General features: G+C 42.4%; 1 long non-coding RNA gene across 1 annotated transcript; it reads right to left on the bottom strand.

Moving 5' to 3' along the window:
• Positions 1-11,534: 11,534 nt before the first annotated feature.
• LOC135229301 (uncharacterized) lies at positions 11,535-68,769 on the bottom strand. Its single transcript, XR_010320086.1, has 5 exons — positions 68,609-68,769; positions 25,106-25,253; positions 17,899-18,073; positions 13,722-13,839; positions 11,535-13,543 (listed from the first exon to the last, which is right to left on the bottom strand). It is a non-coding gene; the product is annotated as an uncharacterized LOC135229301 (long non-coding RNA).
• Positions 68,770-72,089: the final 3,320 nt, after the last annotated feature.

Below are 72,089 nucleotides of genomic sequence, written 5' to 3'. Positions count from 1 at the left end.
ACATGTGAAAATAGTAGCCCAACCACTCCTGACTGTCTACTATGTTAGTATCATAATCACTATTCAGAGACTGATGCTGAGTTTGTGCCATTGAGAATGGGTGAAAACAGGAGCACCAACTGGTCTCAAAGGCATTTAAACCCCTACTGAGAACTGGAGCTAATCACTTTATCTTACTTATTTGGAATTTATTATAATTTTTGATCAATTTACATTTAAAATTTTAAACATTACATAATTCTCTTTGACATATTTCATGCACTAAATACATAGCTGGAATATAAGCTTATCAATTTATCTGACTTATTACAAGAAAGGAATCCTGGTGATGTAGCGGATTCCAACCTGGCTGCTAACCAAAAGGCCGACAGCTCAAATCCACCAGCCACTCCTTGGAAGCCCTTATGGGGCAGCTCTCCTCTGTCCTACAGAGTCGGTATGAGTTGGAATCAACTTGATGACAACAGGTTTGGTTTAGTTTTTTTTAACACAAGAAAAATCTAAATGTTAACATCATTTTTGGTGAATTTATATTTTGAAATTAAAAAGAAATGTATATATCTAAAAAAAGCATAGATAGATTGTAACCTGTTTTACAAATGTTGAAATTAAGTTTTATAGTCAGTAAGTATTGCCGATATACAGCTAGTCAACGAAGGAAGTAAAACCCAGGTAATTAAAACTTGATTCTAAATCCCATTCTGTCTCCACAAAAATGTAATTACTTTTTAATCATGCCTGAACTCTGAGTGGACAAGAATATAATAAAAGAAAACAACAGCAAATAAAATGAAACACTCTTTTAACTGTTAAGGTAGAGAAATAAGAAAGACATTTAAAAGTAAATAACAAGGCTTCAACAACAGGTAAAGAGCGCAATAAGGCAGTAAACATGTTGAGTCGACAATAGTGACCATAGTGCTATAAAAAAAAAATATATATAGGATGTTAAAAAAAAAAAAAAGACTTCACAGGGACACACAGTGATCAGTATCACATAAAATGGTGGTGGGACTAGAACTTGGGTTTACAGCACTGTGAAGATTTTCAAAGCTATTTAGGAAGTGGTAAATGGAAAGTAATGCATTCAGAATGGGAAGAGTTGTGAGCAAAGCTATGTTTATGTAATGATTTAAGCATTTTTTCTACAGCATGGGACTTGTAAAATGATTTATTGCATTAAAATAATACTTGAATGACATGGACAGCTAGTTTAATTCCAATAAATCAGAAATTGCAACACCTGCTAAAGGGAAAAGCTGCTGGATGCACATTTTGAAGCATCTAGCTATTTTATTTCGGTGTCAAGATGCTCCTCTCTTTTACATAACGCTGGTAACCTCTGCTGCACTTATTTTTTATTCTTTGTTTTCTGTTTGTATCTGTCATGACAATAGATATCTATTGACTTATTCTGCTGTTTAATGTGTTTTTATTTGTTTTTGTCTTTTTTAACCGTCCGAATTATTACATTAAACATTTACCTACAAGTACACCTATAGTTATGGAACATATTTGTTGTTGAAACTTTCATGTCAAAATATTTTTTGATTCAGTATTCCCTAGCCACAATAGTCCCTCCAACTCTTTAAACCATTGGAACATCACTTTATAATTTGAAATGTAGTGTTATACACATTATTACACACCTGATTGTTGTCTTAAGCCACATAAAAAAAAAACATAGTGGTGAAAAATTTATATAGAGACGATGATTTGATGAAATAGTGGTTTGCCTAATAATAAAACTTAACATTTTTATAAGATTTTTCACTGTAATTTTCAAGGAGAGATTTGGAGCCAATTCTTGAACAATGCTCTTGGCAGGCTGAAGAGTTTTTACCTTAGTAGAAGGTGAAGAGCAGTGGCAAATATTGAGACAAAGCTGTCTTTCTTCCTGTGCTGAGATGAAGGTCCGTGTTGCTGTGTGGAACTGCATCAGGTAGAGAATTTCTAAAGGGAGCCAAGACCCACTATGCAATTTCTTCATCCTTAGAGTTAAATAACCGTAAGAATATTTCCTATACTTCAATTTATTCTTGAACATTGAGTGAATGGTCAAAAAAATGAATGATATTGGGTAATATTTGTGAGAAAACTACGTGTAGAATGTTCATTATATGTACACAGAACTCTGGGTATATGAAGCAAGAAAAATATCTACAAAAAATATGAATTAATCAAGAGAATTAGATTCTGGCAACCAGCACAGAACCAATATGCACTTATGTCTTTAGTGATGTTCAATAGCCAATGCCTTTATTTTCAATTGACTTGCTTACAGAGCTGTGTTTTGTTCTAGAGATCAGTGTTATGAAGGCAAGTGGGACTTGCTGAGGCACCGCAAATGCAGTCAGTGTGATTGTGTGTATCCAACTGGGGATCCGTCACCAACACTGTTGGGAAACTGCTGGTAAGTAAGCACTTTTATTCAACCTATTTCTGACTAAAAGGGCCAGTCCCCAAAATATACTAAAAGGTGCATGTCATGGATTGTATTATGTCCCCCCCAAAATGTGTGTATCAAGTTGGTTAGGCCATGATTCCCAGTGCTCTGTAGTTGTCCTCCATTTTGTGATTGTAATTTTATGTTAAAGAGGATTAGGGTGGGATTGTGACAAAAACATTACTAACAATGTACAAGTACCCAAAGAGAAATTGGATAACTCCTAAAAATCAAACACTTATGCTCATCCAAAGTCTTCACCAGAAGAGTAAACTGATTACCGACAGACTGGGAAACAGTTTTGAGCTATAACATTTCCGATCAGCATCTGATCTCTAAAATCTACATGATATTGCAAAAACTCAATAGCAAAAAGACAAATAATCCATTTTAAAAATGGGCAAAGGATAGGAACAGGTGCTTCAACGAAGAAGACATTCAGGCAGGTAACAGATACATGAGGAAATGCTCATAATCAGTAGCCGTTAGAGAAATGTAAATCAAAACTACAATGAGATACCATCTCACTCCAACAAGGCTGCCATTAATCCCAAATCACAAAATAATAAATGTTGGAGAGGTTGTAGAGAGACTGGAACACTTATTCACTGCTGGTGGGAATTTAAAATGGTGCAGCCACTTTGAAAATCAATCTGGCACTTCCTTAAAAAGCTAGCAATAGAACTACCATAGAATATGGCAATCCCACTCCTTGGAATATATCTTAGAGAAATAAGAGCCTTTATATGAACAGATATATGCACAACCATGTTCATTGCAGCACTGTTTACAATAGCAGAAAGATGGAAGTAACCAAGGTGCCCATCAACAGATGAATGGATAAATAAATTTTGGTACATTCACACGATGGAATACTTCACATAGATCAAGAACAATGATGAATCCGTGAAATATTTCATAGCTTGGAGGAATCTGGAGGGCATTATGCTGAGTGAAATTAGTCAGTTGCAAAAGGACGAATATTGTATGAGACCTCTATTATAAGAACTCAAGAAATAGTTTAAACAGAGAAGAAAATATTCTTTGATGGTTATGAGGGTGGGGAGAAAGGGAGGCAGAAGGATATTCGCAAATTAGATAGTAGACAAGAACTATTTTAGGTGAAGGGAAAGACAACATACAATAAAGGAGAGGTCAGCATAACTGGACTAAACCAAAAGCAGTTTCCTGAATAAACCAAAAGCTCCAAAGGCCAGAGTAGCAGGGGCAGCAGTTGGGGGACCATGTTTTCAGGAGACATCTAGGTCAATCGACATAATAAAATCTATTAAGAAAACATTCTGCATCCCACTTTGGTGAGTGGCATCTGCAGTCTTAAAAACACTATCAAGCGGCCATCTAAGATGCATCAATTGGTCTCAACCCACCTGGAGAAAAGGAGAATGAAGAACACCAAAGATACAAGGTAATTATGAGTCCAAAAGACAGAAATGGCCACGTAAATCCAAGACTACATCAGCCTGAGACCGGAAGAACTAGATGGTGTCTGTCTACAACTGAAGACTGCCCCGACAGGGAACGAAACAGAGCATCCCTGACGGAGCACGAGAGCAGTGAGATGCAGACCTCAAAGTCCCATAAAAAAATCAGACTTAATGATCTGACTGAGACTAGAGGAACCCTGGAGGTCACGGTCCCCAGACCTTCTGTTGGCCCAAGACTGGAACCATTCCCAAAGCCAACTCTTCAGACAGGGATTGGACTGGATTATACGATAGAAAATGGTAGCGGTGAGGAGTGACCTTCTGGTCTCAAGTGGACACATGAGACTATGTGGGCAGCTCCCGTTTGGAGGGGAGATGAGAAGGCAGAGTGGGACAGAAAGTGGCTGAATGGACACGGGGAATACAGGGTTGAGAGAAGGAGTGTGCTGTCTCATTGGTGGGAGAGGAACTAGGAGTACATAGCAAGCTGTATACAAATTTTTGTATGAGAGACTGACTTGATTTGTAAAGTTTCACTTAAAGCACACACACAAAAGATGGAAAGAATACACAGAGTCACAGTACCAAAAGAAATGGTTAACTTTCAGTCGTTTCATGAGGTGGCACATGATGAAGAACTGGTAGTAGTGAAGCAAGAAGTCCAAGCTACACTGAAGGCACTGGCGAAAAACAAGGCTCCAGGAGCTGAGAGAATACCCACTGAGTTGTTTCAACAAACAGATGCAGCACTGTTCATGCCCACTCCACCATGCAAAGAAATTTGGAAGCTAGCTACCTGGCCAACAGACTGCAAGAGATGCACGTTTGTATCCATTCCAAAGAAAAGCGATCCAACAGACTGTGGAAGTTAACAAATATAAGTGATAGTATTAGTAAATATGGTAAACAAACAAACAAAGAAACTCTATTTTTCTACAGTGAATATGACATTCTATCCCCAGGAGATCTAGTGAGTTTATGATGTTGTTGTTAGGTGCTGTTGGGTCAGTTCCAACTCATAGCGACCCTGTGTACAACAGAACGAAACAGTGCCCAGCCCTGGGCCTTTCTCATTGCAATGTTTGAGCCCACTGTTGCGGCCACCGTCTCAATCTGTCTCATTGAGGATCTTTGTCTTTTTCACTGACCCTCTACTTTACCAAGCATGATGTCTTTTTCCAGGGACTGATTCCTCCTGATAATATGTCCAGAGTACGTGAGACCAAGTCTTGCCACCCACCTTTCTAAGGAGCATTCTGGCTGTACTTCTTCCAAGACAGGTGTGTTCATTCTTCTGGCAGTCCATGGTATATTCATTATTCTTCACCAACAACATAATTCAAGTTTCAGTTCTTTTGCCTTCCTTATTCATTGCCCAGCTTTAGCTGCACATGAGGCGACTGAAAATATCATGGCTTGGTTCAGGCACACCTTAGTCCTCAAAGTGACATCTTCGATTTTTAACACTTTAAAGAGGTCTTTTGTAGCAGATTTGCCCAATAAAATATGTCGTTTGATTTCTTGACGGCTGCTTCCATGGGTGTTGATTGTGGATCCAAGTAAAATGAAATCCTTGATGACTTCAGTATTTTGTCTGTTTACTGTGATTTTTTTATTGTTCCAGTTGTGAGGATTTTTGTTTTCTTTATGTTGAAGTGTAATCCATACTGAAGGCTGAAGTCTTTGATCCTCATCAGTAAGTGCTTCAAGTCGTCTTCACTTTCAGTAAGCAAGGTTGTGTCATCTGCATGTCTAGGCTGTTAATGAGTCTTCGTCCTATCCTGATGCCCCTTCTTCTTCATATAATACAGCTTCTTGGACTGTTTGGATTATATGTTTTTTTAAAGACACTGAGTTTTTGGTAATTTACTATGGCAGCCCTAGAAAATGAATACAGAGCCCTTCACCAAGAACAAGTCAAGTTAGCACCAAAAATGCTCCTGTAAGGGTTGCCACGTAACATGAGACATGGCAGTTTTAAAAAGTATGAAGTAAAACTCTCAGCTTTGACAGACAAAGAGCTCCTCTAAGACTAAATTCATTGCTGTTGAGTCGATTCTATCTCATAGTGACCCTAAAGGACAGAGTAGAATTGACCCATAGGGTTTCCAAGGAGTGGCTGGTAGATTCGAACTGCTTGAATAAGTATTGTGAAAAAATACAACCCTGACACACAACTTTTCTGAGCTTAGTATTAAAACAAAACAAAACAAAGTCGCTATCAAGTGGATTCTGACTCATAGGGACCCTATAGGACAGAGTAGAGCTTCCCCACAGGGTTTCCAAGGAGCGACTGGTAGATTCAAACTGCAGACCTTTTGGTAGCACCCAAATGCATTATCATTGCACCACCAGTGGCTTTCAAATCAGCTATAGGCTGATCTCCAAATCCTTAGAACCCAGAAAAGTACTCTACCTCTGAGTGGTATCCACAGCTGGAAACTGTTCTCCACACTTGGATGACCTCAGACATGCAAATCTAACATGTCCAGAAAAAATCTTTTGGTCATTTTCTCAAGTTTGTTCCTCCATGATTTTCCACATGGTAGAGAATGGCTCTGGTGACCATGTGCTCATGGTAGCCTGAATTCTAGAAGTCACCTTTGATTCTCCGTTCCCCTCATCCCATACATCTGATCCACCAGCAATTCTTGGCAGCTCAAGCTCCAAAGTACACCTCAAGCCTGCCCACTGTTCCCACCTGCACTACCACCATCACTCCTCACCCTGACCACTGCAGAAGCATCCTGACCGGTCCTCTGTGTTTGCTGTCTTCAAGTTCTCCTGGGCTACAGTTAATTCCTGGGACACATTCTTTCTCAAGACCATTGAACAATAGAAGGAGAAGGGCATTTAGTTGTATGCTACCTCCTCCGCTTGAGCTGCATACCCCTCAGAAATCACTTTCCAGTGTGCAGTCTATAATGTCTCTATCCCAATTTCCTGTCTTTGGCCGCACTGCTTTGATAGCGTGCATGCATGCGTGCTTCAGGGGTCATGTAGACAGCTGCTTGGAGGAATTTTTCTTAGTACAATCATGGTTGTGTGCCATCAAGAGATTCTGACTCATATCAACCCTGTATGACAACTTAGAACTGCCTCACAAGGTTTCCTAGGTTGCAGTCTTTATGGCACAGCCCTGGTGGCCCCGTGGTTAAGAGCTTGGCCGCTAACCAAAGGGTGGACAGTTCGAATTTACCAGTTGGTTCTTTGCAGAAAGACATGGCAGTCTGCTTCTGTAAAGACTTATAGTCTTAGAAACCCTGTGGGGCAGTTCTGCTCTGCCCTATAGGGTCACTATGAGTCAGAATTGATTCAACAGCAACTGGTTTGGATTTTGTTTGGTTAGAATCTTTATGGGAGCCCATCTCCAGATCTTTTCAATCCCTGAGCTGGTGGGTTCCAACGGCCCACCTTTCAGTTAGCCAAGCACTTAACCGTTGCACCTCCAATACTTAACTCTGCACGCGAGAGGGCCCTCTCCTGACGTCTCCCGTCTCCTCACCCCGCACACTTTGGCGTTGTCCTTGCTTCTAGACCCCGCCCTCCCCTCTGGAGGCCCAACCCCCCCACGCCCGCCCCCCACCCGGGCCGCTGGGTGGGGCCGGCAGCCATGTTCCTCGCCGTCCAGCCAGTTACTCCCGGAAGCCCTGGGACGAGTGGTGAGGGGCCCGGGCCGGATGGCGCGCCTTAGAGAGGATGCTGTTCGTGCTGCTTTCCCTGCCGTGTTCTCTGAAAGGTATGAAACTCCGACACCTGGCTGGAGGGACCTGCTCCCAGACTGAACAAGCCTGGCCCCTCGAAGGTGTGGAGGGAAGGCGCCAGGAGTGCGGGTCCCAGTCCCAGCATCCCGTGGCCTCCAGAGGTTGGAGAGTCCGGACGTTGGGTTAGCAGCTTGCGTTGCCCCCTCCAGCGTACTCCGTCCCGAGTGATCCCCAGGGGCGGACGCTGCGCGGGGGCCGGGCAGATGCAGCCACTCTAGGGGCTGCGAGAGGGAGCCTCTGGCCCGGGAGACTCAGCTGGTCTGCGAATTTGCATCCCTGTGGATTTGCGGGGGGGGGGGTCCAGCCGCGGGATCCAGCTGCGGAGTGCCCTCGGGCCTGGGGGCTTGAAGGGCTTGGGGAGAAAGGCCGTGTCCAGGGCTGCACCCAGGTCCCTACTCTGCCCGGGGCGGGTTTGCGGGTCAAGCTGGAGGATGGGGGCCTGCCCACCCCGCCCCCCACCTGCTCCCTGTGCCAGGGGGGGAACCAAGGCCCAGAGTTCGCCCGGGCGGGTGAGATTCCAGACTGAGGGCGGGGCACTCGCCCCCATTCCTCCTCCCACCCCCACCAGACTCCGTAGGGTGCCACGGACAGGGGACAGAGGGATCCCCCGCCCAAGGCCCTGCTGCCCCTTACTGTCTTGGGCGCTGTGCCTGGGAGGCTGAGGCACCCCGCGCCCGCGCCCGGCCGGTCTACTCTCGGGGCTGGGGCGTCGGCGCGGCCCCACCGGGAAAGGAAGGGGTCCTGGGAATCTGTGGAGCAGCGCGGGGACCCTACTCCTTGTGGAAGCAGTGATTCAGTGTGTGTTAACAGTGTGGATGCCGGGTCCCGCTCCCCCTCTGGGTGGCGGGGGTGGGGGTAGCAGGAAGGGGTCCTGAGCAACCAGGTCATTTGTTAACTTAAACGTTTGTGCAGCGCTGTGTACCGGTCGCTGTGGACGCGGTCTCTGGTGCTGAGGGGATTTGAGGGTTCCTCACACTGGCGGGATTTGGAGCCTCTACCCTGGTGGCAGTAGGTTTAGTGGGTTACCCTGGTGGCATAGTGGTTACGTGCTAAGGCTGCTAGTCAAAAGGTTGGCAGTTTGAATCCACCAGGTGCTCCTTGGAAACTGTGGGGCAGTTCTACTCTGTCCTATAGGGTCACTATGAGTCAGAATTGACTGGATGGCAACGGGTGTGTTTTGTTTTTTTTTTTAGGTTGGAGATTAGGTGTCTCTCAGGCTGACATTTGAAGGTCTGGAGCTGACGGTTTATGAGGGTTTCTAAGGGTTTTAAGTGCTCCGGCCATGGGCACCAACCCGATCTTCCAGCACCTGCGGACGGACCGCCCCCCCCCCGGGGGATTGGCTGCTCTGGGACCCCAAGCCCAGAGGGCGGTGAGAAGCTGACAAACGTGAGTGATGTCCTGCAGGCTCCAGTTGGCGGGGCAGCCCTGCTCACATGGTCTCAATACCGGCAATCGGGCAATCGGCTTCGTGCCTGGGGGTGGTTTCCGAATGTTCCCTCGTGTCCCCCCACCCGTGCGGGGCGACAACTCTCCCCTGGGCGGGGACCTAGTAGAGGCCTGCAGGGCATCAGGGTATGGAGGGGCAGAGCTTGGGCGGGGAGGATGCAGCCCTGCAGGTTCCTCTACGTGACCACGGCGGGGGGGTGCGGGTCATGAAGGCTGGGCCTGGTAGAGGACCCACTAGGGCGCACAGAAGGAGTGGGTTAGGATAATCATAGCATTAATGGGAGTATTGAGAGAGCGCCCTGGGGCCTTGGGTCCCTCGGGAAGAAAAGCTTCTGCTATCGCCACTGGAGCAGTACCCAGGTCAGTCCCGGCTTAGGTCCAGGAGGTTCCCATGCTCAGAGGGTCTGGTGGGCAGAACAGAACCGGCGGTGCGCACGCCCTCTCGCGGCCTTGCACCGAATCGCTGAAGTTCAGTGTCAGGCGATTCTAAGCCATGGTTTTGGAACTGAATAGTGAAGCAGAGCAAATGATGCAGTGCCTTGATGGGACCGGTGGAGACAACAAGAAGCAAAGCACAGCTGAAACTTCAAAATTCCACTGAGTGTTAGTAGGATTTGGAGGAAGAAAATAGACGGAGAGTCGAGAGGCCCAGAGATGCAGAAGGGTTAGAGGATTAGGGTTAGGGGTTAGGGTTTGGTGTTAGGGGTTCAGGTTGGGGGGTTAGAGGTTTGGGAGTTAGGTTTAGGGGTATAGGTTTTAGGTGGTTGGGGGTTGGGGTTAGGGCTGGGGTTACTAGGCTCGGGCACAATTGGTTTAGGGTTAGGGTTAGAGTGAGGCTGAGGTTGATTCCCCAGTCTTGTGTACCGTCTTTCCTTTGCCAGAGTTACCACCGATCTGTTGTTTGGTTGGAAACCCTGATGGCGTAGTGGTTAAGAGCCACCGGTGCTAACCAAAGGTCTGCAGTTCGAATCCACCAGGCACTCCTTGGAAACTCTATGGGGCAGTTCTAATCTGTCCTGTAGGGTCACTATGAGCTGGAATTGACTCGACAGCAGTGGGTTTGGTTTTTTTGGTTATTGTTTAGTTGGCTTTTCTCTACCCGCTCTTCGTCTCCCTGGTGAACATCAAGGATTGTTTCTGTGCATAAATGTTTTCAGGAGTTTTTATGATAGTGGTCTCTTACTGTATATGTCGTTTTGTGATTGGCTTAGTGTGATGCGCCCCAGATTCATCCATGGTGTGAGATGTTTCGGAGATTCATCATTGGTCTTTATTGTCGTGTAGTGTTCCACTGTGTGTACGTACCGTAGTTTGTTTATCCATTCCTCTGTGGACGAGCACTTAGGTTGTTTCCATCTTTTTGCTACTGTGAATAATGTTGCAGTGAACACGGGTGTGCATATGTCTATTCCTGTGACTGCTCATGGAAACCCTGGTGGCTAGTGGTTAAGTGCTACAGCTGCTAACAAAAAGGGTTAGGGCTTGGGGTTAGGGATGTTAGGGTTAGGGTTGTTAGAGTTAGGGTCGTTAGGGTTTGGGGTTAGAGTTTAGGGTTAGGGTTTTTTGGTTGGGGTTAGGTGTTAGGGTTAGGTTTAGGGTTTGAGGTTAGAGTTTGGAGTTACAGGTTAGGTGTTAGGGGTTGCAGTTTGGGGTTTAGGGTTTTGGGGTTTAGTCGTTAGGGTTTGGGTTAGGTTTTAGGGGTTAGGGTTTAGGTTTAGGATTGGGGTTGGTGTTGGGTTTGTTTGGGATATGTGGTTTGGGGTTAGAGGGTCGGTGTTAGAGGGTTGGGGTCTAGAGGGTTGGGGGTTAGAGATTGAGGGAGTTAGAGGGTGAGGGGTTAGAAGGTGAGGGGGTTAGAAGTTGAGAAGATTATAGAGTGAGGGAGTGAGAAGGTGAGGGTGTGAGGGGGTGAAGGTTAGGGTTTAGGGTTAGAGGGTTTAGGCTTAGGGTTCAGAAGCTTGGGGTTAGGGGGTTAGGGTTTCAGGGTTCAGAGGTTGGGGTTGGTGTTGTGGTTAGGGTTAGAGAGTTAGGGTTAGAGGATTAGGGTTAGGGGTTAGGGCTAGGGCTTAGGGGTTCAGGTTTAGGGGTTTGGGATGGGTTTGGGGTAAGGTTTTAGGGTTTAGGATTAGAGGGTTAGGCTTAGGGCTTAGAGTTTAGGGTTTTAGGATTTAGAGTTTAGGGCTTAGGGCTTAGAGCCTAGGGTTTAGGGCTTAAGGTTTAAGGCTTAGAGTGAGCGTTAAGGCTGGGGGCTGGGGTTAGGGTTTAGGGTATTAGGGTTAGAGGGTTAGACGGTTTAGTGTTTAAGTTTAGGGTTTAGGGGTTAGGGGTTGGGGTTAAGGGTGTTAGTGTTTAGGGTTGTGGCGTTTAGGGTGTTAGGGTTAAATGTGTTAGGGCTAAGGGTGTTAGGGTTTTGCGTGTTAGGGTTTTAAGTGTTATGGTTTAGGGTTTAGAGTTAAGTGATAGGGTTAGGCTTAGGCTCATTCTTAGGTTTAGGGCTAGGGATTTGAGGTTTAGGGTTTGGGGTTAGGTTTGGAGGTTGGGGTTAGGATTAGGGCTAGGGTTAGAGGGTTAGAGGTTAGAGTTAGAGGGTTAGGGTTTCGGATTAGGGTTTCATGTTAGCGTTAGAGGGTTAGGGTTCGAGGGTTAGGGTTAGGGTCATTAGGGTTAGGGTGGTTAGGGGTTAGGGTTAGGTGTTAGGGTTTAGGGTTTACGGTTAGGTTTAGGGTTTGGAATTTGAGGTTTGGGTTTAGGGTTTGAGGCTTAGAGTATAGGGTTTAGTGTGTAGGGTTTTGATGTGTAGTGTTTTGGGGTGTAGGTGTTTAGGTTGTAGAGTTTAGGCTATAGGGGTTAGGGTTTGGGTTAGGGTTAGGGTTTAGGGCCTTGGGGGTTAGGACCTAAGGGCTTAGGGTCTTAGGGGCTTTGGGGCTCAGGGCTTAGGGGCTAGAGTTAGAGGGCTAAGGCCAGAGGGCCCGAAGGCCAGAGGGCCAGGGTTATGGTTTGATTCCTGGCTGGCAATTTTTTTCCTTCAATATTTTGTGTAAGTCATCCCTTTGCCTTCTTGCCTGCATGATTTCTGCTGAGTAGTCCAAGTTTTTTATTATTTACTCTCCTTTGTTGGTGACTTCCTTTATCCCTAGCCTCTCTTAAAATTCTCTTTATATTTGATTTTGGCAAGTTTGATTATTATGTGTCTCGGTCACTTTCTTTTGAGATCTACCTTATGTGGAATTCGATGAGCATCTTTCATGATATCATGGAAGTTTTCTGCCAACAAATCTTCAACAGTTCCCTTTGTATTTTCTGTTAGCCCTCCCTGTTCTGGTACTGAAATCACTCATAGTTATTTCTCTTGATAAAGTCCCATATGATTCTTTGGATTTCTTCATTTAAATTTCTTTTATCTGCTTTCTCTTCAAATATATTAGTCCCAAGAGTTTCACCTTCAATCTCAGTAATTCTGCCTTCCAATTCCTCAGTTGTGCTCTTCTTACTTTCTATTGAGTTTTCTAACTCTGTAATTTTATTGTTAATCTTCTGAATCTCTGATTGCAGTCTCTCTATGGTTTCTTGCAGCTTATTAAATTTTTAACTATGTTCTTGAGTAACCTTTTTAATTTCTTCAGCTGCTTTATCTTTATGTTCCTTGGCTTGATCTGCATTTTGCCTCATTGGAGAAATCCTTGGGCCCTTCACTGGCTCGCCATGCAGCTCCACAACGTCCACTCCTGGCCGTGGCATTTGGCCGGTGCCCGACTGAACGTGTGCTCCGGAACCATGTTTCTCCACCCATCACTATCATTCTGCCACCAGGGGATATGTGAGTATGGGAGTCACCATTTCTCACTGGCAGCAGCGTCACAAGTCACTAGACTTCCAGGTACCCGCAGACCTAGGCTGCCTTCTGCCTCAGGCAAGGTCCCGAATCCTTTATACCAGATGCTGACACCGGGCAACTGGTGAACATTCATTTTGATCGACACAGAGGTCTGAGTGAGGGTCAGCAGGCCAGGTAGGTGAAGTCAAGGCCAGGTGGGCGGGACTAAGGTTTCTTTGCCATCACCATGGAGAGAGTCTCCCCACCGGAAGAGTGGGCAGAGCTTATGATGGGCCTGGTGACAAGACTCAGCCAATGGCAGAGATCCAGTCCACCAGGCAGATGACACAGGGTCCTCCATTGTGACCTAGGACACCTAGTGGCCACAGGATTTGAGCACACCCTGGGAAAGGCTACGCAGGCACAAGGGAGCCCCTGGTGCGGACTGCTTCACGGCATTGGCAGAGCAGGCCAGGGTCCAATTTTCCCACTTTCCTCAGGATATCAGTACGCAAGACATCCTCACTCAGCATCTCTTGCCTCTCTCTCTGTATGTGTTCATTCTCTGAAATCTCTTCCTTCTCTCCCTGAGTCACTTCACAGCTTGGAGTGCCTGATAGAGTGCCTAGAGACGAAAGAGCAAAGGGGGAAGGTGACTGATTGGGGAGCTACATCACGGGTGTACTCTGGCCAGGTGAAGCTTGTTGACATGTGGCAGCCTCTCCGGAGACTACTAATTCCGCTGACGACATTCTATGCAAATACCAGGGTGAGTGCCATGGGCAGAAAACATTGACACATACCTGCCAGAGGCCTATCCTGGGTCTGAAGAGTCCACCCCGGTCTCCAGCGACTCATCATCTCAGCACACACTTTGCTGCACGCATGGAAATCGCCTCTCTCCACGAATGCCTTCACCTGCTAGGAAACACACGATGTCACTCAGCCAAAGGAGAGCACAGGCAAAGTCAACTGAAGCCCCCATTGTCAAGATTTTGCTTCTGCTGGGCCACAGCCCCCGGTGGCACACTGCATGCGCGTCACTTCTCCAAAGACAAGGCCGAATTCTGGACAACCAGGGCCCCAGCAGTCCAGAGTCTGCAGAAGGCGGCACATGGATCGCCTCTTTGCCACATACAGGAGGGAGGCCTGTGCCCTAGACTGGCTCCGCTAGAGCTCCACGACCTCAGCTATTTTCCCTGACCTTTGGCCCGTGCCCTCATGAGTGTTTTATCTCTAGTTACACTTCTCCTCCGACCACTCTGAATCCACCACCTGCGGATACCTGAGTATGGAAATTAACATCTATCACTCGCTGCAGTGTCACAGGTCGGTCACTAGGTGTCTAGGCTCAGACTGACCTTGGCTGTCTTCTGCCCAGGCAACTAGCCTAAGCCTTCAAAGGAAATGAGGACACGTGGTCACTGGCCGACATCCTTTAACCAACACTGAGTCCCTGGTCAGCATCCTGGAGTCCTGGCAAGAAGAGCCAGGCACCTCCAGGAGCATCTGGAGGAGGAGACAGGGGCTGAACAGGCTACCACACCTACTGGTGCTGCTACACATGTGGGAGACCTGGCTGCAGAGGGTGCAGGCATGGCCTCAGGGTCAAAGGAGAAAGCACCTGAAGACGTGCTAGGACCCTTAGACTGAGAGAAGCAGGATGTCTGGACTGCAAAATATGCACTCTTCAGGGAAGAAGTTCATTCAAGCTTCTTAAACCCACCTCACCTGGAAAATCCATCCTCTTTTAGCCTTGTGCCCCTTCCACACCCCTTCTAGTACAAAGAGAGATGCAGCCCTACGGCACCAGGGTGGAAGAAGCCCCAGGATAGCTGTCCGAAGACATGAGGTCCACTCAAAAGCTTCCCCCGCCAAGGAGAGAAGAGGACAAGACTCATCTGCAGATGAGGTCTCAGGGCCCTGAGAATGAGCATAATGTTTGTAAGGAAAGAGAAATAGGATTTCAGTGGGATATGGAAGTCTGACAAAGAGCCTCTGCAAAGATAGCTCTAAGGGAGGTGTGATTGTGAAGGTGGTCTGGTCACTGAGTTCTTTGTAGTACAAGGTACCAGACAGAAGCCAGACTCTGGGGGGAACCTGCCTGCCGGTGAGCAGTGGGCATAAAACCCTAAACCAATGAGAATCGAATCCCTTCTCAGCAGCTTCTGCACAGATCAGTGATGTTTGCTTGGTCTTTCTCTTTTCTGTGGTCTAACCTGATCTGTTCTGAGATCAGAGAGTTGGAATAGAAAAGCCTGACTGAGATGAAACGAGCAAAGAGAAGACAAGGCCTCCTAAATCTGGTGAAGACAGAACACAGATAACCAAAGGTGAGGATGGGAAGAAACAGATTGAGTTCCAAGTCCCATCCACAGTATCCCAGGGCCTGGGAATCCCTGGAAGTGCCAGAGGTGTGTACTCCCTGGGAGATGCGACCCCAAGTGTCAGAGGAAGCCCTGTGGAGCAAGGAAGGGAGGGCAGGGCCTCTAGGATGGGCACTTCCATACAGGCTGCCCATGTGAATTTCTCACAGTGACCGTGACAGATCCTGAGAGGGACAGTTTGAGGCAAAGGAAAGTAAGTTTTCTGAAGAGGGGTGAATTCCACAGTCGCCTGATAATGAAACAGAAATCCCGTCCTGCTCAGAGGTACTGAGTAGGAGGGATTGTGAATTCCCATCCTGCACAGAGGTTGGCTGGGAAGTTCGACTGTCTAAAGACAACGTGGCCAAAGTCTTCTTTATCTTTCAAAGATATATCTTTAACTTCCTGCAAATTGAATCCTGAAAAAAAGCCTAGAATATACAAGTGTGGGTTTTTCAGGAGAGCAACAAGGGGAGAAGGTGATAGTGGCATATCAGAGAAGGAGAACAATAGTCTAAGGGTCCCTGTGTTACTTAATGAATCACACACGGTGTCAAGCATTCTTCCTTACCTGTAGACATGCAAATTCAGTAGATGTTTTAGCAATAACTGAATTAATCCTCAGAATTCTTTTTGGCCATTTCGAGGCATAGAGACCAGAAGAAGTCATTAGTTACAAGAGCAAGCAATAATTCGCTGGTCTGAATTTTGTTCAATTTCTGTGTTTGCCCTTCATAGATGGATAAAAGTCTCTGAATCTGGCATTGAAGACAGTGTTTTCTCTATTGTTATGGATTGAATAGTGTCCCCCAAAATGTGTGTCAACCTGGCCAGGCCATGATTCCCAGTATTGTGTGGTTGTCCTGCATTTTGTGATCTGATGTGATTACTTATGTGTTGTAAATTCTAACCTCTGTGATGTTAATGAGGCAGGATTAGAGGCAGTTAGGTTAATGAGGGAGGACACAATCTGCAGGATTAGGGTGAGTCTTGAGTCAGTCTCTTTTGAGATACAAAGAGAAAAGTGAGCAGAAATGAGAGGGACCTCATACCACCAAGGAAGAAGTGCCTGGAGTGGAGCATGTCCTTTTGACCCAGCGTCCAGGCGCTGAGAATTTCCTAGGCCAGGGGAAGATGGATGACAAGGACTTTCCCCCAGAGCCACAAAGAGAGAAAGCTTTCTCTTAGAGCTGGCGCCCTGACTTCAAACTTCTTGCTTCTTAAACTGTGAGAGAATAAGTTTCTGTTTGTTAAAGCCGTCCACTTGTGCTATCTCTGCTATAGCCACACTAGATAACTAAAAAACACATATATAAAATAGTAAAAAAAAAATGTTTCAAATACACACACACACGTATGATGTTATTAAACTTTAAAAGGTTTTACATTCTTATAACACATTTAACAACAGAGATTTGTATACAGAAGTGATAATAAGAGCCATCCCCACATAAGTATATTGTACCTGCTCCCCCAAAGTGTCCAGTGTCCAAAGATACATATGTACCCTTTTACACACTTCTTTTTGCCGGGACACGTGTAAGTACATTCATTTGTTTGTTTTTATGGAAATTAGGTCACATTCTACCCATGTTTTTCTCTGAATCACTCTTCACTTGACAATTTTTCATGGATCCTCTAAATCAGCAGACATGGAAGAAGCACTCTTTTTGGTTCTTCTCATTTTTAACTCCCACCACTCTTCTGTCAGTTTGTTGTAGTGTGGTGGCTTGCATGTTGCTGTGATGTTAGAAGCTATGCCACCGGTATTTCAAATACCACCAGGTTCACTGATGGTAGACTGGTTTGAGTGGAGCTCTGGATTTAGACAGACTAGGAAAAAGGACCTAGTGACCTATTTCTAAAAACAACTGGCCAGTGAAATCTTACAAATAGTACTGGAACACTGTCTGATGGAATGACAGAGGATAACCCCTTAGGTTGGAAGGCACTCAAAATACAAGTGGGGAAGAGCTACCTCCTCAAAGTAGATCCCACTTTAATGACGTTTCCTGATGGGGCACAACTCATAATGAGAAGAAACTGATGCAAATATCCTTTAATAATCAGAACGTGGAATGAAGGAAGTATGAATCTAGGGAAATTGGAAGTCATCAAAAATGAAATGGAATGCATAAAGGTCAGTAATCCAAGGCATTAGTGAGCTGAAATAACTTGGTTTTGGACCTTTTAAACTAGACAATGATATGTTCTACTATGCCAGGATTGAGATACTGAAGAGAACGGCATCATATTCATCGATAAAAAGAACATTTCAAGATCTTTTCTGAAGTAGAACACTACGAACAATAGGATAATATTCACAGGCCTACCAGGAAGACCAGTTAATAAGACTATTATTCAAATTTACACACACATTATGAATGTGAAAGATGAAGAAGTTGAAGGTTTTTACCAAGTTCCGCAGTTTGAAACTGATCAAACGTGATGCATTCATCAATCAAGATGTACTGATAATTACGTAATTAGAATGCGAAGTTGAAAACAAAGCAGACAAATCAGCAGTTGGAAAATAAGGTATTGATGATAGAAATGACAATGAAGCTTACCTGATAGAATTTGGCAAGACCAATGACTTATTCATTGCACATACCTTTCGTCAGGAACATAAATGGTGACTATACTCGTGAACCATTCCAGGCAGAATAGATAGGAATCAAATTTGTGGAAGGTGATGATGGAGAAGGTCAATACCATGAGTCAGAATCAGGCCAGGGGCTGACTGCAGAACAGATGATCAGTTGCTCATATTCACGTTCAAGTAGAAGCTGAAGAAAATTAAAACAAGTCCATGAGTCAAAGTATGCCCTTGAGTATATCAAACCTGAATTTAGAGACCATCTCAAGAATAGATTTGATGCACTGCACACTAATGATCGAAGACCAGATTAGTTGTGGGATGATAACAAGGACATCATATATGAAAAAAACAAAAAGTCATTAGAAAGACAGGAAAGAAAGCAAAGACCAAAGAGGATGTCACAAGAGACTCTGAATCTTGCTCTTGAATGTACAGTACCTAAAGAGAATGGAAGGAAAAATAAAGTAAAAGAGCTCAACAGAATACCTGAAAGGGAAGCTGGAGAAGACAAAGTATGATAATAATAATGTGAACAGATCTGGAGTTAGAAAACCAAAAGGGAAGAAAACACCTGGCATTTCTCAAGCTGAAAGAACTGAAGGAAATATTCAAGCCTCTAGGTGCAATACTGAAGGAAGGATTCTATGGGCAAAATATCGAACAACACAGGAAACATCAAAAGAAGACGGAAGGAATACACAGACTCAATACACCAAAAAGAATTGGTCGACATTCAACCATTTCAGGAGGTAGCATTGGATCAAGAGCTGATGGTACTGAAGGAAGAACTCCAAGCTGCACTGAAGGCATTGGCAAAAAACACGGCTCCAGGAACTGATGGAGTACCAAATGAGATGTTTCAACACAGGGACGCAGTGCTGGAGGCACTCACTTGACTATTCCAATATATTTGGAAGACAGCTACCTGACCAAATGACTGAAAGAGATCTATATGTGTACCCATTTCAAAGAGAGGTGGTCCAACGCAATGTGGAAATTATCGAGCAATGTAATGTCATTAACATCCCACGCAAGAAAAATTTTGCTGAATATAATTTAAAAACAGTTGCAGCAGTACACAGACAGGCAACTACCAAAAATTCAAGCTGGATTCAGAGGAAGACATGGAATGTGGGATATCATTTCTGATGTCTGATGGATCTTGGCTGAAAGTAGAGTATATCAGTAAGATGTTTACCTGTTTTTGTTTCCTATACAAGGACACTCAACTGTGTGGCTCATGACAAATTATGGATAGCTTAGCAAAGAATGGGAATTCCAGAACACTTAACTGTATTCATGCGGAATATCTACGTAGACCAAGAGGCAGTCATTTGAGTAGGGCAAGGGGATACTGTGTGGTTTAAAATCAGAAAGTTATGTGTCATGGTGGTATCCTTTCACCATACTTACTCAATCTGTATGCTGAGCAAACATTCTGAGAAGCTGGTTTCGAAGAACAAGAACATGGCATCAGTTTTGGAGAAAGATTCACTAACAACCTATGATATGCAGCTGATACGACCTTGCTTGCTGAAAGTAAAGAGGACTTGAAGCAGTTACTGATGAAGAGCAACCACTACAGCCTTCAGTATGGATTACACCTCAACATAAAGAAAACAAAAATTCTCACAACTGGACCAGTAAGCAACACCATGATAAACAGAGAAAATACTGAAGTCATCAAGCATTTCATTTAACTTGAATCCATAATCAATGCCCACAGAAGCAGCAGTCAAGAATTCAAACAATGTATTGCATTGGGCAAATCTGTTGCAAAAGACCTCCTTAAAGTGTTGAGAAAGAAAGATGTCACTTTGAGGACTACGGTGTGCCTGAGCAAAGCCATGATATTTTCTATCACCTCACATGCTTGAGCAAGTTAGACAATGAATACGGAAAACCGAAGAACTGATTCATTTAAAATATGGTGTTGGCAAAGAATACTGAATGTACCATGGACTGCCAGAAGAATAAACAAAACCATCTTGGAAGAAGTACACCAAGAATGCACCTTAGAAGCAAGGATGGCGAGACTTCGTTTCACGTGCCTTGGACATATTTTCAGGAGGGACCTGTCCCAGGAGAGGCTCATCATGCTTGGAAAAGCTGAGGGTCAGAAAAAAAGAGGAAGGCGCTCAACAACATGAACTGACACACTGGCTGCAAGAATGGGCTCAAACATAGCAATGATTGTGAGGATGGTTCAGGATCAGGCGGTGTTTCATTCTGTTTTACACAGGATCGATGGCATCTAACATCCACAACTAACATATGTATGCATATATATATGTATGTGTGTATGTGTGTGTGTGTATATATATATACCCATTGCCATCGAGTCGTTTCCAACTCATAGTGACCCTACAGGACAAAGTAGAACTGCCCCACAGAGTTCCCAAGGAGCGCCTGGTGGATTCGAACTGCTAACCTTTTGGTTAGCAGCTATAGCTATTAACCATTATGCGACTAGGGTTTCCATATATATATATATATATTCTCTTCACTAGTTTTGCATCTCTAGAGATCCCAGGCTAAGACATTTGGTACCTACTGTGGTTCTAGAGGAACCAAATCTTAAGGATGAGTTTTCTGAATTGATTCTCAAGTCTGGCTAGTCTTAAAGGCACTGATGACTGTCTCCAGTAGTAAACAGGCTATTGCTAATCCATGGTGGGAGGTGACAATAGAAATACGCAAAATACTACTACCACTGGATCAAATATTTGTGAGAGACAAGGCTCTGCCTGATTACATATTTGATACTTTTCTATAATTTTGTCAGAATAAGAATAATAAGGAAGCTGCTTGGTTAGTCCTGCTTTTGCTAGTCACACTGGTGAATGAAAGAAATGGGCTCAAAGCTGAAGCACCACATACAAGATCTGAAAGCTGCCACTTGTGCCCAGAAAGAAAACCATATTTCTTATAGTAACAAGGCTAATGCTGCCAAAAATAAACTCAGATTCTTATCATAAGAGTGACTGAATTAAAGCGCCAATTGAATATCCAGCCTCAAATGGTGTCTGAAGTTAGAGTGAGGGTACTGATTGGGAAGAAATGGGATCCTGAAACTCGGGATGAGGACATATGGGCAGACAGTCAGGAAGTGGGGGACAATGAACCTCCAATTTCTGTTGAATCACTCTTCCTAACAGAACCAGACCTCTTACTCCCATCTGAAGAGATTCTCTAACTTTGCCTGCTAAGGCACCCTTCCCAGTAAAACAATTATCCCTTCCACCTCCATCTAATGAGATTACCCTCAGCTGTGCCTGAAGTGTCTTGTTTGAATTATCTCCTGGGGTGGTATCTGGGGCATTGCCTGGGGCATCACCTTAGGCAGATGTCTTATAAGACACGGCTGAACATCCCACTGCCACTGCCCATTTTTGCTTCTAGACCTATACCTAGACTTCAGTCCCAACAAGCCCCAAAAGGTCAACTATGAAGTGTGACCCAGGAGAAAGTATGCTAAACTCCAAAAGAACTGCTTGATTTTTCTAATACATACATACATACATACAGAAACCTGGTGAATATGTGTGGGAATGGCTATTATGGGTGTGGGATAATGGTGCAAGCGACATAAAGGTGGATTAGTCTGAGTTTATTGATATAGACCCAGGAAGCATAGATTCTTCATTCAGTGTTTCAGCTTCAGAGGTTAGAAAAGGATCTCATAGTTTATTTGGTTGGTTTACTGAAGCATGGATTAAGTGGTGGCCTACAATAAATCAAGTGGAAATGGCAGATCTGCCATTGTATACTGTAGGAGAAGGTAACCAAAGGCTGAGGGAAACTGGCAGGTTAGAATGGATTTATTAGGCTGGACCCACAGATCCACACACGGAGTGCCCAGAGGGCTCTCTTTGTACCATAGCGGTGAGGTACAAATTTGGGAAGCAAGCCCCAGCATTATTGAAGACTTCTGTGGTTGCTATTTTATGTAAGTAAGAGTCCACAGTGAGAACTGCCCTAACTGAATTAAGACACCTAACTACAATGCAGTTGACTGGACCCCGTGGTGGTAGCAGCCAAGTGGTGGCACTCAATCAACAAAGACAAGGTGTGTGTGGTTACCATAACAGACAGTAGAGTCAAAGCAGTAATCAGAATAGTCTGCTCACATGGATTTATGGCAATGGCTACTTAGTCATAGTGGCCCTGGGAGTGAAAGAGCTGGGAAATGGACATCTCCTGGTACCTAGTGTCTTAGATATCTAGTGCTCCTGTAACAGAAATACCACAAATGGATGACTTTAACAAAGAAAATTATTCCCTCACAGTCCAGGAGGCTCTATAAGTCCAAATTCAGGGTGCCAATTCCAGGGGAAGACTTTTTCTCTCTGTCACTCCTAGGGGAAGGTCGTTGTCACCAATCTTCCCCTGGACAAGAAGGTTCTCAGCACAGGGACCCTAGGTCCAAAGTATGCACTGCTCCTGACACTTCTTTCTTGGTGGTACTGAGGTCCCCCTGTCTCTCTGCTCTTTTCTCTTTTATATCTCAAAAGAGACTGACTTAAAACACAACTTAATCTTGTAGATTGAGCCCTGCCTCCTTAACATAACTGCTTCAAATCTTTGCTCATTAACATCATAGAGGTAGGATTTACAATACATTGGAAAATCACACCAGCTGACAAAATGGTGGATAATCGCACAATACTGGGAAGCATGGCCTATTCAAGCTGATATATACATTTTGGGAAGACAGAGTTTAATCCGTAACACCTAGTATGCAGCTATCGACCTGTTAATGCCTTTTTCTCCATACCTGTTTGGAAGTATCACCAGAAACAGTGTGCCTTCTCTCTGACCTAAGTATATAAGGACCAAATAATATAGAGGAATCTCTGTTACATTTTCTCCATCTTACCGTTATTTGGCCTCATAGGCAGACCCAGTCACTTAATTGCACGGCAGAATGAAGAGATTAAAGCCCCAACATTCTTGCCAGTGGACCAGGAAGGTAGCTGCTCAGACATCAGAGAGCCTCAGAGAGACAGAGACCAGGCGGCTCAAGAGAGGGATACCATAAAGTTGTTTTTCATACCCCCCTCCACTCCCATAGTTGCATATGCTTTGCTCTGACCCCAAGAAGTAGATCAATCCTTTGAGAACTGCATTATGGGTTAGAACACCAACAAGGTCCCAGACTGAGTGACACTCCCATAGATTACATCCAAATATCATTGCAAAGTCTTCAAAATCTGAACTGACATCTGAGCCACAGCATCCAGAAGTTGGGAAAGAACCTGCAGCCTGAACATAACTGGGTCAAGTGATTGCTAAAACAAACAACATCAACATTTTCTGTAAGATTGAAGTAAGACATAGTCTTGGAATCATAGACAAAAACTTTAAAAAGCTACTTTAACCACGCTCAAAGAAGTAACAGGCACACCTTAGAAAAATAGAAAAATACATAGAAACCATTCACAAATGAAAATTTTAGACAGGAAAAATAGAGATAAAAAATTCACTTGATCAGCAGAATGCTGTTGACAGACAAAAGGATCAATGAGATGAAAATAGTTCAGTTGAAAATATCCAATCTGAAAACAGAGGACAAATATTGAAAAGAAAATGAACAGAGCCTCAAAAAAATCCAAAAATATCTAACATTTATTTACTGGAATTCCATAAGGTGTAGAGAAAATATGTGGTGTAGAAAAAAGTATCTGAAGAAATACTGGCTGAACACTTTCCCAATTTGTTGAAAGACATAAACTTACAGATTCAAGAAGCTATGCAAACTCCAGCAAGTTAAACTCACATAATTTTACGCCCAAATGCCTCACTGTCAATTGTGGAATAACAAGGACCAAGAAAATATCTTCAAAGAAGCTAGAGAGAAAACAACTCATTTCACACAGGAGAAACAATTGGAATGACTCTGTATTCATCATCAGAAGCCATGGAGGCCAAAAGGCTGTGAAAACAACATTTTTTCAACACTGAAAGAAAAGAAACATTAACCCAGTGTTCTATAGGCTGTTACTTCTTTCATGAGTAAAGGAAAAATATTGACATTCTCAGGTGAAGGACGCTTAAGAGAATTCATCGCCACCAGACTTGCTCTAAATGAAACACTAAGGAAGTTCTTCAGGTGGTAGACTTGGAATTTCAGGAGTTATGGAAAGCAACAAAGTCGAAAGTACCTTCTGAAGTTTGCCGATCAGCCAAAGATTAGACAGGTCTATAAAACAAACAATAACACACGTGAAGAAAGTGTTTCTTAGTTCAATCGTGTGTATGAGACCAAAAGTACAAAACCTGCCCAAAAGCACAGAAAAGAGGGCAGGACGGAACAGGAATCATGGCGGATGGAAACGGGGAACCGGAGCATAGAAGAGAATATTGACACATCATGAATATTGCCACCAATGTCACAAAACAATTGTGTATAAATGGCTGAACAAGAAAGTAATTTGCTCTGTAAAGTTTCAAATAAAGCACAATAAAAAATTTTTAAAAAGTGGTAGGTATCTGGGTAAACATATTATGCCAACCCTGCTGTCACTGCACAACATGGTGCAGGACTCCCCTCTTTGGAAAGACTTGCTAGCCTATTGGAAACACTTTGGAATATACTCTTGGTGGCAAATTAGTATTAGAGAATGGGATTATTTTGAAAATATGAGATGTCTGTACTCATGTCTGGTGAATAAACTGGATAATAAAATTTTCAGAGCGAAATGAGATGTTCTAACAGAAAAATAGGCCTGAATTCCCACGTGGGCCATGAGCCTAATCTGAAGGCCTTTCCCAGAGAGGCATTTCAGGCACTTCTAGAGCAGCAGGAGCGCTGGGGAATGCAGGTGTCAACCTCCCCCAGGGCCTTCTCTGAGGAGTAAGTACCTGCTTTAGTACTAAGCTTAGGGGTTCATAAATAGTCATTCTGCATAAGGTCTTCAGGTTCAAGTCTGTAATCCAGCTGGGATTCTGTGTGTGCTGCATCTCTGCATCAAAAGAACATGCTTCTAGAAGCAGAATGCCAGGAGAGAGGCGGTTGGGCAGTTGGGGGTGGGGGGTGCTGCGCAGACAGGGGTGCCCAAGGGAGGCACAATATAGTCATTCTGCAGCAGGTCTAGTCATTCTGCATAAGAATTAGAATGCTTCTGTCAATGCATAATAGTTTACATGCAGGACATAAACAAAGTGACTGAAGGACAAAGTCGAATAGTAAACCAAGCCACTCCCTGTCAATCCTTACCTGAGAGGGTCTTCATGAAGACTTCCGGGGATGGAGAAGGACACAGTAAATGCTGATTTATTTTACCTCTTCCTTCCTCAAGAAACAGGAACTGGTGTTAAGATGTCAGGTGTCAAGCCCCAAACTCCTCTTCTGGTCTGTATTTAAGCTGTATAATAAAACTGGGATCAGGCAATCAGCCGTGAGCAGACAGACCCAGGAGTATTCCCAGTGCCCCACATCTTTGAGCTCCAGTGAGATCCTGTTCTTAGTCACTAGATTAGCAGAGGAGCTGAAAGACTGAAATTCCGTGTTTTAAGGCAACTTGGGCTTCAAACAGTCACTTATTGCTAAAGTCGTATTTCTCTGTGTTAATTTATGATCCTTAACTCAAATCCGGAGTTTGGAGCTCATTTTGATAACTCCTCATTAGTCTGCATAGACTAGAGTCTGCTCACAGTCAGTGATGACAATGGAGGAAACAAAGTCCCTAGCCCAGAGGAGGGACTGCTCCCCATATTTGGGGAAATGCCCCTGGGAAGCATCGGCGAGGTGCACTTTGGCCTCTGTGGCTTTGCCTTCTGCTCCTGGAATTGCACCCTGGGGGCCTCCATATGCAGACCCAGAGTCCGTGGGTGACCACAACTCCCCCCTTCTGGGTCATCGTCCGGACACACGTTGCGATATGCTTCCTGCCCTCCTTTCCAGCATAAGCGCTGCGATCACAAGTGGCAGAACCAGTTCTCAGGTCCAGACCCTAGACCTTGCCCTCCTTGGCCTTAGGCTTCCCCTAGTCCTGGTGGAACCTGCAAGCCTGGCGGATGCGAGGTTAGCACCCGGCTGGGTGGGCTTGGGCCTGTCTCAAACGGCTCATGGCGCACGCGGGTTCCGCCTCCTTGGAGCCTGCAGGCTTGCGGCCGGCAGCCCGGCATCTCCTGCCTCCCTCGGGCGCCCTCTCTGAGCAGCAGCTCCCCTCCCCCTCCCCCGCCAACCACCCAACAGTCGCACTGCCTGCTTTCTGCTTCTAGAAGCGTGTTCTTTTGATGCACACATGCAGCACACACAGAAGCTCAGTTGGATTACAGACTTGAACCTGAAACGCACAACTTTAAAACTACTAGACTGGCGGGGGGCAGGGGTATTGGCAGTGAAAAAAGGAAAAAAAAAATAAGAAAGAGAACAATTACAAAAAAAGTATTAGAAGACTATATCCTCACATTATGGACTCAAGAAGGTTGTGGATAAACAACTGCGCAGATAGCATACTGTTGTCTCTTTGCAAATAAGTCTTAAATGAGGGAATTTGGTACCGGGAAGAGTTGCAGAGCCTGACTTTGGGGAAATCTGGGATTGATGAATTGCCTTCCATGAGGCTACAAGCCCTGATAATCAATATTTGAAGATGAGATTCGAGCAACCTAGAACATGCATCAGAATTTTTTCTGAGTAAATTAGCACCAGAAGATGCCTTTAACCACTAAATAAAATGGGTCAGTAGTTCAAGATCTCCCTACAAAGAAAACGGCAGACCTAGATCGTTTCCAGTCAGGTTCCAGCAAACATGCAAGAAACAGTCATTTTAATCTTGTACATAGTCAACAGAGATTAGAAAACCATGAGATACTCCCCTAACTTGATCCTTAAGGCTAGTTTAAAAATGATAACAAATTAGAGAAGGATGGTAGAAGAAGAGTTAGAGGACAAGCACACTCAGTAACTGAGATGCAAAACCCTATGTAAGATGCCAGCAAAGGAAATCCAACAAAGGATAAACCACGTAACATGCCATGATCAAGGCGTTTTATTGTAGGCATACAAATTTGAGTGAACGTTAAAGATTTAGTAATTTCATTCACCACATGCATAGGTGAAAGAAGAGAAGACATATGCTCACCTCAAGAGATGGGGGCAAAGCAGGTTGATAAAATCCAATCACACGGAGAGATAAGGACTAGGAGCAAATATGGAACAGAAAAGGAGTTCCCGAACATGGAAAACTACAACTAGCATGATAGTTCATGGTGACGTGTGGGACATTCTCTTTAAAATTAATAAACAATAAAATAAGGGTGCTTCTATCATTACTTTTATTAAACATTGAACACTGGAAGTGTAAGCTAGTACAAAAAGAGAAAAAGTATAACTGCTATTCATAGATTATAGGACTGTCTCCATTGAAAACTGTAGAAAATACTGGAATTAATAGTAATCATAAATAAAAAATAAATTGAAATTTCAATGCATCACCATCGAGCTGACTCTGTCATAGCTCTTAGGTGAAAGCAAAGGACACTGATAGGGAAAGAGCAGGTTCGGGTGGTCTAGACCAAGGAGGGAAGAAAATTATTCTGCACTGGGCTGAACCTATAAGAACGGGTATGTGTGTTAGTTACCTAGTCCCTCCATAACAAAAAATAACACAACTGGATGGCTTTAAAGAACAGAAATTTATTTTCTCACAGTTTAGCAGGTAGTCGTTCGAATTCAGGGCATGGCTGTAGTGGGAGGTCCTTCCTTGTCTACCTCAGCTTCTAGTAGATGCCAGCAATCATTTGTGTTCCTGGCCTTCTAGAAGCATCTGTCTTCTTTGTCTGTCTTCCTTTTCACCTGTTTGTGTCTGTGTGTATTCTGCTCCTTTTATAACTAAGAAGAGTTAGGCTTAGGACCCACCCTACATTGGTATGACCTCATTCACATAATAAAAGCAGGCCCCCTCTTTCCTAACAAGGTCAGATTTACAGGTACAGGGGTTAGGATTTCCACATACATTTTGGAGGGACACAATTCAATCCCTAACAGTCGATTTACCAGATATTCTGGATTGAGAGTACTCGCATGAACAGCTCAGAGTGGTTCCAATTCTTTGCTACATTCGTTGGCTGAAACTTGTCTCAATGGTCACCCAAAGGAACGCTGGAGCAATTTATTGTGTAGGACCTGGCCAACCATTCCTAATCACATCCATTGTGTGGAAAAACACACAATCCCATCACCGAAGCCTTGAGAAATTCATGGATAAGAAAAGAATAGTGGCTGGAACAAAGAATTGTTTCATAGCCTAGATAACATGGTGTAGGTGTTAGATATTCACATGGAGATGTCAGGTAATAAAACTTCACCCCACACGGGGATGTCAAGGATAATACCAACAGCTAATGTTCATTGAGTACCTACACTGGTGCCAGGCACTCCTGTGCTTTTCCTTTCATGTTTGCTTTTCATGATGGCCATATGAGGAATGTATCATTATAATGCATAAAGAGGTCAATACAGAGAGTTAGGCTGACATTTCAATATATGAGTCTGGACCCAGGAGGAGTTTGAATGGATGGAGGTATAAACCTCAGGTCCTTAGCTACAAATAGACAGCAGTGAACTCACTGAGGCATCCTAGAGGGAGGGTGTCAATAGAGAGAGGAGCAGGCACCAAGCCCAAGGGTACTCGGGTATCTAGAAGCCTGCCAGGTGAACAGCAGCCAACAAGCCTCTCTGAAGTCCAGTGTGGTTCCTGGAGGGTTGTCTGTCCTTGCTCTCAGCTGCATTTCCCCAGTGCTCCTCCCACCTGCACTGGGTTGTCCCCTTCATGAGGACAGGGACAGTGTGTACCTTTCACCACTGTATCTGCATAACATAGACTATTTCTGGCCCATGGAATATACTGACTGAAAGAAAAATAAACAAACGATAAGTACGTAAAATCCTTCGTAGTTGATACCTTGGGATACATTAAGGGGCTTCATGAGTAAGAGGGAGAAAAACTGATCAGGGCTGCTTCTGAGACCATCTCTTAGGCGTAAAGAGTGTTAAACAATAATTAAACAAAGAGATTTAATGGCAGAGATGTATGTTAAAAAGATGTAAGTATAGGTTGAAGATTACTAGAAACATGCACATTTATTATTGCAACTATAGTCAAATCGTTAAAAAACATATACTACATGCACACAGAATATTATAAAGTAATTTAATGCCCTCATTAAAAAAAAACAAAAAAAATTTATCATGAGAAAAGACTAATGATGAACGAAAATATCAGGATATAATATCTGTGTTAATATACATAAATGTGTGTGCTAATACACACATAAAACCAGTTGCCACTGAGTCAGTTCTGATTCATGATGACACCAGTGTGCCAGAGTAGAACTGTACTCCATAGGGGTTTCAGTGTTTGGGTTTTCGGAAGTAGGCTGCCAGACCTCTCTTTCACAGCAATTCTGGGTGGACCTGAACTCCAACTTTCTGTCAGCAGCTCAAGATATTAACCATTTGCATCAACCAGAGACTCTAATACACATACATGCCAATGTAAGTAAGATAACAGACATATCGGAACGTTAATAATTTATTCTATGCATTACGTATGTTTTCTTGTTATTTATTGCATACTTTCCCATTGCTTCCAAGTTTTTGAGGAATAGAATGTACTTCTGGAAAAATTCATGAGAGATTTTTAAGTAATGAAATAATTAACAGAAACAGAATGAGTAAATCTGTGGCAAGGCAGCCCATGAACCCAAGATTACAGTAACACTGGTATGAAAAGGAGAATTGTGGAGTCCTGAAGCTCAGTGGTCCCATGCATGCATCAGGAAAGAGGGAAGAGCAAATAAACAAGGAGAAAATACAGTGAGCCAGAGGAGTGGGAGCCCTCTGTTGTGGGCACAGTTTTCTCATGAAACTTTAGATGGACACAATGGGTGGGATTATCCACTTCCATCACACAAACATTTTTATTACCCTTGATTTTAACGGAACTATGTTATAAAAACAAATGATAAAATAAAGTATAATAAAAGAATAAATCTCATAGTGGACTACTATCATTTTCCCCGGCCACTGAGGAGGGCAGGAGACACACACGGGAAAGAAGATGGAGCAGTGTGAAGAATCATGCTTAGTGAGGAGGGGAGTGTTTCTGAGACAGGCCTTACCTGCTACCACCTAGGGAAGTAGGCAGCCGTGCACAACCAACTGGAAGAAATGGCACATTATTTCTGAGACCTACTCCAGCTCATAACAAATTATGGATAACATGGGAAAGAATGAGATTTCCAGGACACTTAATTGTTCTCATGAGAAACCTGTACATAGAAAAAGAGGCAGTCATCTAAATAGAACAAGGAATACTGCATGGTTTAAAGTCAAGAAAGGTATGCGTCTCCATTGTATCCTTTCACCATACCTATTCGACCTGTATGCTGAGCAAATAATCCGAGAAGCTGGACTGTCTGAAGAAGAATAAGGCGTCAGGATTGGAGGAAGACTCATTAATAACCTGAGATATGCAGATGATACAATCTCGCTTGTTGAAAGTGAAGAGGCCTTAAAGCATTTACTGAAGAAAATCAAAGACTACAGACCAACAGCCTAACAACAGGACCAATAAGCAACATCATGACAATGGAGAAAATGTTGACATCACTAAGGGCTTCATTTTACTTGGATCCACAATAAACACCCATGGAAGCAGCAGTCAAGAAATCAAACGACACATTGCATTGGGCAAATCTGCTGCCAGAGGCCTCTTAAAGTGTTCAAACGCACAGATGTCACCTTGAAAACTAATGTGCACCTGACTCAAGCCATGGTGCTTTCAGTCGCCTCATACGCACATGAAAGGTGGGCAATGAATAAGGAAGACTAAAGAAAAATTGAAGGCACTGAATTACGGTATTTGCAAAGAATATTGAATATACCACGGACCGCCAAAAGAATGAACAAATCTGTCTTGAAAGAAGTACAGCCAGAATATTCCTTAGAAGCAAGAATGACGAGGCTTCATCTCACATATTTTGGACACGTTGTCAGGAAAGATCGGTCCCTGGAGAAGAAAGTCATACTTGGTAACAAGTGGCCACAACAATCGGCTCAAACATAACAACGACTGTGACGGCGACGATAGGTAGTTTAACATACATTTAGACCCATACGAATTAAAATTTAAACAATTATTTCATGCCTTTTTGTAGCGGTCAGAATATACAATTAAAATAAATGTAAACAATTAATAGAAAAAATCTCTGAAAATAAAATTTAATTTTTTTAAGTCACTGCTCCATAGCCCAAATCTAAATGGCTTGATATAAAGCACTGGTTTTTGTGATTCACAAAAAGCAGGTGCCAATTCCTGAACAAGAACTGAAGTGACAGGAGAAACTCCCCATGCTGTTAGAGCCCTGAGTATGGGCCCTAATCCAATAATCTGTCCTCATTAATTCCTTTTCATTTCATCTCTGTGAAAGAGGGGAGGGAGAAGGTGAGAGAGGGTTACATGTGCCTATTCTGTTCTTTAGCATGTAGTTAACTGCCAGGAACATGTATTCATAACAGTCTAAAAAACGTTAAAGTACAAATAAGGAGGAAAACCTCCTAGTATATATATGTATGAGGTAGCACAAAGAGTTAAGTGCTCAGCTACTAACTGAAAGGTTGGCAGTTTAAATCCACTCAGAGTTGCCTTGGAAGAAAGGCCTGGCAATCTACCTCCAAATGGTCACAGCTGTTGAAAACCGTATGGAGGGCAGTCCTACTCTGAAAACTCACGGGGTCCTCAGGAGTGAAAATCTCCTCAACGGCAACTGGATTGGTAATCTATATATGGCATAAATGTTCGGAAAATTAGTTTCTGAACATATACACGGCATACAGAATACACTGCACATTAGTATTATGTGCCAAAACCCACTGTCATCAAGTCGATTCTAACTCATAGTGACCCCAAAGGACAGAGTAAAACTGCCACATAGGGTTTCCAAGGCTGTAAGTCTTCACTGAAGCAGACTGCCACATCTGACTCCTGCAGAGAGGCGGTTGGGTTTGAACCACTGACCTTTCAGTTAGCAGCCAAGTTCTTTAGCCACACAGCCACTAGGGCTCACTGCTGTCATGTACAGTGATTACATAAGCAAATTCTGAAACAAACTGCCTGGGTTTAAATCCTAACTCAATCTATCAGCTGGTTGATCTGGGCACGTTACTTTACCTCTCACTGCCTCAGTTTCCCATTTCTAAAATGGGTCTTATTCAAAAGGTTGTTACGCAGGTTAAATAAAACACACAAGGCACTTAGAAAAAGGCCTTACACACAGAATGAACACAATAAATGTTAGCTTTCACAATTATTAAGGGAATACAAACAGCTTAGTTGAAGAAACTTCCATTGAGAAATAGTTGCGTTCCAAAATTCATGTGTAAAGTCATTTATATCAACTGTTAAAGTTGTATGTTTAGATTCAAGTGATTACTGAGGTGTGTTATGATCTTGAACAGAGTTCAGGGGACTATACAGGCTGACTCTGCATGCCCTTCTCCTGCACATCCATTCCATCTCCCTTGGAGCCCAGACATCATGTTATCAATTAAACCCCTCCCACACTGGTGGTGTACTGTTTAAGAGCTATGGCTGCTAACCAAAAGGTCATCAGTTCAAATCCACCAGGCACTCCTTGGAAAGTCTATGGCACAGTTCTGCTCTGCCCTATTGGGCCGCTATGAGTTGGAATAGACTCAGTGGCAATGGGTTTTTAATGGGTATGAGGTAACTGTTCAGTGCTTAAAGACATACCAAAAGCAACCACGAACACAAAAGTATAGTAAAAAGTTCTTATTTCAGAATAGCAAAACCTTTTTCTAACACAGTGGTGAATTAGGGTGGACTGTGGATCAAGAGGAGGCCTGGTGGCATAGTGGTTAAGAGCTCAGCTGCTAACCAAAAGGTCAGCAGTTCGAATCCACCAACTAGACCTTGGAAACTCTATGAGGTAGTTCTACTCTATGCTATAGGGTCTCTATGAGTTAATATCAACTAGGGTCTCTATGGGTTGGAATCAACTTGATGGTGACAAGTTTGATTTGGTTTGGATTAAATTATGACCCTAAAAAACGTGTGTTTCAACTTGGTTAGGCCATGATTCCCACTATTGCCTAGTTGTCCTTCATTTTGTGATTGTAATTTTACTGTAAGAGGATTAGGGTGGGATTGTAACACCACCCTCACTCAGGTCACCTTTCCCTGTGGTGTGACCTGCACCACCTTTTATCTCGCAAGAGGTAAAAGGAAAGGGAAGCAAGCGGAGAGTTGGGGGCCTCAGACTATCAAGAAAGCAGCACCAGGAGCAGAGCATGTCCTCTGGACCCAGGGTCCCTGCACCTGAGAAGCTCCTTGACCATGGGAAGGCTAAGGACAAGGACCTTCTTCCAGAGCCGAAAGAGAGAGAAAGCTTTCCCCTAGAGCTGATGCCTTGAATTTGGACTATTAGCCTACTTTAATGTGAGGTATTACATTTCTCTTGGTTAAAGCCATCCACTCATGGTATTTCTGTTACGGCAGCACTAGATGATGAAGACAGTGGGTCAAGGTGGAAGGGGTGGATGAAGGACAAAAAAAGAAAAATGGACAACAAGAGAAATATAAGAATTCAGAGAACTGTGAAAATTTAATTCCTGAATATACTTTCTTTCTCCTCCCTATAACTGGAAGGACTTTTCTCATATACAGCATATATAAGTAAATCCTTGCAATATTTAAAACACTTAGATTTTTGTAAAACTCATTCTCTGAAAACTCATGGTGGCCCCATTAATTTGTGGCTTAAAAACAACTCAGAACTAAAAAGAAGCATAAATAAATAAATGAAGGCACTGCTGTCATTTGCGGGTGATGTTCTTTTCCTGTTATCCACAACCCACACACTCGGGAGTTAATTTTCCAGGGTCAGTGTTCATAGACCATCCTCTTTCTCGCACCACCACCCCACCACCCTTAATTATTTAGAAAACGCAGTGCCAGTCAGTGCTCCAAATATCAAGTTTTCTCTCCAAAATGCCAACTCGCACTTGGGGAGCAGGCTACATTCTCAGCTATCAGCAATTCCACTAGCCCCTGCAGATAAGGAACATGTCTCCACTGAACTGTTCGTTGTAATTAAAAAAAAAAAAAAAGTAAAAAACTGTTTCTTAAAACCAGAAAAAAAAAAAAAACAGGCATTTCCCTATTACCCACCCACCCCACTCTCCCACACCGAGTGCTCCCCTCACCACACACACACTCAAATATTTCCTACCAAGGGTGTGTCCCAAGCGCGGGGTCTGGCTCCACTCTTCTTTTACACCCCTTGGAGGCCTCTGGAGAAACCATACCTTTGGTTGGCAATTCCCTGAACCCTGCCTATTCAAGCTGGCACTTATTCAAAAAGGCAGGTGAGTCTTCAAGTCAGGTTTTTAAAAGGAGTTTAAGAGGAGCCAGGTGATATGCCTACTCACCCTCAAGTTTCTCAAAGGTAATAATTTCTTGAGATGTTTACAATGTCTCAACTATGGGTTAATTAAATCCCTTAGGATGGTGGTCATAGGAAAATCCTCCATCTCAATGCCCCCCACTTTGAAAAAAAAGAGGGGGAATCTCCAAAATCACAAATTTGAATATCTACATACTTGATTGAACTAAGGAGTAAGTTCCTCATCTGTGTTATTCTTGGTTTGAGCCTGGTGGTGCAGTGGTTAAGAGCTCAGCTGCTAACCAAAAGGTCTGCTGTTTGAATCCAACAGCTGCTCCTTAGAAACCGTATGGGGTAGTTCTACTCCGTCCTAGAGGGTTGCTAAGAGTCAGAATTCACTGGATGGCAATTGGTTTGTTTGTTTTTCAATCTTTGGCTGAAAGGTGGACTTTGTTATCAATTTATTAAATCAACTGGTAATTTGCTGGATATTTCTCATACACGAACTTATGATGTCTTCAAATCCAGCCAATCAGGTTTAGGAAGAGAGAAACTTCTCTACCTTAGCCTCCCTGCCACTCCCAAACCTTTTTCATTGATTTCCATGCCCTGTTTAAGTAACATCATTCATTACTTCTAACTATCTAGGTTATCTGAGCCAATTCATGGCAGTCAATTCCACCTGAGCCCTAGGATACCCTCATTTACATACTCTGCCCTGTTGTTCCTTCACCAATGGCTGACCTCACATCTTCCCTTGAATGTCTACTAGGCATCTCAAACTTTATGTGGTTCAAATAAAATTCTTCGTCCAAGTGTCTTATCTACCTCCCAGTCTTCCTTATCTCAGCAAATGTTCTCACTATCCTCTGGGTTGTTCAGGACAAAAACCTAGAAATCATCCTTGATTTCTCTCCTTTATTCAAATCTTGCATCCAATCCATTGACACATATTCTGGACTCTTGGCACTACCTTAACATAAATCCTGACTCTATCCACTTCTCACTACCTCCACCTTACAGCCACCATCATCTCTTGGTTAAAACTGGACTCCGTGCCACCGATCTTCCCTCTTACAGTCTACATAACAGCATCACCTCAGTGGCTTCTCATGGCAATTAGGAAAAATTCCCAAATCCTTCCCATGGTCTTTCATGATGCGGGGCTTGCCCACCATACTAACCTCATTTCCTAACAGTCTTCCCTCGGTTCACTCCACACTAGCCATGACTTATTTCCTGAGCTTCCTCAAAACATGCCAGAACACTTGGTTATTTAAGGGCCTCAGAAACAACTCTTTCCTTTATTGGCAATATCCTCCCTCCAGAACTTCATACAGCTATTCTCTCCTTTGATATAGGTCAGTTATCTCCTCAAATATCCTGATCCCATAAGCCTTTACTAACTATTAATCTAAAACAGCTCACCCCACTCATTCCCTCACATGCAACTCTGTCTTATTTTCAAAATATTTAGCTGTCCTTGACATTTTTTGTTAATTATTACCTGTAAATGTGTTTTTTGTGGTTGAGAATATATGCAGCAAAACATACACCAACTTAACAGTTTCTACCTGTACAATTTAATGACATCGGTTACATTCAAGTTGTGCAACCATTCTCACCCTCCTTTTCTGAGTAGTTCCTCTGTCATTAGCATAAACCCACTGCTCCTTAAGGTTCCTATCTAATCTTTTCAGTAGCTGTTGTCAATCTGATGCCATATAGACAGTTCTTAAAAGAGCATATGCTCAAGGTAGACCATTTTTATTAGTTAAGTAGCTAATGTTCTGGAGCCCTCGTGGCACAGTGGTTAAGTGATACGGTAGCCAGGCAAAAGAAGAGCAGTTTGAATCCACCACCTGCACCTTGGAAACTCTATGGGGCAGTGCTATTCTGTCCTATAGGGTCTCTGAGTCAGAATCAACTCAACAGCAACAGTATGGTGTTTTCTTTTTTATACTTCAGTTTTAAGATGATTCAAGGGAATGCTTTTGGTGTAATGTTTAAAGATTATCTCACGGCAATAGTTTCAGGAGTTCATTCACCCTCAATGGCTCCAAAAAGTCTAGGGTTCATGAGAATTTGAAATTCTGTTCTGCATTTTCCCCCTTTTGATCAGGGCTTTGCTGTGGACTCTTTGATCAAAATGTTCAGTGACAGTAGCCGGGAACCTTCTGGTTCTTCTGGTCTCATGGCATGCTAGATGTTCTTTTAAAAAACATGAGTGGATGCTGGAGGTTATCAAATACTTATTTTATTACACCTATTAATATAACCACATTTATTTTTCCTGTACATATGGCAAATTATACTGATTCATTTTTGAATGTTAAACTAACCTTGAATTCTTGGGATAGACCCAACTTGGTCATACTATATTCTTCTTTAGAGTATTGCTGGATTTGTTTTGCCTATTTCTTTTTATATTTTGCATCTATGTTCATCAGTGACATTGGCCTGTAATTTTCCCATCTTGTGCTGCTCTTGTCAGGTTTTGGTATCAATATTCATTCTACAAGCTTTATAAAATGAGTTTGGGCATATATTTCATTTCATATTGAAGAATTTGTGAAGTATTTCTTGAATATTTGGCAGAATTTGCAGGAAAAGCCATCTGACATGAAGTTTTCTTTTTGAGAATAGTTTGAGCTCTAATTCAATTCTATTAACAATTGTGGAATTACTTTTGCTTCCTGTTTCTTCTTGAATCGTTGTTATTAACTTACATGGTATGATACGTTTGCCTACTTTACCTAAATTTGCAAATTTATTAGCTAATATGGTTCATAACATTCTCACATTATCTTTAAGTTCTGCAAGATCTGTAGTCATTTTCTTTCTAATTCCTGATATTCGTTATTTATACCTTCATTCTTTTTCACTTGATCAATCTTGCCTAAAGTTTGTCAATTTTACCAGCATTTTCTAAGAATCAACTTTAGTCTTTGTTGATCGTCTGTTGCATGTATCCAATCATTAATAGAAACAAAAATTCCTATGAATGTTTGTTTCTGTTTTTTTCCCAACATTTTGAATGGATGTTTAACTCACTTATTTTTCAAAATTTGTTCTTTCCAATTATATTTTTAAGGCTATAAGTTTCCTATATTATATTGTCTGTACTGCACCAATTTTTATACGCACTATGTTCATAATTGTTCACTTCAAAATATATTCTAATTTTCATTATGATGTCTTTTTTAATGCCTAGTATTTTAAAATATCCAAGCACATGGAGATTTTGTATTTTCTTTTTCTAATATGTTTTTTTTTAATTATGCTGTACTTACACAGTATCCTCTATATTATTGCAGACTCTTGAAATTTGCTGAGACTTGCTTTATAACACAGTATACAGTCAATTTTTATAAACACTATGTATGTGCATGAGATGAATGTATATTCTTTAGTGGTTAGATAATACACACACATACACATATATCAATTTGGTATTTTTATACATGTTAAATCTTCTGTACCCTTGACAATTTATGGACTTCTATGTTTCTGAGGGGTGTGTTAAAAATCTATTATGATGCATGATGTCAAAAGGAGCCCCAGTAGTGCAGTGGTTAAGCACTCAGCTGTTAAACCTTTTGATTTGATCCACCAACTACTCCACAGGAGAAAGATATGACAATTTCCTTCCATAAAGATTACAGCCTTAGAAACCCTTTGGAGAAGTTCTATTCCATCCTATAGTCACTATGAGTCAGAATTGACTCATCAGCACATAAGAAAAAATGTATGATGTAATGGAAACTGAGCAGTACGAAGGTATAAGAATTGGTCCTACCTCCAGGGTCAAAGGATGAAGGACAGAGAAAACAGCAGAGACATCCAAAAGCTTGGAAAAAAGGGGGCTGAGAGGACAATGGTTGGTGGTTTAAGGGCTTTGAAGGGCTACCACATATACTGAGGAATCTGGAGTGCAATATTCTTGCCTAAGGATGAAGACATGCTCATAAAGATCCTGACAAAGCTTTAGGCTTGCACCTCTGGCTGATCTTTGGGCTCCACGGGGGCAGGAAGTGAAGGCTAAGGCAGAGTTTTAGGCGCTTTTGCTTAGCACTGAAAGAACACCCCAGTTCAGAGCCAATCTGCAAAGACTGGGATAATGTTCCTTTTTCTTTTTGGCTACAAGCATTTAAAGAAATCACTGTCAGGTCATGAACTGACTGCTGTCATAACAGAACAGAACTTCAGTGTCCACACATGAGAAGACATACAATCTTTGCAGAAATAGTTTGGAAACATCACTAAGCAAATGGATGACTGGTCCTCAACAATTAAAAAAAAAAAAAAGCAAACCCTAATGACTGGAGGGACTCTGATTTCCAGAGTTACATTATAATATTTAAGATATCCAGTTTTCAACACACTATTTTAAGTCATAAAAGGAAAAAGAAAAGGATGGTTCATTTGTTAAGAAGAAAGAAAGAAGAGAATGAACACAAAGCATCCCTAAGGAAACACAGATATTGGGATTACTAGACAAAGATTTTAAACCAATTGTCTTAAATTTCCTCAAAGAGCTAAAGAAACCATAGACAAAAAAAAAAGGAAACCAAAAGAATGCATGAACAAGTAGAAAATATTAATAAAGAAATATTATACAAAAGAACCAAATAGAAATTATAGAGCTGAAAAGTAGAATAGCTGAAATAAAATTTTCATTAGAGGAGCTCAACAGCAGATTTGAGCAAGAAAGCAGGAAAATGTAAACTTGAAAAAGCACAACTGAAATTGTTCTAACTGAGGAGCATAAAGGAAAAAGAATGAAGAAAATGAACAGAGCCTAAGGGACCTGCGGGACAACATCAAGCATACCAATATACTCATTAAGGAGTCCCAGAAAGGAAAGAAAGATGAAAGGACAGAAAGAATATTTGAAAACGTAATGACTGGAAGGTTCCCAAATGTCATCTAGATATCCAAGAAGCTCAGTAAACTCAAAGGACAATAAATACATAGATATCCACAGAGAGACATAATCAAAATGTCAAGAGACGAAGACAGAAACTTGAAAATAGCAAGAGATAAGTGACCCTAATGTACAAGAAGAGAGTCTCAACAAGTTTAACTGTTGATTTTTCATCAGACACCATTGAGATGAGAAAATAGTGGGATGATGTATTTAAGATACTGGAAAAAAAATACAGAAACAAAACTATGAACCAAGATGTCAATATCTAGCAAAACTATCTTTCAAAAATGAAGGGGAAATTAAGACATGCCCAGATACACAAAACCTGAGGGAGTGTGTTAGCAGCAGAACTGCCTTATGAGAAACGCTACAGGGAATCATTCTGGCTGGCATGGAAGGACACTAGACAGTAACTGGAAGCCATAAAAAGAAACAAAGACTCCGTAAAGGTAACTACTTAGATAAAACAAAGTCAGTAATATTTTTATATCACGCCTCTCTTTTTTTCATATATGATTTAAAGCACGAATGCATAAAAATACTTACACATCTCTCTTAATGGACACACAATGTATAAAGATGCAATTTTTGTACCAGCAACGTAAGTAGGGGAGGTAACTGAGCTGAATACAAGCAGAATTTTCTATACTGTTGAAGCTAAATTTGTATTAATTAAAAGAAGATTGTTATAAATATAAGATATTAATTGTAATCCTCATGCTCACCACTAAGAAGTTAAAAAATATAAGGAAAGGAAACAAGGAGAGGATCAAAATTGTACACTTGAAAAAAAAATCAGTCAAACACAAAAGTGGACAGTAGTGAAGAAAATGAGAAACAAAGTACGTATATGACCTACTATTACAAAGTAGAAGATATAAGTCCTTCCTTATCATTAATCGCTTTAAATATAAATAGATTAAATTCACAATTGGGATCATTAAAGTTGTGTGTCAACTTTGTCGGACCATGATTCTCAGTGCTTTGGCAGTTATGATGTAGTTTAGCAGTCGTAAAACGATGCAATCACTTCCATGATGAGATGTGATATAATGTGATTACCTCCATGATGGGATCTGCTGTGAGTAGCCAATCAGATGTAAAGGAGTTTCCTCAGGGGTGTGGACTGCATCCAATATAGGTGGACTTTCTGGCAAGGCTCTTGAGCTTTTGCTCACTCTGAATCCTGCAGCTGGCTCCTCGTCATCTGATCTCAAATTTTTGGGACTCGAACTCTCAGCTTACCTTCCAATTTTGGGATTCATCAGCCTCCGCAGTCTGTGAGGCACGGCCTGCCAGCTTACCTGCCGATCTTGAGATTTGTCAGCCTTTGCAGCCTGTGAGCCACAGACCTGTTGTATGACCTGCAGATCTTGAGTTCTGCAGTCCCTGCATCTATGTGAGTCAGGAGAAGCCACCAGCCTGACCCATGGACTTGAGACTTACCAGCCTCTATAGCCTTGGGAGCCATTTCCTTGATATAAATCTATTTATATATAAATACATACATATATATATCTCACTGGTTTTGCTTCTCTAGAGAACCCAGCCTAAGATACCAATTAAAAGACAAACACTGGCAGAATGAATAAAAAAATCATTCAATTGCTATCAAGCTGATCTGACTCATGGTGACCCCTCCCCCCATGTGTGTCAGAGTAGTAGTGACACTCAAGTGTGTCAGTTCAACAGCTAATTTTTCAAAAGTAGACCGCCAAGCCTTTCTTCCGAAGTGCCTCTGGGTGGACTCAAACCTCCAACATTTTGGTTAGCAGCTGAATGCATTAACCGTTTGCACCTCCCAAGGACTCTATGTTTATTTCTGTATTACTTGTCTTTATACTATATACATACACAGACACATAGACATCCATGAGTGGTTCATACAGATGCTTTGGACTTCGACTAGCAGGGCTCTATTAATTATTGATAGAAAAGTACTGATACCAATTACAAATGCGTATTTGTCCATGTCCCCTTTCAGATTTATTAGTTTTTGTATTTTGGAGCCCTGTTGTTAAATATGTACACATTTAGGATGGTTGTATCTTTTTGGAGAAGTGAACCTTTATTATGTTATGTCCCTACCTATTCCCAATAATACTCCTTTTTCTGAAGTATAATTTGTCTGATATTAATATAGTACTGCAGTAGAACTGGATAATTTTCAACCATTTCAAGAGGTAGCATAAGATCAAGAACTGATGGTATAAAAGGAAGAAATCAAAGCTGCATTGAAGGCATTGGTGAAAAAACTATCCTCTCTCCACCATCTTCACTAACTCTGACACCAACTGTCCCTCACACAGCACTCCCTACTTCTCTGCTGGGTTCAATAATTCATTGCAACGGCCACACAGAGCTCACAGTCCATATTCATGATTATGGGGTTTATTAGGGAAGTAACAGTTATAACTCAGGCTCAAAGACACTCAGAATACAGTTCTTCTATTGGGACAGCCTCTCCCCTCCTGTGCTCATAGGTGTGCCTCTGCCTGGCCTTGGGCCTCTCTCCAAAGGCACTCAGCTTTCCTTCTCCCTGGGCCATCATCTCCTATAGCCGGGTCCCTGTTGCTTGGTCTCTCCTGCCATGGCATCTTACCGTCTTCAGGGTTACAGCTTCCTCTCTCTATCTCAGTCTCTGCTTCTAGGAGCTTCTCAGTGCAGGGATCTCAAGTCCATAATATATGCTCAGCTCCTGGCTGTTCTTCCTTGATGGGAGTTGAATCCTCCTCTTTGCTCTGGAACTGGTTCTCTTTGAAGGGAAAACTAAACAATCCCCTTGGTGAGCCACAATTACCCTATCACACAGTCCTGCCCAAGTACCAGGGTAGATGTTATAAGACCATGGCTAGAAAGGCCACACGAAGTAAACAATCACATCACAGTACCTTGGACTCATTTTTCGAGTGAAGTATCAAAAATCCCATCAGAACGGATTGATAAAGAACATAATCAATAGCAAGAACATTTTCATAATTATGTTTTCTGTATTTGGAAGAAATCTATAGCACTATTCTTATTTTGCCAATTCACAGGGATCACAGAGATTAGTGGTAGATATCGCAGTACCAGAAAACTCTCTGGTGAAACAGTCTCTGAGCAGTCTTACAAACACGGATATTCCACCAGAGTCAAAAGAATGACGTTACATTAATCATCAAAGAGAACATTTCAAGATCTAGCCTGAAGTACAATGTTGTCACTGATAGGCTAATATCCATACACTTACAAGGAAGACCAGTTTATATGACTATTCAAATTTATGCACCAACCACCAATGCCAAAGACAAAGAAATTGAAGATTTTAAACAACTTCTGCAGCCTGAGATTGATCAAACATGCAATCAAGATGCATTGATAATTACTGGTCATTAGAATGTTAAAGTTGGAAACAAAGAAGGAAAAGTAGTTGGAAAATACAGCATTGCTGATAGAAATGATGCCAGAAATCTCATGAAAGAATTTTGCAAGACCAGTGACTCATCCAACTATTTTTTTTTCACCAACATAAACGGCAGCTATACACGTGGACTTTACCAGATGGAATACACAGGAATCAAACTGACTACATCTGTGGAAAGAGAAGATGGGAAAACTCATATCATCAGTCAGAACAAGGCCAGGGATCGATTGTGAAACAGACTGTCAATTGCTCATATGGGAGTTCAAGTTGAAACTGAAGAAAATTAGAATAAGTCAAAAAGGGCCAAAGTACAACCTTCAGTATATCTCACCTGTATTTAGAGACCACCTCAAGAATACATTTTACATGTTACACACTAACGACTGACGACCACGTGAGTTGGGGAATGACATCAAGGACATCACACATGAAGAAAGCAAGAGGTCCTTTAAAAGACAGGAAAGAAAGAAAAGACCAAACGGATGTCGGAAGAGACTCTGAACCTTGCTCTTGAATGTCGGGTAGCTAAAGTGAAAGGAAGAAATGACGAAGTAATAGAGCTGAACAGAAGATTTCAAAGGGTGGCTTGAGAAGAAAAAGTATTATAATGACATGTGTAAAGATCTGGAGATGGATAACCAAAACGGAAGAACACTCAGCATTTCTCAAGCTGAAAGAACTGAAGAAAAAATTCAACCCTTGAGTTGCAATACTGAAGGTTTCTACGAGTATAATATTAAACGACGCAGGAAGCATCAAAAGAAGATGAAAGTAATACCCACAGTCACTATGCCAAAAAGGATTGGTCGACCTTCAACCATTTCAGGAAGTAGCATATGATCAGAAACCGATGGTACTGAAGGAAGAAGTCCATGCTGCACTGAAGGAATTGGTGAGAAAAAAAAGCCTCCAAGAATTGACGGAATACCAACTGAGATGTTTCACCAAATGGATGCACCACTGGAATCACTCACTTGTCTAATCCCAAGAAATTTGGAATACAGCTACCTGGCCTATGAACTGGAAAGGATCCATATTTACACCTATTGCTAAGAAAGGTGATCCAACCAAATGTGGAAATTGTCAAACAATATCATTAATATCACATGCAAGTAATATTCTGCTAAAAATCATTCAAAAGCAGCTGCAGCAGTACATTGACAGGGAACTGCCAGAAATTTAAGCAGGATTCAGAAGAGGACATGGAAGAAGGGATATCACAGCTGATGTCATATCGATTCTGGCTGAAAGCAGAGAATACCAGAAAGATGTTTAAACCTGTGTTTTATTGACTATGCAAAGGCCTTTGACTGCTTGGATCATAACAAATTATGGATAACATTGCGAAGAGTGGGAATCCCAGAACACTTCATTATGCTGATGAGGAATCTGATCAAGAGGTAGACGTTCAAACAGAAAAAGGTGATACTGCGTGGTTTAAAGTCAGGAAAGGTGTGTGTCAGGGTTGTATCCTTTCACAATACTTATTTAATCTGCAAATAATCTGAGAAGCTGGACTATACAAAGAACACGACATCAGGATTGGAGGAAGACTCATTAACAACCTGCATTTTGCAGATGACACAACCCTGCTTGCTAAAAGATAAGAGGACTTGAAGCACTTACTGATGAAGATCAAAGACCGCGGCCTTCAGTAGAGATTGCACTTCAACATAAAGAAAACAAAAATCCTCACAACTGGATCAATGAGCAGCATCATGATTAACGGAGAAAAGATAGAAGTTGTCAAGGATTTCATTTTATTTGGATCCACAATCGACACCCATGGAAACAGCAGTTAAGAAATCAAAAGATGCACTGCCATCAGGCAAATCGGTGCAAAAGACCTCCAAAGTGTTGAAAAGCAAAGACATCACCTTGAAAACTAAGATGCAACTGATCCAAGCCAAGGTGTTTTCAGTGGCCTCGTATGTGTGGGAAAGCTGGCCGATGAATAAGGAAGACTCTAGAAGAATTGATGCCTTTTAATTGTGTTGGTGAAGAATTCTGAATATACCATGAACTGCCAAAAGAACGAAAAAATCTATCCTGAAAGAAGTATAACCAGAATGTACCCTAGCCTAGAAGCAAAATGGCTAGACTACATCCTACATACTTTGGACCTGTTTTCAGAAGGAATTAGTCCATGGAGAAGGATATCATGTACTATTTCTTTGGACTATCTAAGACCTGAAGAACAAAATCTCATGGTCCAAATTAACGTTTTTACTTACTAATTTTCAAATGTAGCCCTGGTGGAAGAGTGGTTAAAAGCCTGGCTGAAACTAAAAGGTTTCAACCAGCCTCTCCTTAGAAACCCTACTGTGCAGTTCTATTCTGTCCAATAGGGTCACTGTTAGTTAAAATTTAATCCACAGCAATGAGTTATTTAATTTTCAAATATAAATTTTTTTGTGTTAATGTCTAAATTCTAAAGTAAATTTCATTTTATAAACTTCTGGTTTTATAAATTTATTTTCTATTATTCAAATTTATTGTTATGGCAGAATCAAATTTAAAAAGTGACATAATTTTCAATCCAGGCAAAATGAAACGGCAATAACTAAGTGCAGTGCAAAAATGGAAGCCTGCAGAAGATAAAAAGAAAATGATCTGTGAATCCCTAAAGACTATTCCAAAATTCGTTTTTAGAATGTAATAAATCAGCAGAGACTTCTTCCATTAAAGGTACGTGCTTAATGGGTGGGAATCATCCTACTAGTACCACTAGTGCTGAAATTAACGATGGCAATACAAATATAACAGAATTTGTTCCAAATTCTGCATCAATTTCTTGCTGTAGTAAAAAAAAAAAAGAAATTAGTAATGATCTAGAAAGTGAAACTAAGAATATTAAATTGTCACATCTGCAGACCCCATAAATAACAGAAATGCAGATCCTGCCTTGTGGAATAATTTTCTTCTAATGAAGTAAATTACTGGATCAAAAGAGGCCCAAGTGATTGTCAACATCACAGTTGTCCACTTGTAAATTCGTGTTGAAAATTCCTGGACGGTAAACAAAGTTCTGCAGCCAGAATTTTTTCTAGAGTGCAAAGTTAATGATGAAAATTATAAGAGGGAGTGGCTACTGCAATCTCCATCAGTCAGCTCTGTGTACTGCTTTGTTTGCAAACCTACTAACCAAACAAACAAACCCGTCATCCTCATTTAATTCTCGAATTGTTACAGATGAATTTAGCAATTGGTGCAAATTGAATAGGATCGGTAAACATGAAAATAGTTCAATTCACAGAGATTATGTTATCATATTTAAACCAAACACATTGTTCTGGCTTAATTTATGAACTGGAATCACAAATTAATGAACATCAGTATTGAAAAGCCATTTTGTAATGTGTCGTTGTTGTCATAACAATCACTGAAAGTGGACTATCTTTGTGAAAAAGAAATGAAGTCTTTGGGTCCCCACGAAATGGAAAATTTTAAAGTTGGCTTCAACTTGCTGCTCATTTGATCTATTTTTAGCAAGTCACATCTCAAAACACGGTAACACAGGAAAGGGCAATCCATCCCATAATTCTAAAATAATGTGTAAAAAATTTATAATCTTGATAAGTGATGAAGTTCAATCAACTACTGTCAGTGAAATAAGTATAGCTCGATATTTGATTTTGTCTGTGGATTCCACTTCTGAGCCTTCTCATACAGGCCAGCTAAGGATTGTTTAAAGATCCGTATCTCCAACAGATAGAAAACCTGTGTGGTGATTTATCACATTTGCTAGCTTAAAAAATCTAAAAAATCATACTGGTAAAGACATTGCAAAGCAAGTGTTTCACTAATTATGTGAAGTTTGCAAAATTGATTTTTCTAAGTGCAGAGACCAATCCTATGACAATGCTGCCATTACGTCACTGCATTACAAAGGCATACAACAGAAAATTCTGGAATGAAATTAATATGCCCTTTTCATACCAAGGTGCTGCACATTCACTTAATTTTGTAGGATGTATCACAATAGATTTTTTTTGTCCAAAAGCAATTGATGTTTTTTCTAATATTCAGTTACATTACAAATTTTTTGCCACCTCTACTCACTGATGAGCTGTTCTTAAAACACATTCAGGCAATGATTTAGCATTAAAATGTCTAATACACATTGGGAAGCACATGCTATAGCAACAAGTACAATTCTAGGCGCCACACAGAATATTGCTGAAGACCAGATACAGAAAGGAAACTCCAAAACAGAAGCTAATATCATCGCTGCCTTAGTCACCTAGTGCTGCCACAACAGATACCATAAGTGGATGGCTTTAACAAAGAGAAATTTATTTTCTCACAGTCTAGTAGGTTACAAGTCCAAATTCAAGACATCAGCTCCAGGGGAAGGTTTTCTCTCTCTGTTGATTCTGGAAGAAGGTCCTTGTCCTCCATCTTCCCATGGTCAAGGAGCTTCTCAGGCGCAGGGACCCCGGGTCCAAAGGACATGCTCTACTCTTGGTAGTATGAGGTCCCCAACTCTCTATCCTTTCATCTCCTGGGAGATAAAAGGTGGTGCAGGCCACGCCCTAGGGAAACTCCCTGTATCTCAAATCAGGGAGGTGTTAAAATCCCACCCTAATCCTCTCAACATAAAATTACCATCACAAAATGGAGGACAACCTCACATGGCCTATCCAAGTTGATACACACATTTTGGGGGGACATAATTCAATCCATGACATTCTACCCTTTGGCCCCACCAAAATCACATTCTTGCAAATGGAAAACATATTCATCCCATCACAAACCAAAACCAAACCCACTGCCGTCCAGTCGATTCTGACTCATAGCGACCCTATAGGACAGAGTAGAACTTCCCCATAGAGTTTCCAAGGAGCGCCTGGCAGATTCGAACTGCCAACCTTTCAGTTAGCAGCTGTAGCACTTAACCACTACGCCACCAGGGTTTCCTCATCCCATCATAGCATTGAAAAAGTCTTAAATCAAGTCCAAGTCCAAAATTCAAAAACCCCTCTTCATCTGTGAAATCTAGGACACAAGTTATCTGCTTCCAAAGGTACAATGGCATAAAAGGAACAAGCTAGACATTTCCATTACAAACTGAAGAACTTGAGGGAAAGAAGGCATAACATGCACCAAGCGAGTCAGGAGAACACATCGCATTAGCCCTCAAAGACATTGCAAACCAAGTGTTTCACTAATTAGATGAAGCTTGCAAAATTGATTTTTCTAAGTGCAGAGACCAATCCTATGACAATGCTGAGAAATGTCACTGCATTATAAAGGCATGCAACAGAAAATTCTGGAATGTAATGAATATGCCATTTTCATACCAAGGTGCTGCATATTCACTTAATTTTGTAGGATGTATCACAATGGATTTTTGTCCAAAAAATGATTTTTTTCTTCTATTCAGATATTTTACAAATTTTTTGCCATCTCTATTCACCGATGAGCTGTTCATAGGCCATGATCAGCATTAAAATGTCTTTCTAATACCCACTGGGAAGCACATGCTATAGCAACGAATGCAATCCTGGAATCACACGCTCAGATTCTAGGTTCCATAGAGAATATTGCTGAAGACCAGTCACAAAAAGGAGATACCAGAACAGAAGCTTAAAACGTCACCAACAAAATGTAAACACAGCCCATATATTTATGTTTGTTATGTATAATAATATATAGCATCATTTTCATTTGATGAGTCAATTCTCCAAGATTCAGAAATAAATTTATAGACATGCATAGATCTCTACCAGCTATTAACAAGATATTTACATAAGAGAATATTTTGAAAACACAATAAAACAAATACTGCCAAATACTGATTATCAAGCAGTTCCTTGTTGCAGAAGCATTAAAAGAAACAAGTAAATGACAGAAATGCTCCAGAAGTATTGAGTGCCAGGGATCAATTTCACACAACCATCCTCACTGACACACTTGAATCTTGCATGAAATGAAGGGTGAAGATGTATGAAGTTCCTTCTGATATTTTTTTCCTTCTTAATGTGAATATAACTGATGAAGAATTCCTGAAGGTACCCAATAAACCAGCACAGGCTTATCCTGACGAGGAAACCCTGGTGGCACAGTGGGTAAGTGCTACGACTGCTAACCAAGAGGACGGCAGTTCAAATCCACCAGGTGCCCCTTGGAAACTCTATCGGGCAGTTCTACTCTGTCCTATAGGGGCAGGATGAGTCAGAATCGACTCGACAGCAGTGGGTTTCGTTTTTATCCTGATGACTTAAGATAAACCTTCATGGAGAAGTGCTACAATTTCATTCTCACATTAGAATTAAGTTTAGAGATTGAAGACAAATTTTACTTATGTAGGCGTGTAAACCAAAAAACCAAACCCATTGCTGGTGAATTGATTTCAGCACATAGCAACGCTATAGGACAGAGTAGAATTGCCCCCATAGGGTTTCCATGGAGCAGCTAATGTATTCGAACTGCCAAGCTTTTGGTTAGCAGCTGAGTTCTTAACCACTGCACCACCAGTGCTCCAAATATACTCTGGCCCAGTAGTTCAAATGCAACACCCGCTCCTTGAAAACCCTATGAGGCAGTTCTACTCTGACCTATAGGGTCATTATGCATCAGAATGGACTCCAACCCAGCAGGTTTGTTCTGCCTACTGCCTCATCCCTATTTCATTTTCTCAGAGATAAGTTTCTGTGATAGTGTCAGATTCAGGAATGTGATGAAAAATGTCTCTTGTAGGGGTGGGGCCAAGATGGCAGAATAGTCAGATGCTTTGTGTAGCCCCTCTTATAACAAAGACCCAGAGAAGTAAATCGATTATATATGACAATCTAGGAGCCCTGAACATCAAAGGTGAAGTCACAGAATTGGACTTAGTGGCAGGGGGAGGGGGATGTGGTTCAGAAGCAGTGAGAGGTTGACAGATCTGACCCGGCAGAAACCAGCACCCTGCAGGCTGGATCGGATGGCATGTGCGGTGACGCAAGCAGTGACGCTCGGGACATGTTTTTCACATCAGAAGAGACCGAGTGGTAGAAAGTCTACACAAGCCTCCAGAACCAGTGAAAAGCAGTGCCAAGTTGGCAAAAGATAAGTACATGCATTTAAAATGCCACACAAATCAAAAATCATCCCCTTTGGGAAGAACATCTCTCCCATTTACCTGCTTCCTCCCTCTCTGTTTTTAGTCTTAGACCAGCTTCGGCTATTTCTGGGTCCTCTGGGCCAGAAGTAGGAACTATCACATGCCCTGGAGCAGGAACAAACAACAAAAAATAATCTGCCAGCTTCCCTAAGCTAGGAACTCAGGGAAGGCACAGACATAAGGGGTCCAAGGACTCTGAATGCCTTTCACCCTTGCATAGACCTGTGTGGGCCCATTTCAACAGCGTAGGCCCTCATTAGCACACTACAATTTTATTTTCAACTGTATCAGCTATAAAGTGGAGTGGCAGGTTCGTGATATTTTACAACGTTCTGCCAATTAAACAGGGTCCTCACCTACCCTCATCAGTGACCTGAGGGTTGGTGGCTCCACCCACGTCACCTAGCCACCCAATTCAGGAGTCCAAGAATAAGTGGTGAATCCCAGTACTTACAACCAACAGCATTGGGTGCCCATGGTCTGGCTGCAAAACCCACCCACCTATGTGCTCTAGGGAACAGGGACATGCTTTCCTCCCAGACACTCAGGGGCAGTCATTCCCCCCACAGTAGCCAGACACCTGTACCTACACCAATCAACCCTGTCTATGCAGGACTGTAGGTGAGAGCCTAAACCACACACTTGGTGACCGACTACATGGACAACTGAGCTGAATCCATACAAGAAAAGTAAAAGGGCTCCTAGGCTCACATACCTATTAACAGCTCTGATCACCTGGTGACAGGATGTAAGAGCTTCAAGAGTGCCAATAATCAAACTAGCTCAACCAAGCAGCCTATTTGGGCATATTAAAATAAAACAAGAAGCTAGGACACAATACAACAACAACAACAAAAAAAAAACCAAACCCAGTGCCATCAAGTAGGTTCCGACTCAGTAAGCAAACATGAAATAAATGAATATAATAACTTATTGATGGCTCAGAGACAAGTGTAGATATCAAATAACATAAAGAGGCAGACCATGATGGATTCAGGAAGCTCCCAAAACAACAAATCAAGAAATCTTCCAAATGAAGAAAAATTCCAGGAATTACTGGAGGTAGAATTTAAAAGATTAATAGACCAAGCCCTTCAAGAGATCCAGGAGGAGATCAGGCAAAACGAAGAACAAGCCAAGGAACACACAGATAAAACAATAGAGGAACTTAAGAAAGTTACACAAGACTATAATGACAAATGTAACAGGCTGCAAAAATCCATAGAAAGACAGCAAGCAAATCCAAAAGAGTAACAATAAAATTTCAGAATTAGACAACCCAATAGAAAATGAGAGGAGCAGAATTGAGGCACTGGAAGTCAGAATTAGTGAGACTGAAGATAAAGCTCTTGACGCCAACTTATTTGAGGAAAAATCAGATAAAGTAATTTTTTAAAATTGAAGAAACGCTAAGAATTATGAGGGACTCTATCAAGAGTGATTGGAACACCAGAATCGGGGTGGGGGGTGGAGGATAACAGAAAACACAGTGAGAATTGTTGAAGACTTCCTGGCTAAAATCTTCACTGATCTTGTGAAAGATAAGAAGATATCTACCCAAGATGCTTACTGAACCCCACGCAAGGTAGATGCCAAGATAAAGTCACCAGGACATATTATAATCTTGCTTGTCAAAACCAAATATAAAGAGAGAATTTTAAGAGTAGCTAGGGATAAACAAAAAGTCACCTATAAAGAAGCGTCAGTAAGACTAAGCTCGGACTACTCAGCAGAAACCATGCAGGCAAGAAGCACATATACAAAGCCCTGAAGGAAAAAAAAAAAAAAAAAATTGCCTGCCAAGAACTATATATCCAGCAAAACTGTGTCTCAAATATGACGGTGAAATTAGGACACTTCCAGATAAGCAGAAGTTTAGGGAATTTTTAAAAACCTAACCAATATGACAAGAAATAATAAAGGGAGTTCTCCAGTTAGAAAATCAATGACATCAGCTAACAACCCAAGACTAGAACACGGGACAGAACAACCAGATAGCAACCCACGTAGAGATGTCACAAATAAATCAAAGCTAAAACACTGAAAATGTAGAAACAGAGACATCGATCTGTAAAAGATGACAACATTAAGACAAAAAAGAGGGACTAAATAATGTAGTCATAGATCTTTCATATGGAGAGGAAGTCAAGACGATATAAAGAAATAAAAGATTGGTTTAAATTTAGAAAAACAGAGGTAAATGTTAAGGTAACCCAAAGGAAACTAACAATCCTACACATTAAAATAAAAAAAAAAAACAAGGAAAACATAAATTTTCGGCAAATACAAAAGCAACAACAAGGAAAAAGATGAAAGACTAAAAAGAAAAACGATTCAGCACAGAAAAAATTAATTAGCAGTAAATACAAAGGCAACAAAAATGAAGAGGATGGAAAGAAAATGCACAAAGAACAACGACTCAACAGAGAAAATTAAGTGGAATAAGGAAAATGTCAAAAAGACATACAGAAAAAAGACGAAAATGACAGCACTAAACTCATAACTATGAATAATTACGATAAATGTAAATGGTTTAATTGCACCAATAAGGAGACAGAGAGTAGCAGAATGGATTAAAAACCATGATCCGTCTGTATGCAGACTGCAAGAGACACACCATAGACTCAAAGACATAAACAAACTAAATCTCAAAGAATGAAAATATATATATATATATATCAAGCAGACAACAATAAAAAATAAGAGTGGCAATATTAATCTCTGATAAAACAGGCTTTAAAGTAAAATCCGCCACAAAGGAAAAGGAAATACACTATATAATGATTAAAGGGTCAATATACCAGGAAGACAAAATCATAATAAATACTTACATACCCAATGACAGTGCTCCAAAACACATAAAACAAACTCAAACAGCATTGAAAAGAGAAATAGCTCCACAATAATAGTCGAAGACTTCAACATACCACTTCTGATGACAGACAGGATATCCATAAACAAGCTCAATAAAGACACGGAAGATCTAAATACCACAATCAGCCAACTTGGTCTCATAGACTTAAACACAACACTTCACCCAACGGTAGTCAAGGAAACTTTCTTTTCTAACGCTCATGGAGCATTCTTGAGAATAGACCACGTATTAGGCCACAAAGCAAGCATTAACAGAATCCAAGACATCAAAATATTACACAGCATGTTTCCTGACCATAAAGCCATAAAAGTCAAAATGCTGTCGTTCTCATACATTTTAATTTCTTACATATTTTAGACCCAATAAAGTCTATTCTTATTATGTTATGCAGTCAGTAATCCTCTATTTTTACCCATTTCATTAACTTTCATTCCTTCTTGCATCTTAAGCCTTTCACCTTATTTTCTTTCTGCTTGAAGAATACCTTTGGAATTTTCTTTAATGTGGGCATGCTGATGTTAACTTATCTAGGTTTTGTTTGTCTGAAAACAAAGGTCTTTGCTCATTCATGAAGGATGTTTTTCCTCAGCATAGAGTTCTGGGTTGCCATGGATTTTCTCTCTGTAATTTAAATATATCATCTCATTGTCTTAGGGTTTTTACTATTTCTGTAGAGAAGTCATCGGTCAGTTTTTTTGTTTGTCCTTTAAAGATAATCTCTTCCATTCTTTAGTAGTGTTCAATTATTTGCTTTTTGTGGGGTTTTTTGTCTTTAGCTTCAGCAGTCCTACTATGAATTTCTTTGTATTTACCCTACATGGGTCTTATAAGGAAACCCTGGTGGCGTAGTGATTAAGCGTTATGGCTGCTAAGCAAAAGGTCAGCAGTTCGAATCCACCAGGCGCTCCTTGGAAACTCTACGGGGCAGTTCTACTCTGTCCTATAGGGTCGCTTTGAGTCGGAATCAACTCGACGGCAGTGGCTTGGTTCCTTTTTTTTTTTTTTTTTTTGGTTTGGGTTTTGTAAGTCTTCTAGAATCTGTAACTTGATATCTTTAATCATTTGAGGAAACTTCTCAGCCATAATCTCAGTTTTTCTGCCTCATTCTTTTTCTTCCTTCTTAAAGTATCTTATGCTGGATATTTTCATTGTATTCTCTGTATCTTATTTGTTTTTATATTATATATATTTTTCCTTTTGTCTATGCCTCTATTTTCTTCCAACATGTCTTCCACTAAATCTCTCTTCAGCATTTGTAATCTGCTGTTATATACATACATTAAGATTTTAACTTCAGCTATAGTTTTCAGTTGACTTTCTAAGTTGATCTGTTTTGTAGTTTCTAGTTTTTTGCCAAATTTCTAAGTCTTGCCTTTATTTCTTTGAACATAATAGAGTTATTTCAGTGTCTTTGTCTGATAGCTCCAATATCTAGTTTTTCTGTGGATCTCATTCTGTTATTTGTTGTTTCTACAGGTTTCACTCTTTTCTTTCTTTTTTAAAAAAATTGTTGATTATATTAGAGAGGCGAGGCCAAGATGGCAGAGTAGTGAGACGCTGCCAGTGATCCCTCTTAGAAAAAAGACCCGAAAAAACAAGTGAAGCAATTATATTTATGACAAGCTAGGAGCCCTGAACATCAAAGGCAAAGTTAGAAAACGGACTCAACGGCAGGGGGAGGGAGAGACTATTCAGAAGTGGAGAGGAGTTACTGGACCTGAATAGCCAGGAACCCTCAGGCACCGTTCCCTGGAGCGAGTGCAGTGGGGCTGGCAGTAGCGTTCCAGAGGCGCTTCACTCAGGGAAAGACAGCAAGTTGCACAGACTACTCACACCTCCAGAACAAGAGAAGAATGGCACTCGCAGCAAAAGCTAATTACTTGTGTTTATTTTACCACGCCCCCAACCCCCAAGCTGGCTTCAGTGGCTGTCAATTTCCCTGGGCCTGAGATAGGCCCCGGTACCACTCTGAGCCATTCTTCCGTCCTTGAAGAAGGTATAAGTTCACAACTGGGGGAAAGGTAATCTGCCAGCTCAATTAAGCTGGGGAGCTCAGGACAGAAGTAGCTCTTGTTCAGGCACAAACGGTCCATGGGCTTTGAATACCTTTCACCCCAGCATGGACCTGTGTGGGCCCATTTCAGGAGAATAGGCCCTTGTTGCCAGACTGCAATGGTTTCAGCTGGACAGTGGAAAGATGGGTGTTTGATGTTTGACACTGCTTTGCCTATTAAACGGCGTCTTCACCTACCCACATCAGGGGCCTAAGGACTGCTGGCTCCACCCACAATACCTGGCCACCTGTGACAGAGCTCCAAGGATAAGTAGTACCGCCCAGAACTTACAACCAAAAGCATTGGGTACCCATCGCCCTTCTGCAGAACCCACCCGTGTGCTCTACAGAACAGGGATGTGCTTTCCTCACAGACACTCAGAGGACAGCTGTCAGACCCCTGCCTTGATCAGAGCCTGACCCCCTACTGCAGCCAGATACTTCTGCCTACACCAATAACCCCTGCCCCTCTAAGACTGTAGGACAGAGCCTGTACCTTACACTTTATGACCAACTACCTGGGCACCTGAGTTGAATCCATACAAGAAAAGTAAATGAACTCCTAGGCTCATATACCTGGTAACAGTGCTAGCCATCTGGTGATAGTACATTAGAGCTTCAAAGGTGAAAATAATCAACCTAGTGCACTCAAGCAGCTTATCTGGGTATACCAAAACTAAACAAAGCAAGAAGCTAGGATACAAAAAGCAAGCATAAAATAAACCAATACAATAACTTATAGATGGCTCAGAGACAACAGTCAATATCAAATCACATAAAGAGGCAGACACGGGGGCAGGACCAAGATGGCTGACTAGGTAGAAGCTTCCGCTTATCCCTCTTGAAACAAAGACTCGAAAAAACAAGTGAACTGATTACATAAAGGACAATCTACAAACCCTGACCATCAAACACAGAACTAAGGAGTTGACCTGAGTGACAGGGGAGTGAAAAGCCACACTGCAGCAGCGACCGCTTCCGGAGCCAGTGTCCCACGCCACAGCCTTGAGCCCTCGCAGTTTCCTGGTGCCAGAGTGGTGGGGCTGATTGTGGCTTACTGAGACAGGGAAGCACGGATGTAGGCCTAACCCTCAGGACCAACCTCGGAGGGGACCCAGGCAGCACACGCAGGCTCCACACAGACGTGGCTGGCAGGGAAATGAAAAACCACGGGGAAGCAGCAACTGGTTTTGGAGCCTGGAGTGCAGCACCCCAGAAAGGAAACCTTGGTGCTGGGCGTTGGACTAAGTGTGGGGGAGCTGATTGCAGCTTCCTGAGATGGTGTGAGCATGGACGCAACCCTAACCCTCTGGGACAGTCTCAGCAGGGATACAGCCAGCACACGCAAGCTACACAATGCTCTGGAATCTCAGAAAAAACAGTCCTCACCAAACAACATAAGTAACTTTGTATATTTTGCCAGGCTACTCTCTTCTATATATCTGATTCCACCCCTCATTGCCCCAGCCAGCTTCATTAAGACTGGAATTCCCTGTGCCAGAGAGTGAAGTGCACTGCTCGATTTTTTTTCTTCTTTCTTTTCTAACCCGTTCTCCTGGCCTGAGAAAAGCACCATTTAGCAATCAAAGAAAAAATCCTTCCCTGACTTCCCTAAACTGCAATTAACAATACAGAATCAGCTCCATCCAGGCATTAAGAGACCCATAGTCTTTGGCTTTCACCCTACAGGTAACTAGGTGGCTATTATAATGCAAAGGCAATTCTGATAGACATCTGACCATAATTGTTTTAGCTCAGCAGTGGAAAGGCAAGTTTTGGAGGTCAGATACCTCTCTACCTATTAAACAGAGACCTCACTGGTCCACACCAGTGAAAAGAGGGCTGAGACTCCACCCACACCACCTAGCCACCTGCTAGAGGGATCTGAGAATAGTGATGTCTACCCTAGCATTGGGTGCCTAAGATACAGCTGCAGAGCTCACCCACCAGAGCACTCTAGAGAATAGAGCCACACCTACCTCACTGACACTTGAAGGAAGGCTGTCAGCATCCTGCCCTCCTCGAAATGTGACCCCCTGCCACTAATAGAAACTGGTGCATACAACCATCACCACTACTCCTCTAAGATAATAGGTGAGAGCCTACACCACACACTAGGTGACCAGCTATCAGGACACCTGAGCTGATTCTATTCAAGAATAGTGAATGGACTCATACACTTACATACCTGGGAACAGCTCAGGCAAGCTGGTAACAGGACGTAAGTGATTCAAAAGCTACAGCAATCACGATACCACAATCTAGTAGCCCATCTGGGTGTATTGTAACAAAACAAAACAAGAAGATAAGACTCAGTGAGCAAATATAAAAGAAAATATTACAATAGCTTATAGATGGCTCAGAGACAGCAGTCAACATCAAATCACATGAAGAAGCAGACCATGATTGCTTCTACAAACCCCCAAATCAAAGAATCAAAATCATTCCCGGATGTAGATACATTCCTAGAATTGCCAAATGTAGAATATAAAAAAATTGTATACAGAATGCCTCAAGACATCAGGAATGACCTCACAAATGAAATAAGGCAATCTACAGAAAAAGCCAAGGTATACACGGATAAAGCAGTTGAAGAAATCCAAAAGATTATTCAAGAACATAGTGAAAAAATTAATAAGCTGTAAGAATCCATAGAGAGATAGCATTCAGAAATCCAAAATATTAACAATAAAGTCACAGAATCAGACAACTCAATAGGAAGTCAGAGGAGCAGACTCGAGGAACTGGAATGCAGAGTGGGGGAGCTGGAGGATAAGGCAATTGACACAAATATAGTTGAAGAAAAATCAAATAGAATTTAAAACTATGAAGAAACCCTAAGAATCATGGGGGACTCTATCAAGAATAACTTGCGTGTGATTGGAGTTCCGGAAGAGGGAGGGATAACCGAAAATACACAGAGAATAGTGGAAGATCTGATGGCAGAAAAATTCCCTGGCATCGTGAAAGATGAAAAGGTATCTACCCAAGATGTTCATCGAACCTCATACAAGATAGATCCCAAAAGAAAATCACCAAGACATATCCTCAAACCTGCCAAAACCAAAGATAAAGAGAAAATTTTAAAAGCACCCAGGCATAAACGAAAAGTTACCTACAAAGGAGAATCAATAAGTTTGCACTACTCGGCAGAAACCATGCAGCCAAGAAGGCAATGGGATGACGTATATAGAGCACTCAAAGAGGAAAAACTCTCAGCCAAGAATCATACATCCGGCAAAACTCTAAAACATGAAGGTGAAATTAAGATATTTACAGATAAACACAAGCTTAGAGAATTTGCAAAAAACGAACCAAAACTGCAAGAATTACTAAAGGAAATTCTTTGGTCAGAAAATCAATAATATCAGATACCAACACAAGGTCACAGAACAAAACATCCTGATATCAACTCAGATAGGGAAATCACAAAAACAAAATAAGATTAATTAAAAAAAAATTACTCAAAACAGGGAATCATTGATGTCATTATGTAAAAGATTACAACAGACAAAAAAGAGGGACTAAATACAGGAGACATAGATCTTACATATGTAGAGGAAACCAAGGTGATATAGGGTGAAACAAGTTAGGTTTTTACTTAGTCAAACTGGGGTAAATATTAAGGTAACCACAATGAGGTCTAACAATTCCATACTTCAAAATAAAAACCAAGATAAACATAACGACTCAGCAAAATAAATTCAACTACTATAAAAAGGAGGAACACACATTCTACAAAGAAAAACTCAGCGCAAAAAAGTAAATGGAAAAATGAAATTGTCAAAAACAGGCATCAAAATGACAGCACTAAACTCATAAAAAAAAAAAACTCATACTTATCTAAAATTACACTTAATGTAAATGGACTAAATTCACCAATAAAGAGACAGAAAGTTGCAGACTGGATAAAAAAACACGATCAGTCTGTATGCTGCATAAAAGAGACACACCTTAGACTTAGAGACACAAATAAACTACAACTGAAAGGATGGATAAAAATATATCAAGCAAACAACAATCAAGAAAGAGCAGGAGAGGCAATATTAATTTCCTACAAAATAGACTTTAAAGTTAAATCCACCACAAAGGATAAAGAAGGACACTACATAATGATTAAAGGGACAATTTACCAGGAAGATACAACCATATTAAATATTTATGCACCCAATGACAGGGCCACAACATTAATAAAACAAACGTTAACAGAATTAAAAAGTGAGATAGACACCTCCACAATTATAGTAGGAGACTTCAACACAACACTCTCGGTGAAGGGTAGGAAATGCAGTTAGAAGCTCAATAGAGACACAGAAGATCTAATTGCTACAATTAAACAACTTCACTTCATAGACTTATACACAACACTCCACCCAACAGCTGCAAACTATAATTTCTTTTCTAGTGCACATGAAACATTCTCTAGGATAGATCACATATTAGGTCATAAAACAAGCCTTTGCAGAACCCAAAACATTGAAATATTACAAAACATCTTCTCTGAATGAAAGACCATAAAAGTAAAAATCAATAACAGAAAAACCAGGGAAAAGAAATCAAATGCTTGGAACTGCACAATACCCTGCTCAAAAAAGACTGGGTTATGGAAGACCTTAAGGAGGGAATAAAGAAATTCACAGAATTCAACAAGACTGAAAACACTTCCTATGAAAACCTTTGGGACATGGTGAAAGCAGTGCTCAGAGGTCAATTTATATCAATAAAGGCACACATATTAAAGAAGAGCCAAAATGAAAGAACCGTCCCTACAACTTGAACAAACACAAAGAGAGCAACAAAAGAAACTGTCAGGCACCAGAAGAAAGCAAAAAATAAAAACTACAGCAAAATTAAATGAATTAGAGAATAGAAAAACAATTGAAAGAGTTAACAAGGCCAAAAACTGCTTCTTGGAAAAAATTAACAAATTTGATAAACCACTGGCCAGACTGACTAAAGAAATACAGGAAAAGAAACCAATAACCCGAATAAGAAATGGGACGGGCCATATCACAACAGATCCAACTGAAATTAAAACAATCATATCAAATTACTACAAAAAATTGTACTCTAGCAAATTTGAAAACCTAGAAAAAATGGATGAATTCCTAGAAACACACTGCCTACCTAAACTAACACACACTGAAGTAGAACAACTAAATAGACCGATAACAAAAAAAGAGATTGAAAAGGTAATCAAAACACTCCCAACAAAAAAAAGCTCTGGACCTGACGGCTTCACTGCAAAGTTCTACCAAACTTTCAGGGAAGACTTACCACTACTACTGAAGGTATTTCAAAGCATAGAAAAGGACAGAATACTACCTAACTCCTTCTATGAAGCCAGCATAACCCTGATACCAAAACCAGCTAAAGGCAACACAAAAAAAGAAAATTACAGACCTATATCCCTCATGAACATAGATGCAAAAATCCTCAACAAAATTCGAGCCAGTAGAATTCAACAACATATCAAAAAAATAATCCACCATAACCAAGTAGGATTTATACCAGGTATGCAAGGTTGGTTCAATATTAGAAAAACAATTGATGTAATCCACCACATAAAAAAAAGACAAGAACCACGTAATTTTATCAATTGATGCAGAAAAGGCATTGGACAAAGTCCAACACCCACTCATGATAAAAACTCTCAGCAAAATAGGAATAGAAGGAAAATTCCTCAACATAATAAAGGGTATTGATACAAAGCCAATACCCAGCATCATCCTAAATGGAGAGAGCCTGAAAGCATTTCCCTTGAGAACGGGAAACAGACAAGGATCCCCTTTATCACTGCTCTTATTCAGCATTGTGCTAGAGGTCCTAGCCAGAGCAACTGGGCTAGACAAAGAAATAAAGGGCATCCAGATTGGTAAGGAAGAAATAAAATTATCTCTATTTCCAAAGACATTATCTTATACACAGAAAACCCTGAGGAATCCTCAAGAAAACTAATAGAAGGGTTCAGCAAAGTTTCAGATTACAATACAAACACACAAAATCAGTTGGATTCCTCTATATCAACAAAGAGAACATTGAAGAGGAAATCATCAAATGAATACCATTCACAGCAGCCCCCAAGAAGATAAAATACTTAGGAATAAACCTTACCAAAAATGTAAAAGAGCTATACCAAGAAAACTACAAGGTACTACTGCAAAAAAACCAAAAGGGACCTACGTAATTGGAAAAACATATCTTGCTCGTGGATAGGAAGACAACATTGTAAAATTGTCCATTCTATCAAAAGCCATCTATAGATACAATGCACTTCCGATCCAAATTCCAATGACATTTTTTAAACAGATGGAGAAACAAATCACCAACTTCATATGGAAGGGAAAGAAGTCGCGGATAAGTAAAGCATTACTAAAAAAGAACAAAGTGGGAGGACTCACTCTGCCTGATATTAGAACCAATTATACCGCCACAGTAGTCAAAACAGCCTGATACTGGTACAACAACAGACACGTAGACCAATGGAACAATATTGAGAATCCAGATATAAATCCATCCACATATGAGCAGCTGATATTTGACAAAGGCCCAGTGTCAGTTAATTGGGGAAAAGACAGTCTTTTTAACAAAAGGTGCTGGCGTAACTGTATATCCATCTGCAAAAAATGGAACAGGACCCATACCAGGACCCATACCACACACCATGCACAAAAACTAACTCCAGATGGATCAAAGACCTAAACATAAAATCTAAAACGATAAAGATCATGGAAGAAAAAATAGGGACAACATTAGGAGACCTAATACATGGCATAAACAGAATACAAAACATTACTAAAAATGACGAAGAGAAACCAGATAACTGGGAGCTCCTAAAAATCAAACACCTATGCTCATCTAAAGACTTCACCAAAAGAGTATAAAGACCACCTACAGACTGGGAATAAGTTTTCAGCTAAGACATCTCCCCCTGGCACCTGATCTCTAAAATCTACACGACTCTGCTAAAACTCAACCACAAAAAGACAAACAACCCAATTAAAAAATGGGCAAAGGATATGAACAGGCACTTCACTAAAGAAGACATTCAGGCGGCTAACAGATATATGAGGAAATGCTCTCGATCATTAGCCATTAGAGAAACGCAAATCAAAACTACAATGAGATTCCATCTCACTCCAACGAGGCTGGCATTAATCCAAAACACACAAAATAATAAATGTTGGAGAGGCTGTGGAGAGACTGGAACACTTATACACTGCTGGTGGGAATGTAAAATGGTATACAACCACTTTGGAAATCAATTTGGCGCTTCCTTAAAAAGCTAGAAATAGAACTACCATACAACCCAGCAATCCCACTCCTCAGAATATATCCTAGAGAAATAAGAGCCTTTACACAAATAGATATATGCACATCTATGTTTATTGCAGCACTGTTTACAATAGCAAAAAGATGGAAGCAACCAAGGTGCCCATCAATGGATGAATGGATAAATTATAGTATATTCACACAATGGAATACTACACTTCGATAAAGAACAGTGACGAATCTGTGAAATACTTCATAACATGGAGAAACCTGGAAGGCATTATGCTGAGTGAAATTAGTTGCAAAAGGTCAAATAGTGTATAAGACCACTATTATAAGATCTTGAGAAATAGTTTAAACTGAGAAGAACATATTCCTTTGTTGTTATGAGGGGGGGCGTGAGGGAGGGTAGGAGAGGGGTATTTACTAAAGAGATAGACAAGAGCTACTATGGGTGAATGGAAGGACAACAAGAGATAGACAAGAGCTACTATGGGTGAATGGAAGGACAACACTCAACACAGTGGAGGTCAGCACAACTGGACTAAACCAAAGCAGTTTCCTGAATGAACTGAACGCTTCAAAGGTCAGCAAAGCAGGGGCAGATGTTTGGGAACCATGTTTTCAGGGGACATCTAAGTCAACTGGCATAATAAAATCTATTAAGAAAACATTCTGCATCCCACTTTGAAATGTGGCGTCTGGGGTCTTAAATGCTAACAAGCGGCCATCTCAGATGCATCGATGATTCTCAACCCACCCGGATCAAGGGAGAATGCAGAACACCAAGAACATAAGATAATAACGAGCCCAAGAGACAGAAAGGACTACATGAACTACAGACTACATCATCCTGAGACCAGAAGAGCTAGATAGTGCTGGGCCACAACCAATGACTGCCCTGACAGGGAACATAACAGAGATCCCTTGAGGGAGCAGGAGAACAGTGGGATGCAGACCCCAAATTCTCATAAAAAGACCAGACTTAATGGTCTGACTGAGACTGGAAGGACTCTAGTGATCATGGCCCCCACACCTTCCGTTTACCCACTATGGGAACCATCCCCAAAGCCAGTTCATCAGACATGGATTGGACTAGACAATGGGTTGGAGAGGGATGCTGGTGAGGCGTGAGCTACTTGGTTTGGGTGGACACTTGAGACAATCTTGGCATCTCCTGCCTGGAAGCGAGATGGGTGGGTAGAGGGGCTTAGAAACTGGCAAAATGGTCACGAAAAGAAAGAGTGGAAGGAGGGAGTGGGCTCTCCCATTGGGGGGAAAGTAATTGGGAATATGTAAGAAGTTGTGTATAAGTTTTCATGTGAGAGACTGGCTTGATTTGTAAACTCTCACGTAAAACACAACAAAAATTATTAAAATAAAAAAAAAAGAAGCTGACCCATGATTGCTTCAACAAGCTCTCAGAACAAAGACTCAAGGAATCTTCTGGATGAAGGTGCAATCCTGGAATTACCAGATGCAGAATACAAAAGATTAATATACAGAACTCTCAAAGACATCAGGAAGGAAATGAGGCAAAATGCAGAACAAGCCATGGAACACACAGATAAAGCAGCTGAAGAAATTAAAAAGGTTACTCAAGAACATAATAAAAATTTAATAGGCAGCAAGAAACCATAGAGAGACTGCAATCAGAAATTCAGAAGATAAACAATAAAATTACAGAGTTAGAAAACTCAACTGAAAGTAAGAAGAGCACAATTGAAGAACTGGAAGGCAGAATTACTGAGATTGAAGATAAAACACTTGGGACCAATATATTTGAAAAGAAACCAGATAAAAGAATTTAAAAAATGAAGAAATCCAAAGAATCATGTGGGACTTTATCAAGAGAAATAAGTATGAGTGATTGGAGTACCAGAACAGGGAGGGCTAACAGAAAATACAGAGGGAACTGTTGAAGATTTGTTGGCAAAAAACTTCCCTGATATCATGAAAGATGCTCATCGAATTCCACATACGGTAGATCTCAAAAGAAAGTGACCAAGACATATAATAATCAAACTTGCCAAAATCAAATATAAAGAGAATTTTAAGAGAGGCTAGGGATAAAAGAAGTCACCAACAAAGGAAAGTAAATAATAATAAACTTGGACTACTCAGCAGAAATCATGCTGGCAAGAAGGCAATGGGATGACTTATACAAAATATTGAAGGAAAAAAATTGCCATCCAGGAATCAAACCATAACCCTGGCCCTCTGGCCCTCTGGCCCTATGGCCTTAGCCCTCTAACTCTAGCCCCTAAGCCCTGAGCCCCAAAGCCCCTAAGACCCTAAGCCCTTAGGTCCTAACCACCAAGGCCCTAAACTCTAACCCTAACCCAAACTGTAACCATATACCCTAAACCCTACAATCTAAACACCTACACCCCAAAACACTACACACAAAAACCATACACACTAAACCCTATACTCGAAGCCCCAAACCCTAAACCCAAACCTCAAGCCCCAAAGCCCAAACCCAAAACCTAACCGTAAGCCCTAAACCCTAACACCTAACCCTAAACCCTAACCACCCTAACCTTAACGACCCTAACCCTAACTACTCTAGCCCTAACCCTCAAACCCTAACCCTCTAAGGCTAACCTGAAACCCTAACCCTCTAACTCAACCTCCAACCCTCAAACCCAACCCCAAACACTAAACCTCAAATCCCTAGCCCTAAACCTAAGAATGAGCCTAAGCCTAACCCTAACACAACCCTAAACCCTAAACCATAACACTTAAAACCCTAACACCCTTAGCCCTAACACATTTAACCCTAACATCCTAAATGCCAAAACCCTAAACACTAACACCCTTAACCCCAACCACTAACCCCTAAACCCTAACTTAAAGCCTAAGTCATCTAACCCTCTAACCCTAATACCCTAACTCTAAACCCTAAAACCTAAACCCTAACCCCAGCCCCCAGCCCTAACCCTCACTCTAAGCCTTAAACCCTAAACCCTAAGTCCTAAAACCCTAAACTCTAAGCCCTAAGCCCTAAACCTAACCCTCTAACCCTAAACCCCAAAACCTTACCCCAAACCCATCCCAAACCCCTAAACCTGAACCCCTAAACCCTAGCCCTAACCCGTAACCCTAAACCTCTAAACTATACCTCTAACCCTAACCACAACACCAACCCCAACCTCTGAACCCCGAAACCCTAACCCCCAACCCTAAGCCTCTGAACCCTAAGCCTAAACCCTCTAACCCTAAACCCTAACCTTCACCCCCTCACATCCTCACCTTCTCACTCCCTCACTCTATAATCTTCTCAACCTCTAACCCCCTCACCCTCTAACCCCTCACCCTGACTCCCTCAATCTCTAACCCCCAAACTCTAAACCCCAACCCTCTAACACCCACCCTCTAACCCCAACCCTCTAACCCCAAACCACAAATCCCAAACAAACCCAACCCCAAGCCTAAACCTAAACCCCTAAAACCTAACCCAAACCCTAATGACTAAACCCCAAAACCCTAAACCCCCAAAACCCTAAACCCCAAACTGCAACCCCTAACACCTAACCTGTAACTCCGAACTCTAACCTCAAACCCTAAACCTAACACCTACCCCCATCCCAAAAACCCTAACCAAAAAACCCAGCCCTAAACTCTAACCCCCAAACCCCAACCCCTAACCCCAAACCCTAACGACCCTAACTCTAACAACCCTAACCCTAACATCCCTAACCCCAAACCCTAACCCTTTTTGTTAGCAGCAGTAGCACTTAACCACTAGCCACCAGGGTTTCCATGAGCAGTCACAGGAATAGACATATGCACACCCGTGTTCACTGCAACATTATTCACAGTAGCAAAAAGATGGAAACAACCTAAGTGCTCATCCACAGAGGAACGGATAAACAAACTATGGTACATACACACAGTGGAACACTACACGACAATAAAGACCAATGATGAATCTCCGAAACATCTCACGCCATGGATGAATCTGGAGCGCATCATACTAAGTCAGTCACAAAACGACATATACAGTAAGAGACCACTATCATAAAAACTCATGAAAACATTTACGCACAGGAACAATCCTTGATGTTCACCAGGGAGACGAAGAGCGGGTAGAGAAAAGCTAACTAAACAATAACCAAAAAAACCAAACCCACTGCCGTCGAGTCGATTCCAGCTCATAGCGACCATACAGGACAGATTAGAACTGCCCTATAGAGTTTCCAAGGAGCGCCTGGTGGATTTGAACTGCAGGCCTTTGGTTAGCACCGGTGGCTCTTAACCACTACGCCATCAGGGTTTCCAACCAAACGACAGATATGTGGTAACTCTGGTGAAGGAAGAGACAGTACACAAGACTGGGAAATCAACCTCAGCCTCACCCTAACCCTAACCATAACCCTAAACCTCTTGTGCCCTAGCCTAGTAACCCCAACCCCCAACCACCTAAAACCTATACCCCTAAACCTAACTCCCAAACCTCTAACCCCCCAACCTGAACCCCTAACACCAAACCCTAACCCCTAACCCTAATCCTCTAACCCTTCTGCATCTCTGGGCCTCTCGACTCTCCGTCTATTTTCTTCCTCCAAATCCTACTAACACTCAGTGGAATTTTGAAGTTTCAGCTGTGCTTTGCTTCTTGTTGTCTCCACCGGTCCCATCAAGGCACTGCATCATTTGCTCTGCTTCACTATTCAGTTCCAAAACCATGGCTTAGAATCGCCTGACACTGAACTTCAGCGATTCGGTGCAAGGCCGCGAGAGGGCGCGCGCACCGCCGGTTCCGTTCTGCCCACCAGACCCTCTGAGCATGGGAACCTCCTGGACCTAAGCCGGGACTGACCTGGGTACTGCTCCAGTGGCGATAGCAGAAGCTTTTCTTCCCAAGGGACCCAACGCCCCAGGGCGCTCTCTCAATACTCCCATTAATGCTGTTACTATCCTAACCCACTCCTTCTGCGCGACCTAGTGGGTCCTCGACCAGGCCCAGCCTTCACGACCCGCACCCCCCCGCCGTGGTCACGTAGAGGAACCTGCAGGGCTGCATCCTCCCCGCCCAAGCTCTGCCCCTCCATACCCTGATGCCCTGCAGGCCTCTACTAGGTCCCCGCCCAGAGGAGAGTTGTCGCCCTGCACGGGGTGGGGGGACACGAGTGAACAATCGGAAACCACACCCCAGGCACGAAGCCCACTGCCCATATTGAGATCATGTGAGCAGGGCTGCCCCGCCCACTGGAGCCTGCACGACATCACTCACGTTTGTCAGCTTCTCACCGCCCTCTGGGCTCAGGGTCCCAGAGCAGCCAATCCCCCCGGGGCGGGGGAGGTCGCCCGTCCGCAGGGGCTGGAAGATCGGGTTGGCGCCCATGGCCGGAGCACTTAAAACCCTTATAAACCCTCATAAAAGGCCAGCTCCAGACCTTCAAGTGTCAGCCCGAGAGACACCTAATCTCCTCCAACCTAAAAAAAAAAAAAACACACCCGTTGCCCTCGAGTCAATTCTGACTCATAGCGACCCTATAGGACAGAGTAGAACTGCCCCACAGAGTTTCCAAGGAGCGCCTGGTGGATTCAAACTGCCAACCTTTTGGCTAGCAGCCTTAGCACTTAACCACTACACCACCAGGGTAACCCACGAACCCACTGCCACTAGGGTAGAGGCTCCAAATCCCGCCAGTGTGAGGAACCCTCAAATCCCCTCAGCACCAGAGACCGCGTCCACAGCGACCGGTACACAGCGCTGCACAAATGTTTAAGTTAACAAATGACCTGGTTGCTCAGGACCCCTTCCTGCTACCCCCACCCCGCCACCCAGAGGGGGAGCGGGACCCGGCATCCACACTGTTAACAGACACTGAATCGCTGCATCCACAAGGAGTAGGATCCCCGCGCTGCTCCACAGATTCCCAGGACCCCTTCCTTTCCCGGTGGGGCCGCGCCGACGCCCCAGCCCCGAGAGTAGACCAGCTGGGCGCGGGCGAGGGCGCGGGGTGCCTCAGCCTCCCAGGCACAGCGCCCAAAACAGTAAGGGGCAGCATGGCCTTGGGCGGGGGATCCCTCTCTCCCCGTCCCTGGCACCCTACGGAGTCTGGTGGGGGTGGGAGGAGGAATGGGGGCGAGTGCCCCGCCCTCAGTCTGGAGTCTCACCCGCCCGGGTGAACTCTGGGCCTTGGTTTCCCCCCTGGCACAGGGAGCAGGTGGGGGGCGGGGGGGGCAGGCGCCCATCCCCCAGCTTGGCCCGCAAACCTGCCCCGGGCAGAGTAGGGACCTTGGTGCAGCCCTGGACACGGACTTTCTCCCCAAGCCCTTCAAGCCCCCAGGCCCGAGGGCACTCCGCAGCTGGATCCCGCGGCTGGAACCCCCCCCCGCAAATCCATGGGGATGCAAATTTCGCAGACCAGCTGCGTCTCCCGGGCCAGAGGCTCCCTCTCGCAGCCCCTAGAGTGGCTGCGTCCACCCGGCCCCACGCCGCGTCCGCTCCTGGGGATCACTTGGGACGGGGTACGCTGGAGGGGGCGATGCAAGCTGCTAACCCAACGTCCGGACTCTCCAACCTCTGGAGGCCACGGGATGCTGGGACTGGGACCCGCCCTCCTGGCGCCTTCCCTCCACACCTTCGAGGGGCCAGGCTTGTTCAGTCTGGGAGCGGGCCCCTCCGTCCAGCTGCCGGAGTTTCATACCTTTCAGAAAACACGGCACGGAAAGCAGCACGAACAGCATCCTCTCTAAGGCGCGCCATCCGGCCCGGACCCCTCACCACCCGTCCCAGCGCTTCCGGGAGTAACTGGCTGGACGGCGAGGAACATGGCTGCCGGCCCCCCCCAGCGGCCTGGGTGTGGGGCGGGCGTGGGGGGGTTGGGCCTCCAGAGAGGAGGGCGGGGTCTAGAAGCAAGGACAACGCCAAAGTGTGCGGGGTGAGGAGACGGGAGACGTCAGGAGAGGGCCCTCTCGCGTGCAGAGTTAAGTATTGGAGGTGCAACGGTTAAGTGCTTGGCTAACTGAAAGGTGGGCCGTTGGAACCCACCAGCTCAGGGGTTGAAAAGATCTGGAGATGGGCTCCCATAAAGATTCTAACCAAACAAAATCCAAACCAGTTGCTGTTGAATCAATTCTGACTCATAGTGACCCTATAGGGCAGAGCAGAACTGCCCCACAGGGTTTCTAAGACTATAAGTCTTTACAGAAGCAGACTGCCATGTCTTTCTGCAAAGAACCAACTGGTAGATTCGAACTGTCCACCCTTTGGTTAGCAGCCGAGCTCTTAACCACGGGGCCACCAGGGCTGTGCCATAAAGACTGCAACCTAGGAAACCTTGTGAGGCAGTTCTAAGTTGTCGTACAGGGTTGATATGAGTCAGAATCTCTTGATGGCACACAACCATGATTGTACTAAGAAAAATTCCTCCAAGCAGCTGTCTACATGACCCCTGAAGCACACATGCATGCACGCTATCAAAGCAGTGCGGCCAAAGACAGGAAATTGGAATAGAGACATTATAGAGTGGACAGTGAAAAGTGATTTCTGAGGGGTATGCAGCTCAAGCGGAGGAGGTAGCATACAACTAAATGCCCTTCTCCTTCTATTGTTCAATGGTCTTGAGAAAGAATGTGTCCCAGGAATTAACTGTAGCCCAGGAGAACTTGAAGACAGCAAATACAGAGGACCGGTCAGGATGCTTCTGCAGTGGTCAGGGTGAGGAGTGATGGTGGTAGTGCAGGTGGGAACAGTGGGCAGGCTTGAGGTGTACTTTGGAGCTTGAGCTGCCAAGAATTGCTGGTGGATCAGACGTATGGGATGAGGGGGATGGAGAATCAAAGGTGACTTCTAGAATTCAGGCTACCATGAGCGCATGGTCACCAGAGCCATTCTCTACCATGTGGAAAACCATGGAGGAACAAACTTGAGAAAATGACCAAAAGATTTTTTCTGGACATGTTAGATTTGCATGTCTGAGGTCATCCAAGTGTGGAGAACAGTTCCCAGCTGTGGATACCACTCTGAGGTAGAGTACTTTTCTGGGTTCTAAGAATTTGGAGATCATCAGCCTATAGCTGATTTGAAAGCCACTGGTGGTGCGATGATTATGCATTTGGGTGCTACCAAAAGGTCTGCAGTTTGAATCTACCAGTCGCTCCTTGGAAACCCTGTGGGGAAGCTCTATTCTGTCCTGTACGGTTCCTGTGAGTGAGAATCCACTCGATAGCGACTTTGTTTTGTTTTGTTTTGTTTTAATACTAAGCTCAGAAAAGTTGTGTGTCAGGGTTGTATTTTTTCACAATACTTATTCAAGCAGTTCGAATCTACCAGCCACTCCTTGGAAGCCCTATGGGTCAATTCTACTCTGTCCTTTAGGGTCGCTATGAGATAGAATCGACTCAACAGCAATGAACTTAGTCTTAGAGGAGCTCTTTGTCTGTCAAAGCTGAGAGTTTTACTTCATACTTTTTAAAACTGCCATGTCTCATGCTACGCGGCTACCCTTACAGGAGCATTTTTGGTGCTAACTTGACTTGTTCTTGGTGAAGGGCTCTGTATTCATTTTCTAGGGCTGCCACAGTAAATTACCAAAAACTGAGTGTCTTTAAAAAAAGTATAATCCATACAGTCCAAGAAGCTGTATTATATGAAGAAGAAGGGGCATCAGGATTAGAGGAAGACTCATTAACAGCCTAGACATGCAGATGACACAACCTTGCTTACTGAAAATGAAGAAGACTTGAAGCGCTTGCTGATGAGGATCAAAGACTTCAGCCTTCAGTATGGATTACACTTCAACATAAAGAAAACAAAAATCCTCACAACTGGAACAATAAACAGAGAAAATACTGAAGTCATCAAGGATTTCATTTTACTTGGATCCACAATCAACACCCATGGAAGCAGCCGTCAAGAAATCAAACGACATATTTTATTGGGCAAATCTGCTACAAAAGACCTCTTTAAAGTGTTAAAAATCGAAGATGTCACTTTGAGGACTAAGGTGTGCCTGAACCAAGCCATGATATTTTCAGTCGCCTCATATGCAGCTAAAGCTGGGCAATGAATAAGGAAGACAAAAGAACTGAAACTTGAATTATGTTGTTGGTGAAGAATAATGAATATACCATGGACTGCTAGAAGAATGAACACACCTGTCTTGGAAGAAGTACAGCCAGAATGCTCCTTAGAAAGGTGGGTGGCAAGACTTGGTCTCACGTACTCTGGACATATTATCAGGAGGAATCAGTCCCTGGAAAAAGACATCATGCTTGGTAAAGTAGAGGGTCAGTGAAAAAGACAAAGATCCTCAATGAGACAGATTGAGACGGTGGCCGCAACAGTGGGCTCAGACATAGCAATGAGAAAGGCCCAGGGCTGGGCACTGTTCCGTTCTGTTGTACACAGGGTCGCTATGAGTTGGAACTGACCCAACAGCACCTAACAACAACATCATAAACTCACTAGATCTCCTGGGGATAGAATGTCATATTCACTGTAGAATAGATAGAGTTTCTTTGTTTGTTTGTTTACCATATTTACTAATACTATGATTTACATTTGATAACTTCCACATTCTGTTGGATTGCTTTTCTTTGGAATGGACACAAACGTGCATCTCTTGCAGTCTGTTGGCCAGGTAGCTAGCTTCCAAATTTCTTTGCATGGTGGAGTGAGCATCTGCAGTGCTGCATCTGTTTGTTGAACCAACTCAGTGGGTATTCTGTCAGTTCCTGGAGCCTTGTTTTTCGCCAGTGCCTTCAGTGTAGCTTGGACTTCTTGCTTCACTACTACCAGTTCTTGATCATATGCCACCTCATGAAACGACTGAGAGTCGACCATTTCTTTTGGTACTGTGACTCTGTGTATTCTTTCCATCTTTTGTGTGTGTGCTTTAAGTGAAACTTTACAAATCAAGTCAGTCTCTCATACAAAAACTTGTATACAGCTTGCTATGTACTCCTAGTTCCTCTCCCACCAATGAGACAGCACACTCCTTCTCTCAACCCTGTATTCCCCGTGTCCATTCAGCCACTTTCTGTCCCCCTCTTGCCTTCTCATCTCCCCTCCAAACGGGAGCTGCCCACATAGTCTCATGTGTCCACTTGAGACCAGAAGGTCACTCCTCACCACTATTTTTTCTATCCTATAATCCAGTCCAATCCCTGTCTGAAGAGTTGGCT

Source organism: Loxodonta africana, unplaced genomic scaffold (genome assembly GCF_030014295.1).
Source record: "Loxodonta africana isolate mLoxAfr1 unplaced genomic scaffold, mLoxAfr1.hap2 scaffold_183, whole genome shotgun sequence".
NCBI classification, from domain to species: domain Eukaryota; kingdom Metazoa; phylum Chordata; class Mammalia; order Proboscidea; family Elephantidae; genus Loxodonta; species Loxodonta africana.
The sequence above is the reverse complement of the archived record's forward strand: the minus strand, read 5'-3'. Positions and strand labels throughout refer to the sequence as shown.